Source organism: Nicotiana attenuata, unplaced genomic scaffold, assembly GCF_001879085.1.
Source record: "Nicotiana attenuata strain UT unplaced genomic scaffold, NIATTr2, whole genome shotgun sequence".
NCBI lineage: Eukaryota > Viridiplantae > Streptophyta > Magnoliopsida > Solanales > Solanaceae > Nicotiana > Nicotiana attenuata.
Window position 1 is genome coordinate 261,061 of NW_017670856.1, and position 72,089 is coordinate 333,149.

The 72,089-nt window shown below is 39.6% G+C and overlaps 4 protein-coding genes across 4 annotated transcripts; 1 reads left to right on the forward strand and 3 right to left on the reverse strand.

Moving 5' to 3' along the window:
- Positions 1-8,000: 8,000 nt before the first annotated feature.
- On the forward strand, positions 8,001-11,392 carry LOC109243944 (GDP-mannose transporter GONST3-like). Its single transcript, XM_019410960.1, has 2 exons — positions 8,001-8,137; positions 9,758-11,392. The coding sequence occupies exon 2, from the start codon at positions 9,764-9,766 to the stop codon at positions 10,895-10,897; it is 1,134 nt and encodes a 377-aa protein (XP_019266505.1). The 5' UTR covers positions 8,001-8,137; positions 9,758-9,763; the 3' UTR covers positions 10,898-11,392.
- A 544-nt stretch (positions 11,393-11,936) lies between these two features.
- LOC109243945 (nucleoside diphosphate kinase 2, chloroplastic) lies at positions 11,937-16,605 on the reverse strand. The gene is made up of 7 exons (XM_019410961.1): positions 16,188-16,605; positions 16,022-16,078; positions 15,827-15,913; positions 14,379-14,459; positions 14,116-14,228; positions 13,943-13,992; positions 11,937-12,259 (listed from the first exon to the last, which is right to left on the reverse strand). Exons 1-7 carry the CDS (start codon positions 16,428-16,430, stop codon positions 12,192-12,194), a joined length of 699 nt encoding a protein of 232 aa, XP_019266506.1. The 5' UTR covers positions 16,431-16,605; the 3' UTR covers positions 11,937-12,191.
- Positions 16,606-36,260: 19,655 nt separating this feature from the next.
- On the reverse strand, positions 36,261-38,464 carry LOC109243946 (DELLA protein GAI1-like). The gene has a single exon (XM_019410963.1). The coding sequence runs from the start codon at positions 38,204-38,206 to the stop codon at positions 36,461-36,463; it is 1,746 nt and encodes a 581-aa protein (XP_019266508.1). The 5' UTR covers positions 38,207-38,464; the 3' UTR covers positions 36,261-36,460.
- A 23,833-nt stretch (positions 38,465-62,297) lies between these two features.
- LOC109243939 (DELLA protein RGL1-like) lies at positions 62,298-63,890 on the reverse strand. Its single transcript, XM_019410957.1, has one exon. It carries the CDS (start codon positions 63,888-63,890, stop codon positions 62,298-62,300), a length of 1,593 nt encoding a protein of 530 aa, XP_019266502.1.
- Between the last annotated feature and the right edge of the window lie 8,199 nt (positions 63,891-72,089).

A 72,089-nucleotide genomic window follows, 5' to 3' on the forward strand; every position in this document is an offset into this window, starting at 1 on the left:
ACATGCCTATAGGATTACTTTGGTTCAAATGTGTTTTTGTTAGATAACATGTCTATAGGGTTTCGTTTTGGTCCAAATAAGCGCTGCCTGCTCTACTTTACATGATTAGACATCATGCCTATAGGAAACACAATAAGGTTCAATTCTCATTACGGTATATATTCAAATCTTTCTCTTTAGAGATCATGCCTATAGGATCTAAAAATCAGTTTTAATTAGAAATCATGCCTACAGGATCTAAAATCAGTTTAAATTAGAGATCATGCCTATAGGTGCTGAATCCGTTTAATTAATTATCCTACTCGTTTCTTTACTAGTCTTCAACGCTGTATTATTCAATATCACTAGAAAGCATGCATATAGGATAAATGACTCAAAATGATTTTTCCAGAATTGTGACTGCTTAGGCAAACCTTAGGGCGTTAAAATTAAAACCAGTTCTGTTTATGTGTGAAATTACCCAGGCTTAACATGCCATAAAACCAGTAGGCAAACTGGTTAGGAATTCTGCCACTTTCCTTGCATCCTGAATCTGTAACATCCATCCAGATACCATGTTTCTTAGGATTTCTGAACTTTCTTCAAAACTTGTGTTTTAGACGTGCTGTTTGTTGCCTATATACATGCGGAGGTAAATGTGAGCCTGCTAAATGCTTGTCCTTATCTGCTTGTCATATGTGTTATTTGCCTGTCGCCTAGATTTTTACCTTTTATAAACCTTAAGCTGTCTAGAACTGTCAAGATTTAGAGTCCTAAATTCCTCCAGGACAATCAGGAAAGGACGGGTAGCAGCACGTTTAGAGGTCGCTAATTAAACTCGCTCATAACCACTAAAGGAGGGGGAGGGGGGGTAATGGGTAGTAAAGGATATGATGACTGCGCGCTAATGTCACGTGTAGCCCCTTGTTGAGGAGTGATTATCGGGCATTGCATGGGTATGATCCTGTAGGCTAATCAACTTAGGACTTCCCTTTCCTAACCCCCCTATGTGTTTAAATTCTAATTCCCTTTTCTTTGCATGTATATGTGTAAGCTATTCGAACCTCTTACTTTCATTACTTGAATCACACATGTATTTAGAACGTAAAAATATGCCTTTATTTGCAAATATGTGTTGAAACTGTTTACTTGTTCAAAATGATTGATTCATATAAGTTCGGCCGGGACTCACCATTGTGGACCGCGAGGGGTGCCTAACACCTTCCCCTCAAGGTTATTTTGAGCCCTTACCCTAATCTCTGGTAATGCAAATCGGTTTTATGAGTTATCTGCTCTAGGTGCCTAATGCACCATAATCCGTTAGGTGGCGACTCTTCAAAACACCCAATTCCCAAAAGGAAACGAGTCGATCCCCCATGAATGTCGAAACCCGGACTTTCTCCGCGAGGAGGAAAAAAAGGGGGCGCGACACTCGGTCACTCATTAGCTCCTTCAGGTGGCCTTGGTTCAGCATGTTAACCACTTCTTGCCGTAGGGCTATACAGTCCTCGGTCTTGTGACCCCGCTCCTGGTGAAATTCACAAAAAGACGTTCGACTTTCGGGTATTGGGGTCAGACTTCATTTTTTGCGGCCACTTTACCTTTGTGCCAAGCTTCTCTAGCGCGTACACTACTTCTGAAGGAGAAACACAAAAATTGTGAGCGGATAAGAGTGGGGGCATACCTCTTTCGTTTTGCTGAGTCCCTGTGGGCGGCCTGGACGGGCCTTCCATAAGTCGAGGGGATGGTGGAATGGTGGTTCTGACATAGGGTTGATGCATATCTCGGTTGAGACGTGTTCCAGGCTGATCTCTTCGGTTGTCATTACGACGATCTTTCCTTGGCTCTATTTGGATTGATGTTAAACGTTGGGTTGGATCGTTAAGGTCGTCATCGTCTGCTCTTACCTCGGCACATTAGGCGTTATGAATTACTTCCCAAGTGGTGGGAAGGTATTTCATGATCCCGCTTAATAGCTTCCGGGTTGCTCTTGACCCATTTCTGTTCAACCTATTTTGGAAGGCTGCTACTGCCATCCCTTCTGATACGTTTGGTAAACCCATTCTCACCCTGTTAAACCGAGCGAGGAAGACCCTGAGTCCCTCGCCTGGCGATTGCCTAACGGCGAATATGTCGTTCACCCTGGCCTCCACTTTCTTAGCTCCAGCATGGGCAGTGACGAACTTATCAGCCATTTCTTCAAACGTTGTTATGGACTGTGGTAGTAGTTGTGAGTACCAGGTTAGGGCTCCTCCGGTTAGGGTTTCGCCAAACTTTTTTAGTAGCACTGACGGTACTTGCTCCTTTGATAGATCGTTGCCCTTTACTGTCGTGACATAGCGAATGATGTGGTCCTCTGGGTCTGTGGTACCATCGTATATTTTTAAATATGGCGGCATTTTGAAGGTCTTTGGTATGGCATGCGGGGCTGCCTCCTCGCTATACGGTTGTTCAACGAATCTACCGACGTCTCGTTTTGGTAGCAGTTTCGGAGCTCCCGGTATCTTATCGACCCTTTCTTGATGTTTTCTCATCTGTTCACGGAGTGCCTTATTTTCGTTTTCCATTTCTTCCATTTTCTTTAAAATGGCTGCCAGTGCGTTATTTCCTACATCAACAATGGTGTGAGTGTTACCTGTTGGGGGAGCTGGTTGCTCGCCGGTGATCGTTATGACATCTACCGGTGTGGTATTTCGGTTTGCCTTTTAAACGGGTTTGTCAAGTATGTCATTGAGGGTACTTGTCAGCCACTCTCCAACAATTTCTTCACTGCCGGTGGTGCTTCCTCAGCTGTGGACGTGGAAGCTCCTCTTTCATGTGAAGCGGTTACACTTTCATGAGGAGGAGGTGAATCATTCCGCCTGGGCGTAACACTTGGCGTCACATTCTCATTGTCTTCTCTGCCATCCTCGTTGATGGTGTTCAGAATGTTTGTAGTGACACCCGCTATTGCTTTCTGTCTTGTATCTCCTTTTTCTGCCATTGTTACTTTATGCAAAGCGAGGAAAAGATGGTTGTCCTTTTTATGATCTAGAAGAAACTAAAATTTTAACTAAAAAGTCCCCAAAGACGGCGCCAAATTGTTTGACCAGAAATTGTTAAGCTTTTCGATTAAATCAATTAATAATGAGAAGAAGGGTGAATCTTAGTTAAGGATAATAAATTCTAAACCGATTACCAAACGAAGTATGCAAGATGGAAGATGTTAATAAATATGTTTGAACTGATCAAATGCTCATAAATGCAACAACATAAATGTGCAATGAATACAGATTAATGCTACTAGCATAACAAAAAGGATTCACTTCCCAATTATTATGAGACTCAAACGATTCCTTCTCCCGACCACAACGTGGAACGACTGGAATGATAGAGAGTTCTAGGATCCTTGGATCTTGCGAATATAGAACCAAAAGTGTAGGTTCGAACAAGGTAATCAATGAATGAGACAAGTTCAGTATATTCTCAGGTCAACTCTTTACATAAAGTGCTTTTATCAAGAAGTGAAGATCCCCCTTTTGTTCTCTATCTCTTCCTATTTTTAAGGGACATTTCTCAAAAATCCTAAAAAGTACAAAGCAAGGAATATCCTAAGGAATATTCCTTGTGTCTATATTATGAACTTATGCTATCATTGTCCCCTTATCTCAGATGCCCGTCTTTGACATCAAACGTCTTGAGAGCAACCCTCAGCGGTTATATCACGGTCGACTCCATCATTTATCTTCGATACGCCAAATTTAGACCTATACAGAAAGAATCGGCAAAAGTTGTTATTATACTTGCCATAAGTTGTATTTGTTGAATATGATTACAAGATAATATTTATTTTAATATTTTCCATTCCTAGATTCATGTTTAGATCCTTGTTCGTCACATATAATTTTTTTCCCCAAAAGTGTAGCTCTTCATTTATAGCTCTCTAATAGAGTAGTGAGTTATTTTCAATTTAGCAAATCACATATTTACTAAGGATAAAAAAAGTTAAACTAATAAAGCATCATTGAGTCTACATATGCATCAATGAGTTTCAATATTTATCAAAGAAATTTGACAATCATTGGTTGTATAAGGGGAGAAACTTTTTATTTTTATTTGTGTTATAAGTCATTCTCTATAAGTAAAAACATTTAAATGTAACTAATAAGGAAGCCTCAAACGGGAATTAAAATTTTTTTAGGTGTGTGAATTAGTGACTTACAAATTACATATGAGAAACGTGACTTTATAAATACGTGAAACGCACATATAAATCGCTTTTGTGACTTATAAAATGCATTCCGTATTGCCAGGCCACTTATATATCGCCTTGGTAATTGTGACTGGTAATTGCCACTTATAAATCCTGTTTTATAATTAGAGCTGTCAAAACGGGCCAGTCCAGTCCAGCCTAGCCCAAGTCTCGTGGGCTTTTAAAATTTGATGGGTTAGGGCGGGCCGGTCGGCCATATGATTGAGCCTTAAAATGGCCAGCTCAACCCATCCCTAAGAGGGTCGCGGGCTAGGGCGGGCCAGCCCTTCAATTTCTTTTAGATTTTTTTTTTAAATCCTTAAATATTTTTCGCGACATAGTCGATTAATCATGTAAACAACTTTTGTTTGCGTATAGCGTACAAAAAGCTTGATATTTGAGAGGAATCTCGTAATTGAAATGCAAATTCTCTATATCTCTAACTATTCTTTTTTAAAGTTACATGAATATTTTTTTAGTACTTTTCTTTCATTTTTTCTTCAATAAGTTTATATGCTGAGGTTTATTTAATTCAGGATTAATTTGCTGATTTCATTATTATAGTCCATGAAATTTTTAAAATTCCTGAAATTTGCTAGTGGTCAATTTTTTTTTGTGTGTGTGTTTATTTAAAATTGATCTTTTTCTATACTTAAGAATAGCTTAAATATTATTAATATATTAAGGTAATCCAAAATAATCACTGGCTACTTAACGTAATATTTTCTTTTGAAAAAAGATTATTATTGGCCACCTAAAACTTTTCGTGTTCATTATTAATTAAGCAAAATAAAAATTAATTTTGTCATATTACATGCATGTCAAAAATATAAATTCTAGTTGATATGGAATGTAAATGAGCAATCTAGGGTTGGGGAATGGGGATTATAGTTAATAATTTTTTAGTTTTTATTTTTTTAAATATTAAATATTTGATAGTTAATTAATTTTTGGCCCACGGGCCGGCCCAAGCCCTGCCTCGGTCAAGCCTCAAGGGCCCGCAGGCTAACTTGGGTCGGGCTTATAAGCCTCAGTTTTAAATGGGTCGGGCCAAGCCCATTTTGACGGCTCTATCTGCAATTCGGAAATGAATTGGATTTAGTAATCGCGACTTAAAAATCGAATTTACAATATGCAGCTTATTTTCCGATTAGGGACTATTAACGCATCGCCTAATTGGGACTTAAATCGCATTTATTTTAACTTATATAAATCGGCGAATAACTCGGGGATTCACGTGTGACACTTGCAAAGAGTGCAAAGTAAGGCTGTATTATGGTCCGGGCCCAGCCCGGGACCGGGCCAGGCCCGCGAGCCCACATGGGCTTTGGGCTAAACGGGCTGGCCCGTATGGTCCGGGCCCAAGCGGCCCTAGGAGCCCACTGTGGGCCTGTCCAGCATGGAGAGACCGCGAGCCCGGGACCGGCTGGCGGGCCTGTGCCGGTTCAACCGGCCCTAACGGGCCCAACGGCTATTTTTTGCCCCTAAACTTTTTATAATTACACTTTTCCCTATTCTCAACTATATATACCCCCTCATTCTTTCATTTTTACTCACAAAATCATCAATCTTTCTCTAATTTTCTTCTATAATTGCTTACTTTATTATTGCAATTTGTGAAAAATTATGAAGTTGGTGAATTGAAGTATTCAAGTCTTCAAGTCTTCAACGATATACAATTTTCAAGAAGTTGTTTGTCAATTCGGTAAACTCGTTCTAACTCTTAAGTTTTAATATTATAGTTTTGTTTGTTTTAGTTTGTATAATTATAATTAATATGGCATTTTCTTTGAAAAAATTGTTTGGTGGTAAGGGAAAATCTAAAATTGGTGAATCTAGTGGCCAAGCTACTACTCCTCCCCCGGCTCCCCGACCCAGACCTGTTACCCGTCCTCCTCCACCTGTTATTCTTGATAGTGATAACCCTTGTTTTCAATTTACCGATAGTCAATTTTGCCATGATATTGCACCAGGTCAATAATTAAATGATGAATACATGAATACTCTTTATGGTAATCCAACTATCGATGAAAATGATGAGGAAAATGATGATTTAGATGAAACGCAACCGGATTTAGATGATACACCTAGTCCTGTTGTTAACCCAACTGATAATGATCTAAATGATGCCCCGCATGACCCTCCTGTAGTAACCCCTACTTTTAATAGACAACCTTCTAGACGGTGCGAAACATCTCTTGTTTGGCGCTTTTTTATTCAACTAAGAGATCAAAATAAGGCTAAGTGTAAAACTTGTGGGACTTTGATGGCTCATAAATTTACTGGAGATCGTAGCGGTACGGGTAGTTTGACTAGACACATAAAGACACACCCTAAAGATAAAGCTAGATTTCTTCAAATGAAAGCTGCGCAAGAGGGGACAAGTGTAGGTACTCAGGTTAACCCTAGTACCAGGTCAAATCTAGTTCAACCGGGAATTAACACTGTTACCAGTGGCATTTTATATTACGATCCAAACAAAGATCGTGAAGAATTGGCAAAAATGGTTACTGTTATGTGCTTACTCTATAGTTTTCCTTTTAACCCTCACTTTGTGCATTATATTAGAAGAGTTTTTAATCCTACTTATAAAGGATGGCCTCGCACAACCGTAAAGAGCGATATTTATAAATATAAACATGAATATGAACAATATTTGCGCTATTTGTTTACTCATATAAATTGTCGCGTTGCTCTTACTACTGATATTGGTAGAAGTGGTAATGACTGTGATTATCTTACTGTTACCAAATGTTCCAACTTCTACTTCGTCTAGTTCGCAATCATCTAAAAGAACTGCGGGCCTAAAAGCACTTAGTTCTTGGACGGGGTTCAGGGATTCTCAAGGTGATAATATTGGTGATAGTTCACAACTAAATGAGCTTCAAGTTTATTTGTCGCAGGGACTTGAATCAGAGAATCCCGATGGCTCCTTTGATGTTTTGGAATGGTGGAAGGACAAAGAAAAACACTATCCGGTTCTTTCAAGGATGACTCGAGATATTTTAAGTATTCAAGCTTCAACAGTGGCATCGGAGAGCGCTTTCAGTCAAGCGAGACTTCAAATCGGTAATCATAGAGCGTCTATGAGGGAGAGCTTGGAAAAATCAGTACTCTTTAGAGATTGGTTCCGTTCGGAAAGAAGAAATTTTGGACTTGCTGAATCACAGTTTATGAAGAAAGGCTAGCGGAACTTGCGGAGGATGTTGCTTCGCCCGGAAGCGGTGATGAACAAGCTTCTTTTCCACCACCACCAACGGAAATTCCTCCGAACCTTGAAGGATTTATGAAATTTGTTAGAGATAATATGTAGACTAATATATAACTTGTATTTTGGCACATCTTCATTAGTTTTTTTTCCTTTTAATGGTGGTATTAGCACCTTGTTGTGCTCATTCCATTGGTGGGAGGAAGACTAAGAAAAATATTGTCATTTCGTAATAATAAAAATTATAAGGCATTCCCTTGAATATTTCTTTACAATTTTTTTGTGTTTAAATTTGAATTAGAAGATTTAAGTCACAATTATATAATATAATTTACAAGAAATTGCCTTAGATAAAAAAAATTAAAAAAAAAAAACCCCGAAACACTTAGGCCCGTGGGCCCGGCCCACTTAGCCCGGGCCCAAGTGGGCTTAGACCCACAGTGGGCTGGTTCCACCCTCCAGGACCGTTAATCCCGGAACCGCTTGGGCCCGACCCGCCAGAGTCCGGGACCATTTGGCCCGGACAGTTTAGCCCATTTAGGCCCGGGCCCGAACCACATAACAGCCTTAGTGCAAAGGGGCTTACTTTCATTTTGCGTTAATTACCCCATTCGTCCATTGCGCTCTCTTTTCTCACTCTCCGGTGTATACGAGCCACCGACGCCTCCGCCGGGATCATTAGCAGCCATCGTCTTCCTCCAATTTCTCGATCTTCAACGGTGAGTCCATCTCTTCCTCCTCAAACCCTAATCATCTAGCCATACTATACTCTTACACTGTCACGACACTTATTCTTGTCAATGCACCTGTCCAAAATCCAAATCCACTATCATTTGGCCTCCCTTGCCGTATTTTCTACTATTTCATTATCCATCTTAAAATAGGCTCTTTCAATCTTACTTGGTGGGTCCAAACCCAATCTGTACTTTAATTCCAACAATATGTGTATTTGTATTTATGTTATCTGCTTATTTGTTTTACTGTTTTCTTCTAACTATGCTAGTAACTTGTAAGTGGTGCTGCTTCACGGTTATTTTTGAAATTGTAAATTGATGTTTTATCTTAGCTTCTTATCTGGTTCTAGTGAGATTTAGCTAGTTGGAGTGAGCAGTACTTTTATGCAAATCTTGTAGTACTAGTATGTTGGATGCAGTCTGTAATGTTGTTGACACATCTAAAGCAGAACCAGTCATAGCAAATGTGGACCTTCTTTATATTCTATTTTGTTTAAAATGTAAAGAATGTCATCATGCTGACAAAATACAGTTTCCAATTTCCTATTATGGTAATTAATAGGGATTTGGAAGAACGCCATTCTTTATTTTCTACTTTGATAAGTTAATATGGAAGCATGCCACCAATTCCATCTATATCTGATTTTCTGTCAATGACGAGTATTGTCTAGTCAGATTAGAAATGAAGAGTAGTGCATACTGAAGCAGCAGTGGACTGAGAGCGGAAGTTGTAGATCATTTGATTTTGTGCCTAACCAATTTACGTATTTACACAATAGAGAAATTCATACCTTGAAAGTTACCAGGACAGAGCAAATGCTGTTTCATATTTGAGTTAACAGATAGTTCTTTCCACTTTATAGTACATGGAAACTTAATCCCCCCCCCCCCCCCTCCTTCTTCCCCTCCTAAATGAGGACCAAAAACAGGGAAGTTTCTATTAAGGGCTTAAGAAATGGAGAAGAAATAATCTTATATTGTCCTCTTATGGTTAAAGAAAAGAAGAATAATGGACTAAAAACTTAAATAGAAGCTAGTATAAATTAGCAATTACTTTTTATGATTGTGTGACAATATGATGATCGAAGGTGATAGGGAAAGAGGTAGATTAAAAAACGCATGTCCAAAATTGTCTCAAAAGACCTACTATAGTTTCTCGGAATCAATACGGACGTGGCATAGAAGACAATGGAATAAAGGTTCCATATAGATGATACCATCCATGTCCGTGAGGAGCTTCTTTATTTTGGTTAAGATAACCGTATGTCCGCGTAGGGATAAGTGTCAAAGAACCTATAGTTTTAAAGAACTCCTAGTTTGCCTTAAAGACATTACTTAAATGTATAATGAGATGTACCTAAAGAGCATAATGAATAAAGAGGAGTCATACAGTCGGTCCCGACCGGTTCAAAATGATTGATGCACATGACCAAAATGATTGTTGGTGAATGCTCTGGTAAATAGCTTTTGCTTTATTAAGAAGCAGACTTAGGTTCTGCAGACGTGCTCATAGTAATAGACAATACACTAGTTTATCAAACAAAAGAAAAAAGAAGAAGAAGTAAGTTACATTATACTAAGAAACATGCACTTTTGTTATTTCAGATATAGATGTCAAATGATGTGGAAAATCCTGAAGATGGAGATGCCAGGAAGTCTTCAGATGCTTCTTCGCCAACCCCCGGTCTCCAATCGACTTGGTACGATGCCTTACTTCAGCAAGCATCAGTTTATGGAGTAGCTGCTGGATACTGTCTATCAGCATCACTACTCTCCATCATTAACAAGTGGGCCGTCATGAAATTTCCTTACCCAGGGGCACTAACTGCATTGCAGTATTTCACAAGTGCAGCTGGAGTCCTCATATGCGGGGGGCTCAAGGTCATAGAACATGATAAGCTTGATCTTGTAACAATGTGGCGGTTCCTGCCGGCTGCAATTATATTTTACCTATCTCTTTTTACAAATAGTGAGCTTCTCCTCCATGCCAACGTTGATACTTTTATTGTCTTCAGATCAGCCGTCCCCATCTTTGTTGCAATAGGAGAGACCCTCTACTTGCATCAGCCATGGCCAGCAATTAAAACCTGGGCGTCACTAGGTACAATCTTTGCTGGTAGCGTGCTCTATGTCACTACTGATTACCAGTTCACACTTACGGCTTATAGCTGGGCATTGGCTTACTTAGTGAGCATGTCCATTGATTTTGTTTATATCAAGCATGTTGTTATGACAATTGGCTTAAACACGTGGGGTCTCGTGCTATACAACAATCTTGAGGCTTTGATGCTTTTTCCTATTGAGCTGCTTATAATGGCCGAACTGAAGAAGATAAAGCATGAAATTCAGGATGAGTCAGATTGGTACAGTTTTCAAGTGGTGTTACCTGTAGCCCTGTCGTGTTTGTTTGGTCTAGCGATCTCTTTCTTTGGATTTTCTTGTCGTAGAGCAATATCTGCTACAGGCTTTACTGTTCTCGGCATAGTGAACAAACTTTTGACAGTGGTGATAAATCTAGTCATCTGGGACAAACATTCGACTCTTGTTGGGACAGTGGGACTCTTGATCTGCATGCTTGGTGGTGTTATGTACCAGCAATCCACAAGCAACAAGCCTAAGGCTGTGAAAGATGTAAATCCAGAAGCAGCTGATGAGGAACAACATAAGCTCCTTGAAATGCAAAGCAGCATACAGAGCAGTGAGAATGAGAAGCAAGCTACACAATCAGGAGATGAGAAACAATAACATACTCTTGTTCCCTTTCATTCTTGTATGTCAAGATATTGTTGTATTCAATTATACACCTGGTCGAAAACCCAGTGCTGTCATAACTGCCAGATTGGGTATGAAATCAGCTGCCAGTTACTTAGAAGCAGCTCTCACGGAAAGGAGAGTGGATGCTAATTTTATTCTTGGGTATGAACTATGAAGTCAGCTGCCTTCAACTTTGCAAAAGTGCATCATACGTTTATCTTCTATAGCTTTGATTCGTATTCATTTTACTTATTTAGTAAGATTTCTCCTCCCAATTTGAGTAGTGGGTGATGGAGTAATATTCGTGTAATTCATTTGTTCTACATTGTGATAGGCTCTTCCAATATGCTCTGCTATTCCTGTACACAAACCAGTGACATGTTTTTAAGGGGGACCAAGAAAGCACTTTGTACTTGCTGACATAATTTGCATAACCTTCTTTCCAAGAGAAAGTTATGGTAGGAGAGAAAAGAGGAAGTTCATGTCTTTCTTGGGTATCTTATGTGCAAACAGGTGTGTACTCCATAATCAAACAGTGACAAATTTCGAGCAACTTTTGGCATGTTACATCTCTGTTGAATCAGCATATTGCTTCTCCTTTTACTTTGTATAGCCTTGTGCATATGGATATGCGAAGACAAAGGAGAATCAATGTAATGATTCAACAACAGATACTCTAAGATGAACAATTTAAAAAATATATTCCTAGTAATTTATGTACACTGGAGTCTGGACGGAATTTATCTTCGTAGTTGATTATCTAGTAAATTTTCATACATGAAAGGAGTCCTCTTCATTGGCGATTTGCAATTTTGTAGTTGCATCGTAAAAGCTCCAGTATTTTCTCTGTTTAGACCAAAAGAGAAAACTCCTTTATAAAGGTAAATTGGTCAAACCACAATAAATTTTTCATCATTGAGAAATAGGTTTTTCAAAAAAAGACAGATTAGTGGAACTTGTGATTCAGTTATCGAGTCCAAAAAGCATGGAATACCTAAATAACTGTCGAAGTAAATTGACACTCAGAACCTGTAAAGTGAACTTTGAGGACACAGGTCTTAGAATTCCGATGATGTCCAGTTTGCGCTTAGAACAAGAAGCTAATAAAGCTCTTCTAATGAACCGTTAAAATTGCTTTTCTTGTAGCATTACACACTTCTCTCTTTCAATAGAAAGTTTATTACAATGACAGTGATATTCTTACAAAATTGAATTCATCCATCTCTTTCAGATTAGTGAAACTGAAACCTTCAATTCTATTGATGAATCATATCTCCTTGCGACCTTATTCGACCAACCAAGGTTCTTGAACTGGTGTCCATGAGCACAGTTCACCTTCTCTAAACCAAAGCGCTGCACGAAGGAAATAAATATTGACATACATCAGTTATCAGAAGACAATCACAGCATACTCATTTCTATCTTCTTCTTTTTTTAAATCTAGAACAGCGGTTTCTATATGTACCATATCACTTCTAAGACAATACTATGCCAGGAATTTCAAGAGAGAGGTGAATTTGAAAATCGGATCATGAGAAAGCCTATGATCAAGTGAACTGGGGGTTCCTAGATTTCATAACGTCAAAGATGGACTTTGGAGTTGGAGAAAATGGATCAAATACTGCATATTGAGGTACTCCATTCTTGTGAATGGAAACCCATGAGGATTCTTCTGTAGTTCGAGGGGCTCTAGGCAGGGAGATCCGCTATTCGTCATGGAGGCGTTGAGTAGGATGATGGATAAAGCTGTGATGGGCGATTACTTAGGGGCTTCCATTCAATCAACGATTGGAGGACATAATACAGTGCAGGCTTCACATCATGCAAGCTCTCTTCAACACACACCAACAAAAAGTTCAAAATGAGCATACTTAGCTGACAAGTGCACAGAAGGTCATTACAGTTTAATTTCTTTGAGATTAACTACTTAAGTAGGTTGATGGTGGATGAACAAGGAGCGTCAAGAAAACATCTACATGAAGAATGAACAGGCAAGTGCACTTTTGATACATTAAAAGAAATGGGGATATTTTCATAAAAAGAGTGATAATATCAATATCCTCAACGTAACTTCAGTTTCGGTCTGTCCTTTGATTTTCACCCTAATAAACTTATTGTCACCAGTGGTGAAAGTAACAAAAGAAAAAAAATGAAAAGAGAAGTACATTAGCAAAAATAGAGATGAGAGAGAGAAAGAGAGAGAGAGAGAGAGAGAGAGAGAGAGAGAGAGATTTAAGAAACGCACTGGAGAATCAGATATCAGTAAAACTATGTCCTTTCCCTCCATATATTCACATGCCAAGTCAAATATACATGGAGAGAACTATTGTAACACTTAATAGCACTTTTGTTTTCTTTGATAATGAAAAGCAAACTTGTAATACTTAATACTCCGCAGTACTTTTTAAGTACAAAAGTGAACCAGAATCATTCTCTTTTTTTATATGACGGCGGTGTAAAAGTAAAACAAGTGTCATTCTTAAAGAGAAAAACAATCTGGCTAAAATCACGCTATGGCATTTCTCTACACTCGCAGGTGATCATCACAAAGTCAAGGTGGAGTGCGACTTTATCATCTTTGAACAATAACATGAGCTCATTTTCTAGTTAAATAAAATGTGCAATAGAGAGATACCGTTGTCTGTTTGCATTACTTAGTGTTAGTTTTGTGTTTTCGCTTTGGTTGTCAGATTTGTTTGCTTGTTATCGCCCCTTCCCTTTTTCCTCCTTGAGCCAAGGGTCTACCGGAAACAACCTCTCTGCCTTTTTAAAGGCAGGGGTAAGGTCTGCGTACACTCTACCCTCTCCGGACCCCACTTGTGGGACTACACTGGGTTTGTTGTTGTTGTAGAGAGATACCGTTGAACATAGTTAAATAAATATGTACACAACCAAAACTTCTAGGGCCAATTAGGAGGTCGGCATTTGACAAATCCACAATGGATTCAATTATTTACGGCTTCTCAAAGACATCAAAACTGAAGCCATTCCTTTTAGACATATAAGCTATTCACGTTGATTTAGCTAAAACATTACCTATTTCACGCTTGCCATTGTCAGGGCTATCACTTCCATGCACCACATTTCTGCAAACAGATTGTCATAGAAATCTAGTAAATACTTGGCAATGTTGAAAACTTCAAGTACAATGACTGCATTGTTATTGAACAATAGCGAATAAACAAAACACAAATATCTGTTGCCCCAACCTTCCAGTTTGAACAGCAAGGTCTCCTCTGATAGTGCCGGGCTCCGCATTGAGTGGATTAGTTGCTCCTATTAGCTTACGGGCAGATGCTACAACACCAATACCCTCCCAGGCCTTGCCAGAGATAGAACAGAATCCAAGATATTAAGAAGCTAAGATGATTGCCAAAGATAATATATCGTGTGAAAATCGTAAGACTTTTATATAACTCATTGGTTTCAATTAGTGAATGATGGAAATGGAACTAAATGGCAAGACTTTTACCATACAGACAACAGGACCAGAGGTAATGTAGTCTATCAGCTTGGGGAAGAATGATTTCGACTGTAGGTCCTTGTAATGTTCCTGTTACAATTATGAAATTTTGAGCATTATAATCAGGAATTAACAGGGACGAAATACTATAAAAAGATCTGAGAAATAATTCAGAATATCAACATAGTGATTGGATTCACTTTTCTGATCGATAAACAAGGCTAAGGATAGAATACTCTACTTTTCTGAAAGCAAATCACTAAAATAATGATACTACAATCTTAAGTTATATGGAATAAATTATCAGACCGTTTAGCTACCCTCTAAAAGGCTTCATCTGGTATGTGAGTTTATACTTCTCACTTTGTATGGCCGTAGGGATGGCAATTGGGGCAGGGCGGGGCGGGGCGGGGCAGGGCAGGGCAGGGAAATATGTAAATGGGGCAGGGCGGGGCAGGGCAGGGCAAAACTACATTTTTAAAAAATTTTAATGGGGCAGGGCAGGTTGTAGGTCAGCCCCTTGCTTACTTTATTGTCCATGTCTTCTTTTCTTTCATAAATTGATATTGAAGTAGCTAGAGGATGTCACACACACAAATTTGGGATAATACCTTTAAAGGATAGTAGAATTTTCTACGTATTGATGAATGTGACATGGAAGCTACAATTAAAGAAATAGACAATCCAAAGTATACATAATACTATGCGTTATCTTGAGAGTGAGAGAAACCATGTGTTGTATGATTTTCAACCGTGACATTTACTAATGCCAACTTTAATTGTTCGCAATTTATAATTCGTGATAATATTTTAAAAAGAATGCCGAAGTCCCTTCTTAATTGTCAATATTTATAAAGACAAACATCCGTATATGAATACACATGTAATTTCAATACTTCAATACATGTTAAGAATTATGTATCTTCTCATAGTTAATCTTCGAAGATGATGGTTTAAAACCAAATAGCACGTTAATCTTCGAAGATGATATTCTTTGTTTTTCTTTGGCAAAGTGAATGTAAAATATGGTATTTATATAAATATATGGGTAAGACAAAGTATTTACTGGGAAATGAAAAAAAAAAAAATGAAAATGAATCTAAACGGGGCAGGGCGGGGCAGGGCTTAATAGGGCAGGGTAGGGCAGGGCAAAAGTTTGGAACAAGGCTAAACGGGGCAGGGCAGGGCAGGGCAGGTCAAAATCTTAGTGGGTCAAAGGTTTCCCTGCCCCGCCCCGCCCCAATTGCCATCCCTATGTATGGGAGATGCTTCTTTACTTCCCAATACCTATATGAAAATGTGACATGAATGTTGTTAAACCGTTAACTTCCAATCCTGATGCATTATCAAACTTTATCCTATGGTAGTTTATTTGTTCCTCCATTTACACAATTTCGTGTAATTCTGTAAATAAATGAACATTTCAATACTTGAAAATGGTTTGGGAGGGAACGAACCTCTGCCAATTCTTTGGGGCATTGAAAGAGCTTCAAACCAGTTAGCTTAAACCCTTTTTTCTCAAATCTTGAAATAATCTCCCCAACCTATTGCAATTACAGAAAGACATTAAACAAAAATTTAGAGCAAGAGTTAAAAATATGGAGGATGTTTATTCCCCTAATAATCCATAGTGAAAACAAAGAAGAGCATACAAGTCCTCTTTGAACACCATCAGGCTTAATCATAATGTATGTCTCCTCCACTTCTTCCTGAAAAAACAATAAATTCACCCCAAAGAAACAAAGAGTAAAGTAAACAATACAATTGGGTAAGCAAAAGTTCAACTAAATGCACAATTGTATACATATTAGAACATACCATGGAAGCAACCAAGTGGGGAAGGAATATACGAGCTGTATGGTTCCTTTTGGAGGCATGGGAACGAGATTGGTTGCGGTTACTTGCAAAAAGATGAAATGCAGGTTGAAATGCAGCCAAATGGTGGTTCTTCTTGATGGGGTTAAGGATAAGCTTGCAAGAGTGTGCGCGGCTGGTTTTGGAAGATAGCGCAGAAGAAGAAACGCAAGGACTAGTTGCTCCTACAACGCTTAGACCCTCCATCTCTCTTTCTATCTCTTTCGCCTCAACTTCAACTTCCTCTTCGCCACTAATAAATAAATTCAGCTACCCGGCAACTGAATCACCTAAATTACCCTCCTTGTCTTTCTTTTTAATTTTTTAACTTTTTTTTGGGCGTCTCTATTTTCACAGTTTATGGTGTTGTGAATTTAAGTTTAAGAGCCATAGGAATAGGGAAACTCAAGAATGGAACATTTTCCCCTTCAAACTACCAAGAGGTGCAGTCCGATACCTAACGTCTAACTAGAGGTCTCAGGAATCGAGCTTGTTTGATCAAAAAGTGTTACGCTCTTTGTTAAACTAATTAATGATAAGATAGAGGGTGAATCCTAGTTAAATATAATGCAATCTAGACAAAAAACTTGGACAGATCCGTGGAGTAGAACCACGTTTGAGAGTAATAAAGATCAGGCACGTGTTCAATGATTATCAATGAATATTGTGATAAGAACATGCAATAAATGTAGATAATGAAAATAAATGTAATAAAGAGGAATTTATCACCCAAATGTTAGACGGTTTGGGTGATTCTTCTTCCTGACAGCAACGTGGGATGAAGATAAGTAAAGATGGATAAGGAATCTTTGGATCTTGTGAACAAAAATGAATAATGTATTTTGAGCAAAGTAGTCAGTGAACAAGACAATATTTGTATATTCTTTTTGGTCAACTCTTTACAAAGTGCTCTTATCAAGAAGTGAAGATCCCCCCTTTGTTCTCTTTCTCTTCCTATTTATAAGGGATATCCCCAAGAAACCCTAAAAAAGTACAACATAATGAATATCCAAAGGAATATTCCTTATGTCTATTTCTAAATCTATCTTACCATTACTTCTTTACTCCATTTGCACGTCCTTAGCGATAATCCTTCCGAAGATGACTCCTCGCTACTATGCCGTAGTCGACCCCATCGACCATGTTTATCTGCAGTTATCAAGCCGTCCAAATTTAGACCAATACAGTTAGTCCCTCCGCTTGTTGAGGTCGATCTTGCACGTCCTCGATAAGTGGACCCGGTCTACGTCCGTTTAGAAGAAATTTGGTCGTGTTGATTAAATCGAATCGGCCGAGGTCAAAAAAGCAGCGTGGTCAGCGAGGCTGCGGTTGGTGTGGCTAACGTGGGGTGACGTCATGGCCACGCGCGTCATCATTACGCATCTTCCCGATGTAGTGTCTGTGCTTCTGTCGTTTCGATTTTGGTGCCATTGACGGTCTGCTGCTTCGATTCTGGTGCCACCCAACCCTATAAATAGATGGAGGGGGGGCTTCATTTTTGAAAATTTTCATCATTTCTTATTTCGCCTGTGCATTGCTCTTCTTTGATCTTCTTCTACAATCTGCGCTTTCAATTCCTTGCAGCTTCTTCAATTCTAATCCCTGACTTCTCACCCAATCAATACCTTCTTCAGATTTTGTTGCATACGTTTCGCTACAGAAATATGTCAGAATCCCCTCATATTCATGACGAGGTCTCCGATGCTGCTCCTTTATTGGTGGCTCTTCCTCCCGGTGATGAGGAATTCATTATTGAAGAGGATGACAGGTTCCCACCGTGGAGGAGGTAGTCCCCAAGAATCCTTTGGTCAGACATGACTTCCCAAAGGAACCTGTTCTTGTTCCTGCTCAGAAGCTTTCTAAGACGGGACCGCCTCAGATAACCGACCTCCGGTCTAAACATCGATTCCTCCTCACGTCGAAATTGTTCCGGCCGGGAGCGACATCGTAGAGGTTCACCGACCCGGATACTGTTTTTTCTATGTTTAATCATTCTTAATTGGTTATTCTCTTCCTCTCCCCCCCATTAGCCGAGGAGTTTTGTCGATTTTATAACGTCTGCCCGACGCAGTTCTCCCCTTATTTGTATAAAGTATTTTTGATGCTGGCGAAGTATGTAGAATTGGCCGGTTGCGAGGTCAACGTTCGTCACCTGCTGCATCTATTTTCGCCTAGTTTTTATAGAGGTACGTTGATACACCTGCGTCATCGTGGAATAAAAGGGTTGGTGGCCGGGATGGATGATAAAGCGAACCGGCGGTTCTGGCATAAGTATTTCTTCATCAAGACCGAGCACCCGGTGGCGAATCCGATCGGGTTTCTCGAATAATGGAATTACAATCGTAAGTATCTTGCCGTACACTCGTTATTTCTTTCTTCATTATCGACTCACTCACGGCCTTCTTGTTTTTAGCTGAGAGGTGTGCACCTTCTCCCATTTTTGACATTGAAGACTGGGTGGCTCGCGTGTTACCCCATACCGTGGGAATTCGCGATTGGGCATCCTTTCACAAGCGCTTTGGACCCAAGGTTCCGTCCCGTAAGTGTCATTTCTACCTCAGCTTATTGTTGTTCACTATTTCTCTTTGATGCGACCTCCCTTTGGTGCCAGGTCGGCGAGTTTCCAAGAAGAAGGCACCAGTGCCTGCATTTCGCCAAGCTATCGCGTCGGCTGGGATGCAATTTTCTTTAGTCGAGTCTGCTCGAGGAGGTCGGACTCAAGCTTCGCTAATGAGGGACTCCGCCCCTCAGACTGTTGCCATAAAAGATGAGATCTCTTTTCGGCCTATCCTTCACCTCGTAGACGAACCATCCGATGGCGAAGAAACATCTTTGAGGAAAAGACGAAGGGTGGAGACCAGGAAGGCCATTGTCGTTGACGTTGAGCCGGAAAAATTCGTTGCTTTAGAAGTGGAACCTGCGCCCACACTAGGTGTTGAGGCTGTTTCTATGGCGAGGGTCGTCACGGAGAGGAGACCCTCTGGGGTTAAGGGGGTTCGTGGTGGCGGAGAGCTCATACAGGCCGCAGAAGGTGGCTCATCATCGGTGGTCGGGGAGAGCAGATCTTTTCTAGCGGGGGACGACGACTCTGGCTCGGACATCGACCCTGAGGAGATTCGTACCTTCATGGAGAGGGCTACTCGTATAGAGATAAGGATGGAGGGTCCTAATCGGCACATAATCATCCCTGCAGACTACGACCTTTTGGCTAACTCGGAACGAGCGGTGCCGTCTTTTGCTCCTCTATGTGCGGTTTCTGAGAATACGGCGCTACAGACGATGAACGATGTGGACCTGTCGTTGGGCATGTCTGGCATGGCCCTGTGAGTGAGTGCTTTTCCATGTTAGGTTAGGTTTATTTCGTATGTGTAATACGCTTACACTGACTACCCTTTGTTATTTTGCATCAGACTCTTATCATGGGGATCGAACACGACCGGCGGGAGGAGCGGAGGACAACCATTTTTAAGAAGATGACCTCCAAATACAAGGAGTACCGTACTAAGCACCGAACGCTGGCCGACTTCCTTAGCCAGGATGGCGAGTTTCAGTCGCTTTCATGATAGGCTCAAGCAGAAAGATTATGAGCTAACGAAGAAAGATAAAGAGCTAAAGGAGAGGGACGACGAGCTTATGAGGGCCATCAATAGGTGCAGCGAGATTGAGGAAGCACTAAAGGCAAAAGAGGACGAGCTCGAGGTAAGTAAGGGTGTGATGGCTGAAAATGCTGACCTTCAGACGCAGGTGGCGTCCTTAACAGATGAACTCGGGCAGAGGGAGGCAAGGGCTATCGATCTGAGCGGTGAGCTGAGTTCCAAGATCGAAGAATTGGGTCAGGCCGAGAAAGGCAGAATGGCCGCTATGGCTGAAGCGACGGCCCTAGACGCCCTCCGTGTTTGCAGGTCCGAGCAGGTTAATGAGGTGGAGACATCAGCGCTTAAGGTGGCGAGGTTGGAAGAACGGATCCAGGATTTGGAAGCGGAGTTGTCCGGGTTAAACGAGCAAGTCGTTAACTTGAGGGTCGAGGAGACTTGACGGCAATCACATCCATCTACATCTCATACTTCTGCCGATCTCGGCTGCCGCGGGAGTTGTATGAGATGTGGGTCCATGTCGAGGCTCAACTTGACGTATACAATTATTTGAAGGCTGCCGGGAAAGTTTCCGAAGTGGAGCTTGAGGGCGTCCGTGTCAAGGCACGTACAGCCCATGAAGCTTGTGGCTATGACCCTGGTACGCCTAGCAGGGATGAGGATGACGACGCCGCGGATAGGCTTGCCTCTGATCCGTGGTATGATGATGAGTACGTCGATGGGGATGATGTGGCGTGAAGCTGTTGCACTTAGTTTTTTTTTTTTGCTTTGCTACTTTTTGTGAGGGCGTCCTCGAGCCCTTTGTAAAAAGTATTGCAATCCGATAATTGAAATGAAACAATTCCCTTTTTTTGCTATGTATTTCTTGATTCCCGTTCTTTATTCCTCTCCCTTTTTTTTGCTATGTGGGGGAACTCCCTGATTTTTCGGCTGTTTGTATGTGTTCGACATTGGTTGAGTCGAACATAGACTGACTTGAGGTTGAGTATTAATTAGCTCAGACGAGACCAAGGTTTGGTGAGGTCGAAAATCATATAATTCGAGCGGGGTTAATGTAAAGTAATTCGAGCGAGGTCGAATGTAAAATGATTCGAGCGAGGTCGAATGTAAAGTAATTCGAGTGAGGTCGAATGTAAAGTAATTCGAGCGAGGTCAAACGTAAAATGTAACTCGAGCAAGGTCGAATGTAAAATGCAATTCGAGCGAGGTCGAATGTAAAATGTAAAGTGACTTGATGGAGTGCAAAGATGCTGCTTTATTTCATACATTGGAGAATATTACATGTTTCTATTTGTTCCATACATATATTGGTGAAGTTCCTGTGTACCTAGTCCCTTCATCGTTCGGCCTGGAGAAGTAGTCGACAGGCGGGGCGATGAATTATACTTGAACTTCGAGACGTCCCCTTCGTCGCCTCATTAAAAATCTCCCCGAGAAAACCCAATTGGGACAAAACCTGGGTGAGGGAAAAAGAGTACGACCTAGAGGGCGTCCGTTTTCTGAAGTTGAAGTATTTGAGGTGGCCGGCGTTCCAATTATTTTATAGTAGCTTTCCATCCATTGTTTCTAGTTGGAATGATCCTTTGTTTGCTGCTGACGTGATTTTGTATGGCCTGTCCCAATTGGTTCCTAGTTTACCTTCTCTTGAATCTGTGCTCGCCTGTGTTTTGGTCTTGAGTACATAGTCTCCGACTTTGAGTGGTCGTACTTTGGATTTTTTGTTGTAGTACCGTTCTTCTTGTTGTTTTTGGGCTATCATTCTTATGTAAGCCATGTCTCTTCGCTCCTCTGCTTCGTCGAGGTCTTGTTTCCTGTTCTCGTCGTTGCTTGGTCCGCTTTCATTGGAGTATCTCAAACTAGGTTCCCCGACTGGTATCATGACGTCAGTCCCATAGACTAGTGAATATGGCGTTTCTCCTGTGCTTGTTTTTGGCGTGGTATGGTATGCCCACAGTACTTCTGGTAGCAATTACGGCCATAGTCCCTTGGCGTCCTCAAGCTTTTTCTTCAAGATATTTAGTATTGTTTTTTTTGGAGAGTTCGGCCTGGCCGTTACCGGCAGGAAGATACGGCGTGGAGAGTATTCGCTTGATGTGCCATTTTTTGAAGAATTCGGAGGTCTTTTTTCCGGTGAATTGGGATCCGTTGTCACAACTAATTTCTTTGGGGATGCCGAAGCGGCATATGGTGTTTCTCCATATGAATGTGATAACTTCCTGTTCGTGTATTTGGGCGAATGCACCTGCTTCTACCCACTTGGAAAAATAGTCAGTTAAAACCAAAAGAAATCGTATATTACCTGTTGATACCCAATTTTTCCCTATTTTTTTCTATATGCATAAATACCTTCAAAATAGCATATACAGGCATATATAAGCATGCACACGACTTTTATAATTTTCCTATATTTTTAAGATTTTAAATTGATTTATTTCTTTCCCTTTTGCTCATAAAATCCCCGATAATTACCACTCAAATTATTGTTGTGGTGATTTAGTCATTTAAATTCTATATTTATGCCAAAATATGGTTAAAATATTTTTTNTTGAACGAGTCTAATTCTTGACTCCATGAGGCTAATCCTTGCCTCTATATTTGCATGAGGCTAATCCTCGCCTCCCCATCTGCAGGAGTCTAATCCTTGCCTCCATACTTGCATGAGGCTAATCTTGCCTCCATACTTGCATGAGTCTAATCCTTGACTCCATGAGGCTAATCCTTGACTCCTCGATTTGCATGAGGTTAATCCTCGCCTCCCCATTTGCATGAGTCTAATCCTTGACTCCATGAGCCTAATCCTTGCCTCCCTACTTGCATGAGTCTAATCCCTGACTCCCTATTTGCATGAGTCTAATTCTTGACTCCATGAGGCTAATCCCTGGCTCCTATTTGCATGAGGCTAATCCCTGCCTCCATACTTGCATGAGGCTGATCCTTGCCTCCCCGTCTGCATGGAACCAAACATTGTCCCTCCTTGCACAAATATTACTCTATTTTTAGTACTATTTATTTGCTTTTCGATCGGGCCATGCTCTGCCCTCCATTTCACAAGACTAAGCCTTGTCTTGTTAACATCATACTATTGCATATCATGGGCTGAAATATCACCAACCTATCCAAAGGCGTCATAGTCTAAAGACATCATCGTCATAGCCGGAAGACACCATGCCATGGCCTGAGGATCCCTCAAATTTGCATATCATTATTCAAAGGCATCATGGTTCGGAGGAACCATTTCATAGCCCGTGAATATCATTTTATGGCCAGCGAATCCCTCACTAAATAATTCATGGCCCAGGACGTCATGGTCCGAGGGCGTCATCTTTAAACCATCCAAAGACAACTTTCATGGTCCAAAGGGAATTTGCATCATGTTTAAATTTTCGCACAAGTACATGATTGTAGCATCTTTTAAGTAACCAGTAAGCAACCGCTTTCCTAGAAGGAGCGTCCTCGCTCCAGTTCCTTCAACTATCTCAAACCGGGACAGTTCACTATAACTACTCTTACATCCACTCCAAAATCTCGTGTCCGTCCTTGTAATAACTTCATCGGTATATTCCGCCAATGAATCCAGAACTACACGTTACCTGATTCCTATAAAACCAGGGATATGTAGGCAGCTCGAAGATTGGAGTCCGACCCCGTCTTTCAAAACATCTCGTCCGGTCAAAATTGGCCATCATTTCTTTACCCGAAAACTCTTTCATCCTTCCCAGGTAAAGAGGTGCAGCTGTTGATACCCAATTTTTCCCTATATTTTTCTATATGCATAAATACCTTAAAAATAGCATATACATACATATATAAGCATGCACAAGGCTTTTATAATTTTTCTATATTTTTAAGGTTTTAAATTGATTTATTTCTTTCCCTTTTGCTCATAAAATCCCCAATAATTACCCCTCAAATTATTGTTGTGGTGATTTAGTCATTTAAATTCTATATTTATGCCAAAATATGGTTAAAATATTTTTTGTGCATTTTTATAATTGCATTTTGTTTTTTTAAGCTAAATTGCGTATAATTACAATGTTAGCCCCATTAATGTATAATTACATTTATATGTGTAAAATTGATCTCCTATATTTTTAAAATGTTAAATATCTATTTTAAATCATTTTAGTACACAAAATTGTTTTCCAAAAATTATTTATTATTTATTATAAATTATATGGGGGCAAATTGGCTATTTAAAATATAGCCAGATTTGCCTTTCAATTTCAGCCCAATTTAAACCAACCCTGACCCAATTTCTAACCAAACTACCCGACCCAGACCCTAAACCCGCCCATCCAACCCAAGACCCGTCAAAATCCTGGCCGTTGATCTAAAAGATCAACGGCCCTCGTCCGTTCATTCTTTTTTTATCCCAAACGACCCTTAACCCTAGCTCATTACTCAGAGACCGCCGCCTCTATATTCTCTCATCTCCTCTCCTCTCTCAACCACTCAACCTAACCCTAGTTCCTTCAACCGCCGACCTTCTTCTCCGGTCTTCTCCGGTGATCTCCCTTCAACTCCTAAGCCTCCAATGGCCCCTCTAATGCTGTGCTTGCCTTCTCTAAGGTCTTCAAGGGCCCTGGGCCACGCCGACTCGCATCTACGGTTTGCTATTTGGTTGTTCTTGGCTACTCCGGTGTGATTTCGAGCAAAATCACACTGTATTTGTCACGATCTTTGGGATTCTAGACAAGTTCTTTCACCTCTCTTTGGGTTTCTTCTGAAACCCTAATTTCTGCCTACATCTCCTAGATCTCTACTATTTTAAAACGATTCGAGTCTATTTCTTTGATGTTTTACACTGTTCTTGAATTCCTTTTACAAGAATCATCGATTTCAAAGTGTTTTCACCTTCTTCTAAAATTAGGGTTTTCGGAACTTCTTCTAAAACTTTGTTTAAACTGATTCTTTATGTTTAAACTTCTATCTCTTGCATATTTCGACTGATTCTATGATCTTACTGCTCTTTCAACTCGCTTGTGTTAAAAGCCCTAATTTTTCTAGATTTTCTTTGTTTGGTTATGTGTGTTAAGCATGACTACTCGATTCTTGTTTAAGTTTCTGTGATTACCTTGCCTCGAATGTGTTCTTACTGAGCTTTTAGCCTAACTTATACTACCTCTATGTGATTATGTTCATCTTGATTGTTTAGATTTTCTTCTTTCTATCAATACTGTTTAACCTGCATGTTTGCTGTGTCTGATCGCTCTTACTCTATTTATATGCTGAATACTGAATCGTGACTCCCTCTTGATTGATTCTGGATTCCCTATTTTTGGGTTTGATTGAAAGACCTTCCTTTAAACCTTCAATCTCTACCTCTTCTATTCAAATTAACTGATTCGCCTACCTTGTCTGCTGTGGTACTTTATTCTTACTGAACTATTTCCTTAATTGGAGTTTTCTGAACTTAGCCCTAATTGCTTACCCTATGCTTACTGAATTTGAATCTTTCCTTATCAGTCCTACATTGATTTTTTTCCTTAATTATTACTTGTTCTTACCGTTTGAATTAATTCCCTTAACTTAAGGGAGTACTTGTCCCGATTTTGCTCTAATTGATTCTAAGTTCCATAATTACTATGTTACTATGATTTTTACCTTATTTTATCTAATTTCGGACTACTATATATACATGCTCTTTCATTAACACAAAGACACGAACACTTTGGTTCAAAAAGCTCTCTCTCTCACACTTAAACTTTCTGCTCTCTCTTTGTGCTACTTGCTCCTATTCTGAGTTAGCCGGCTGCAAGCCAAGGCTAACTATTGTGCTCTCCTGCTCCTTCACTTTTGTTTACTTTCTTCTATACTGGTATGTTCTAGTTTCAATTCAAGTTCCAACAACAATATGGTTCTTTTATTGCTTCAGTTCATCCTGTTTCTAGTGTGCTTCTACTTATGGTTTTGATGTGAAACTTGAATTTAATATGATTACATAATTAGCATATTATAAACCCCCCCCCCTTCCTTAGGATCAGTATGAGCATGTTACCCCCTTTATGTAGTCTGTTTTGCACTATCTGGTTTCTGGTATGGATCCCCTCTATGTAGACTGCACTCCTGACTTATATGGTTCTAGGATTGGTCTTAAATCATATGGATCCTATACTAAACCCCCTTAAGAATTGCTGGTTCTGTGACTATATTTGATCAGTTGTATCTGAGCATGTCTGTACCAATTCCTAAGACCTTGCTTGTTATGTGTTTACAATCATGTGTTCTATGTGTCCCCAATCCCCATCACCCTTGTGTGTAGGTTCTTTCCTCCTGTTTTGTTCTTGTGAATATTACTGATGTGGTTTTAGACTCCCTGTTTGATTTATTGTTGCTTGATCATGTAACTCTCTCTTTTTAAAGTTGTTTTATTGCATGGTTCCCTCTTTTACTCCACAAATTATTTCAAACAAGTCTCTTTAACACTGTTTCTTACTAAAACCCTTTCAAACTATGTCAAGCACTCTCACTCTATTCTTAAGTACCTAAGTTCTGCCCCCTCCAGTGTGTGTACTGCCTTGGGATCCTTTTGAGAACCCTCTGAACTCTGGCACACTGAGGCTGGCCCTTCCACACTGCACTTATTCAATTTGGTTACCAAGTCTAGGTGTAAGCACTGCCCGGGATCCTTGAGATCCGTAGGGAACTTTGATGCACCTAGACTATGGCATTGTCTATGGAATTTGGGCATATTTGAGGCTATTAGGGGCTTTGGAAACCTGGGCCTAATTGAAGGCTCCCTACAGAATAACTTCTTATTTTCTTATTTACTTATGTAATTCATTCATATGATCTGTAATAATTTGTAAACGAATATTGGGGTAATTAGTGAAAATGGGTGGATAACTACATGTTTGTGGGGTAATACGGGTAGAAACCATGCCTGTAGGACTTTACATCTTGTCATGTTTGTCTCACCATGTTAGAAACCATGCCTGTAGGACTTTACATCTTGTCATGTTTGTCTCACCATGTTAGAAATCATGCCTATAGGTTTCAAATGATTCCATAATAGAAATCATGTTTATAAGTCTTAAAACCAGTTTCACAAGTAGATGCCATGCCTATAGGATATAATTTAACCCGGCTTCTGTTATAACAAGTGTTTACATGTGTTTTTCATTTGCCATCATGCCTGCAAGTTTTCTAAAATCAGTATTAAACAACTAGATATCATGCCTATAGGGAACAACACCAGAAATTCTGCCTGTCGATCTAAACTAGTTTAAATAAATCAATCCAGTCCATGTTCAGATCACTTCGAAACTGGTTTAATTAATGGTTTATTTTTCTGAAACGAGCTCTTTCAAAACTGCTTTAATCTATCATTAGACAGCATGCCTATAGGGATTATAAAGGCCCGTTTTAAAAACCTGCCTTGTTTCACTATATAAAATGTAGTTATCTGTATTCCGCGTATAGGCAAGCCTATAGGATGTTTTCAAATCTTGCAAACTGTTTCTGTGACTTAATGTTCTTCTGGTTTAATAGGCTTTAAAAAATCAGTAGGTAACTGACAGGGCTTTACTTTTGAGTTTATAAAAATAAACTGCCTGTCTTCTGCATATTCATTTAGACATCCTGCCTTAGGATACTGTTTAACAAAATGCCCTTATTTGTGTTTGAGTCGTGCTGTTTACATGCCTTATTTGTGGAGGTAAACTGAGCCTCTTATTTGCTCCTTCTTGTTCTTGTTTGCTAAGAGTCCTATGTGTTATTGCTTGTCGCCTTAGTATTTTTACCTTTTAAACCTTAGGGGGTCTGTCTAGAACCACCTATAGGTAGAGGTCCTAAATCCCTCCAGGACCATTAAGAAGGGACGGGTAGCAGCACGCAATAGAGATCGCTGACCAACACTCGCTTTGAATGACCACTAAGGGGATGGGAAGGGTAGATATGGATATGATGACCGGTGCGCTAATGCCACGCATAGCCCCTTTCTAAGGAGTGATTACCGGGCATTGTACTGATGTGATCCTATAGGCTAACCAACCTAGGACCCCCTTTCTCCTAAATTATCTTTACTTGGATACTTTACTTTCCCTTTTTACGCACAAATTCTTGTCCTATTATTTGAGTTATACAATGCCCAACATGTTCTACTTGCAATTATTTGCTTCAACTGTTTGTTTTGTTAATGGACTAATTCGTAAGTATGAGTTCGGCCGGGACCCACAATTGTGGACCAAGAGGGGTGCCTAACACCTTCCCCTCGAGGTTATTTCGAGCCCTTACCCTAATCTCTGGTAATGCAAACCAACTAAGAGTTAATCGCTCTAGGTGCCCTAATGCACCGCAATCCGTTAGGTGGCGACTCTTCAAATACCCAATTCCCAAAAGGAAATGAGTTATTACCCCCATGAAATGTCGAAACCCGGACTTCTTCCCCCGAGGAGTGAGGAAAAAAGGGTGGGGGGGGGGAGGGGGGCGACATTACCTTGCCCTGCTGGAAGGGGTCCGACAATGTCTATTCCCCATTTGATGAATGGCCATGGCGATGTAACTGAGTGGAGGTGCTCGCTTGCTTGGTGTATCATAGGAGCGTATTTCTGGCACTGCTCGCACTTCTTGACGTAGTTGGTGGCTTCCTTCTTCATTGTGGGCCAATAGTAACCCGCCCGAATGAGGCATCTGACGAGGGCTTAGTTGCCGGTATGGGCACCGCTGTGGCCTTCGTGTACTTCCTCGAGGACGCGTCTTGTTTGGTTCGGCCCTAGGCATTTTGCAGAGGGGCCTCCAAACGTTCTTTTGTATAGGTCGTGGTTTATTATGCTGTACCTAGTCTCCTGCATTCGGAGCTTTTTGGCTTCCTTTTTGTCTGATGGGAGTACTCCCTCTTGCAAATATGTTATAATACGGTTGCGCCAATCCCAAGTCAAATTTACAGAGTGTACCTCAATTTGGTCTATTGACGAGTGGAGGAGGGTGACCACATTTTCTCTTGTAATGTTTTTGGTAGCCGTTGCTAACTTCGCGAGGCCATCTGCCTCGATGCTTTATGCTTGATGTATCTGGTCGAGTCGACATTCGTCGAATTCTGGTAGCAGTTTATGAATTTCTGCTTGGTACCTTTGACTCCTCTGCTCTTTGATTTGGAAAGTCCTTGTGACTTGGTTGACAACGAGTTGTGAGTCGCATCTGAGGATGACTCGTCGTGCTCCGTATTTTAGAGCTAGCTTTAATCCTGCAATTACGACCTCATACTTGGCCTTATTGTTAGTCATACCGAGGCACCGTATGGATTGGCGGATGACTTCGCCTGTTAGGACCTCGAGTACGAGTCCAGTCTAGATCCTGACGCATTGGATGCGCCATCGGTGTATAGGACCCATAGGTCTAGTAGCCTGGGCGATGTATGAGAAGTTTCCTGCTCGATCTCGGGCACTATTTTGGCACTGAAATCGGCGACGAAGTCGGCGAGTACCTGCTATTTTATCGCTGTTCGCGGCAGATATGTTATATCGTGCTCGTTCAATTCTATGGTCCACTTGGCAAATCTTCCCGACAGTTCGGCTTTATGTAGGATGCTCCGTAGGGGAAAGGTCATATGGGGTGGCATTGAAAATAGGGTGTAAGCTTTCGTGAAGCTATAACCAATGCCAAGGCTAATTTTCGAGGTGGGGGTACCTCGTTTCAACGTCGACCAGAGTTTTGCTAATATAACAGATTGGAGATTGCGTACCTTTATTTTCATGGACCAATACTGCGCTTACCGCGACCTCTGATGCGGCCAAGTATATCAGGAGGCGTTCGCCAGGGTTCTGCTTTGGCGAGTAACAGGGGCGAGGACAAGTACGCCTTTAGTTCTCTTAAGGCCTCGATGCATTCTGCATTCCACTGGAGCCCGTTGTCTGTTTTGAGCATATTAAATAATTTGTGGCATCTGTCGGAGGATCGTGAGATGAACCTCGACAGGGCAGCTACACGGCCTGTCAGTTTTTGCACCTATTTCTTGCTGGTCAATACTTCAGGTATTCCCTCGATGGCCTTGATTTGGTCGGGGTTGACCTCGATGCTCTTTGTGATACCAAAAAGGCGAGAAACTTGCCTGAAGTTACGCCGAAGGCACATTCTTTGGGGTTCAGCTTCATGCCGTATTGCCTTAGTATACCGAAGGCCTCTTTCAGGTGGTCGATGTGGTCTTCCTTCCTTTTTGATTTGAACAACATGTCGTCTATGTAAACTTCCATTGTTTTGCCGAGTCGGTCCTTGAACATCTTGGTGACCAACCTTTGATAAGTCGCCCCTGCGTTCTTCAACCCGAGTGGCATGACTCTGTAACAGTACGTTCCCTGATGAGTGATGAAAGTAGTCTTTTCCTGGTCCTCCTCCTTCATGAGGATTTGGTTGTAACCTGAGTAGGCATCCAAGAAGCTCAACAACTCGTGCCATGATGTTGCGTCAATGAGCTGATCAATATGAGGCAATGGAAAGGAGTCTTTCGGGCAGGCCTTGTTTAGGTCCGTGAAATCCACGCACATCCGCCACTTCCCGTTTTTCTTTTTCACCATGACTACGTTGGCGACCCATTAGCGAGTAGTTTATCCACTTCATTGCTGACGGCTTCGTTGATTGCGGCATTGAATTTTCTTCTTACTTGTCGTACGGGAGGGTAGAGGGGATCGACGTTCAACTAGTGTGTGGCAACGTCTTTCGGGATACATGGCATATCTGCATGGGAAAAAGCAAACATATCGGCGTTGTTAATTAAAAACATATGAAATTTACCTGGCTCGGAGAGTTTATGGCCTATGTAAGCCTTTTTGCTGTTGTCGCTGCTGTCTAATTGGAAGGGGTCAAGATCTACTACCATTGACCCTACGGCTTCCACGATGTTGGGGTCCTTGATAACGTTTTTTTGTTCGCTAAGTTCGGACCTTGACTTTGATAATTGCTATGCTTCCGAGTCTGTTCCTTTTAGCTGTTGAGTGTATGCACAATCTTGGGCGATACGATAGCATTCTTGGGATGTGCGCTGTTCGCCTCGGATGCTGATATCCCCTACGGAGTAGGGAACTTGGTTACCTGATACAAGCTGGACGGGATGGCCCTCATGGCGTGTATCCATGGTCTTCCTATGATGGCGTTGTGAGTTGTGTCCTGGTTCATGACATGGAACGTTGTTTCTAGGGTGACGCCCCCGGCCAGAACGGGCAGCGTTATTTCTCCTGAGGTTCACTCGATTGCATTGTTAAAACCTGTTAGTGTTATGCAGCGTGGTACTATCTTGTCCTCGAGTCGCATTTGTGCGAGAACTCGAGGGTGAATAATACGCGCGTCGCTTCTGTCGTCTACCATTATTCTTTTTACATCAATATCTGAAATACGTAAGGTAATGACAAGCGCATCAAAGTGAGGAAAAGTCAAACCGTTGGTATCTGACTTATCGAAGATGATACTTTTTCCGAGGTCATCATACCGTTCGTAGGTGATTGATCGCTTCAGTTTATGTGTGGTGGTAAACTTTACGTGGTTGATTGCTGCTTCGTCGCCTCCACCGATGATCATGTGAATAGTGCGGGCAGGGGAAGGTGGCTTTGGAGGGCTTTGGTGTTTTTCTCGTCCGCGACCGAAATTGGCTCTTCCTTGGTCGCTCATCAGCTCCCTTAGGTGCCCTTGGTGGAGCATGTTCACTACTTCTTGCCGCAGGGCTATGGAGTCCTCGGTCTTGTGGCCCCGCTCCTGGTGGAACTCACAGAGGACATTCGACTTTCTGGTGGTTGGGTCGGATTTCATCTTCTGTGGCCATTTTACCTTCAGGCCGAGTTTCTCTAGTGTGTACACTATTCACAAAAATTGTGAGCAGATAAGAGTGGAGGCATACCTCTTTCGTTTCGCCGAGTCTCTGTATGAAGCCTGGACGGTCCTTCCGCATGGCGGGGAGATGGTGGAATGACATAAGGTTGATGCCTGTCTCGGTTGAGGCATGGACCTGACTAGTCTCTTCAACCGTCATTACGACGGTCTTTCCTTGGCTCTGTTTGGACCGACGTTAACCGTTAGATTGGACGGTTAAGATCATCCTTGTTTGCTCTCACCTCACCGCAGTAGGCGTTGTGAATTTCTTCCAAGTGGTGGGAGGGTGTTTCATGAGTCTGCTTAATAGTTTTCTTGTCGCTCTTGACCCATTCCTGTTCAACTCGTTTTGGAAAGCTGCCACCGCCATCCCCTCCGATACATTTGGTAAGCTCATTCTTACTTTGTTAAACCGAGCTAAAAAGTCCCTGAGTCCCTCGCCAGGCGATTGCCTAACGACGAATATATCATTTACCCTGGCTTCCACCTTCTTAGCCCTGGCGTGGGCGGTGACAAACTTATCAGCCATTTCTTCGAACGTTGTTATAGATCGCGCTGGTAATTGTAGGTACCAGGTTAAGGGCCCCCCGGTTAAGGTCTCGCTGAACTTCTTTAGTAACACTGATGGTACTTGCTCCTTTGAGAGGTCGTTGCCCTTTACTGTTGTAACGTAATGAATAATGTGATCTTCCGGATCTGTCGTGCCGTCATATATCTTCAAATATGGTGGCATCTTGAAGGTTTTGGGTATGGCATGTGGGGCAGCCTCTCGCTGTATGGTTGTTCGACGAATCGGCCGACGTCCCGCTTTGGTAGTAATTTCGGGGCGCCCGGTATCTTATCGACCCTTTCTTGATGCTCCTTAATTTGGTCGCGAAGCGATTTATTCTCGTTCTCCATTTCTTCCATTTTCTTTATGATGGAAGCAAGTGCATCGTTACCAACAGTGGTGTGAGTGTTACCTGTTGGGGGAGCGGGTTGCTCGTCGGTGGTTGCTGTGATATCCGTTTGTATGATGTTTCTATTCGCCCGTTGAGCGGGTTTGTCGAGTATTTTGCTTAGAGTGCTCGTCAGCCACATCTCCAGCAATTTTTTGATTTCTGGCGGTGCTTCCTCGGCTGTAGATGTGGAGGCTCCCCTTTCACGTGAAGCGGTTACACTTCCATGAGGGGGAGGTGAGTCGCTTCGCCTGGGTGTAGCGCTCGGCGTCGTGTTCTCTTCGCCTTCTCTGTCAACCTCGTTGATGGTGCTTAGGAGGTTGGTAGTGACGTCTACTACTGCTTTCAGTCGTTCATCTCCTTTTCCTGCCATTGTTAGTTCGTGCAAACTAGGAAAAGATGGATGATGTTGTTTTTTTTTTATCTAGAAAGGACTAAAATTTTAACTAGAAACCTCCCCACAGACGGCGCCAAATTGTTTGATCAAAAAGTGTTAAGCTCTTTGTTAAACTAATTAATGATAAGATAGAGGGTGAATCCTAGTTAAATATAATGCGATCTAGACAAAAAACTTGGACAGATCTTGGAGTTGAACCATGTTTTAGAGTAATAAAGATCAGGCACGTGTTCAATGATTATCAATGAATATTGTGATAAGAACATGCAATAAATGTAGATAATGACAATAAATGTAATAAAGAGGAATTTATCACCCAAATGTTAGACGGTTTGGGTGATTCTTCTTCCTGACAGCAACGTGGGGTGAAGATAAGTAAAGATGGATAAGGAATCTTTGGATCTTCCGAACAAAGAATGAATAATGTATGTTGAGCAAAGTAGTCAGTGAACAAGGTAATATTTGTATATTCTTTTTGGTCAACTCTTTACAAAGTGCTCTTATCAAGAAGTGAAAATCTTCCCTTTGTTCTCTTTCTCTTCCTATTTGTAAGGGATATCCCCAAGAAACCCAAAAAAGTACAACATAAGGAATATCCAAAGGAATATTCCTTATGTCTATTTCTAAATCTATCTTACCATTACTTCTTTATTCTATTTGCTCGTCTTTAGCGATAATCCTTCCGAAGATGACTCCTCGCTACTATGCCGTAGTCGACCCCGTCCTCGACCCTGTTTATCTGCAGTTATTAAGCCGTCCAAATTTAGACCAATACAGTTAGTCGTACCGTTTCCCCTTTAATTGGTCCGACGTGCACAAATCTGAATTAGTCAGGTCAATAGATATCAAATATCACATGATTATTCAATAAAAATCCTTTATGCAACTCTCTAAAAATTTAATTACACTCTAGTGTAGTTTATGATTAAATGAAAACTCCTAAAAGGGTTTACTAGTATGTGAAAACAAATAAAGAAGAGCCGACTTGGACTAGGTTCGGAACTCAGTCTTAGATCGGCTCATTCAATAATGTATGAAAAGCCCGATTAAACTCGGCTAAGTAATGTGTAGGCCCGGCTGGCCTCAGCTCGAGCCTAGTTACCATCGTAATCATTTTATGGGATTTTTTCCTAAGTATACCATATTTGAAACCTTATTACAAAAAATGTGCATAGTTTGTATATTACCCGCCCAGTCCACACTTTAACTACAATTTATATACCAATCGTTTATTAAGCAAAATATGCCATTTATTGCGCGCGAAAAATCAGCCACAAAATCTGGGATTGATTTATTCCAAATTAAATTTGAAATTTGAAACGTAAAGGAGATCTGGAAGCTGCGTAATTTTGAACAGAAAGGAGATTTCTGTTCATCAACTTCATCTTCATTTGTTCTTCCATATATTTTCCACCATTGATAGCCATTAAAAAGCTTGAAAACTTTGAATTCAAATTTGGGTTTTCAAAAATCATTATTTGTTTGGATTGGGTGTTGTTGAAAATAATCGGGAATATGATTTGGAGTTTATATCTCAATTTTGAGGGGTTTTGGTGAAGACTAGACTTGGTTTTGACTGAATTTCAGATTGAAACTCGAAGAAGAAGAAGAAGAAGAAGAAGAAGAAGAAGAAGAAGAAGAAGAAGAAGAAGAAGAAGAAGAAGAAGACATATTCCATAACTTGTAGATAAATTGTGGAATTGTAGATAAATTGTAGATAAATTGTAGATTGGGAAGACTAAAACTTCTACAAATCTTCTACAATTATGTCGAAAATGCCAATTATGCTACAATTGAAATGGGAATTGGGATATTAAAATTCAATGTATCCAATTTGTAGATATCTTGTAGATAAATTGTAGATTATTTGTATTCTGATTGTAGATGCATTGTTTTCTGTTTTCACATATCCAAAACGACTAAAGCTTCTACAAAATCTTCTGCAAAAAACAGTCTACAATTTATCTACAATTTTTCTACAATTCTACAATTTATCTACAATTTCTGGAAATATGTCTTCTTCTTCTTCTTCGAAGAGTTTCAATCTCCTTTCTCCAGCCAGACTTGTCTGCACGATTAGGAATTATCGTTTGGTTACAGAAATAAAAGCAAAATGATAAGTTTCTTGCTTTCCGAATCCTTTCTCCAGGAGTTTCAAAATGATAAAAGCACGATTAGGAGTTTCAATCTCCTTTCTCCAGCCAGACTCGTTTTCGAACCTTGCTTGATCTTCATTGATGAACTTCAAGTAAATAAAAATGAGGATAGAAATTTGTTTGTAGGGTTTACTGGATTTTGTTTGAATTTAGAGGTAAAGATAGTGGTTACAGAAGAAGGAAAATGGAGGAATAAGCGTGGGAGGGTACAAATGAACGTGGGGGGTATGGGGATGAGGGGTTAGGAGAGAGAAAGAGAGGATTATTACTTAGTACTGTCAAATAACGGAAGTGCTTAAATTAAGGAGTATAACATATCATATTATTATAACCTTAATTAGATATGGTATATAAATGATAATTTGGTATGCTAAATGTAATTAAGTGAAACCTTAAACATGTAGGGTAAAAAAGTTTCATAAGTGGGATACAGTTGCTACTTCTGGACCTAAAAAAATCGGTGGAAAATTCATCAAAATTTATATGCTTTATGCCGAGGAACATGCTGATGTGTTTTCGTTATGTACACCAAATTTCTTTATGTACAATAACACATGTAGTACATTATTTGACAGACAACTCGATATTGTCTTCTTCATGGGAGGACTGTGAAAGGGTTAGGAATAAGAACACTAAACTTAGTAGGCGTTTGGGCATAAGAATTGTAAGATTCTAAAAAGAAGTGGAAATTTTTTTTAAGTAAAAATAGTATTTGAAAATTAGAATTGTGTTTGGACATGAATATAATTTTGGATTGTTTTTAAAGTTTTGTTAGTGATCTGAATGAAAATTTTGAAAAATACCTTTTTGAAATTTTTAAAAATGTATCTTAAAGTGAAAATTAAAATTTTTATGAACTAACGCTAATTTCGGAAAAAAGTGAAAAAAATTCCAAAAAAGGGAATTTTTTTAAGGGTGAGGTAATTAGCACCGATTTAACTTATACACTCTTCTTACAAATTGAGCAATTATCATATTTAATAAAACATACCAAACAATGGATAAAAAATAATTTAACATAACTAATCCCAGTATTCAAACCAAACGACCCCTATATTTATCACTCTCCATCTGAAAAGATGTCACTCAAACTTATCAGATGTTGTTATTGTTAAACTCCACACTCTAAGAGTCCTTTTTTTTCCTTTTCTTTTCCATATGTAAATACACATTGAACAGTTTAGATTCATCATGAAAATTACAAGATTACCAAAAACCAAAATATATTTAATAAAACAGATCTCAAGACCTAGTAAAAGAGAAGATTAAAAGAAAGTTGCTAAAAATTTGTAAAAAAAGAAAAAAAAAGGAACAAGAAAGGCCAAAACCGAGTTAACCATCTAAGCAACTCGGTGAGTTAACTACTGAGTTTCCAAGCAGAGGTAGCAATTAGGGGCCTTGTATGCCAACCCAACATCAAACAACCATTATTTTCTTCCACCCTGTATCCACCACCACCAGCAAACAGAGCTAGTAACATACTAGCTTGTTTAAATGCATTAGAACCTAAATGAACCGGCTCGAAACCGGCCGAGTTAAACCGGGTTCTCCACTGAGTCAATGTCTCGTGCCTCTCAACTCGGTCTACACCCTCACAGGACACCAAATTGCAGATTTGCCGCCCTAGATACACCTCTGACATCAACTTATCTTGGTCACTCACCGGCCCTAATTCGCCACCACCGCCGCAACCCTCCAACGAGTCAAAAAGGGTTGAGTAATAATGCAATGACTCGGTGAACCGGTCCATGAAAACCGGTCCATTGTGATTAGCTTCTTGCTCGACGATAGTGAAAATCTCAGGTTTCAAGTCCTTTACAAATGACAACACCTTCTCTATGCCTCCAGGCCTAGCTAGCAACGGATGCAATTCGAACATGGAATTCACTGCAACAGTTTCGCCTTCACGGATATCGAACATGGACGCATCAAGATCAGCTAAAGTGTTGGCAACAAAGCCCCTAAATTCGAATTCAACATTGATTGATTCTGCCAATTGAGCTAATTTCCAACCAACTTGTTGCAAATGGTCTGTGTTATCTTGTGATGGCGGACCAATTCCAGTTAATCTGAAAGTCGGTGCACCACCTGGCCTTAACGCTAAGGCTTGTAACAGAGCAGGCCATTGCATACCTTGTTTCATACTGAAATCAATCACATGGACTTTGTTCTTGTTTGCAAAAGCTTCAAGAATGGCTTGATTTGCAGTGAAATGCGCGAATTTAAGGTAAGGGCAAGTCTCGTAAAAGTGCATCTGTAGAAGGTCGGTGAAGGCAGGATCATTAGGGTTTGAAGGGTACAATCTGTAAACTTTCCTTGCCAGAGCTTCAGCAAAATACGTCGCGACTTTTCGCATCGCCCCAGCTTGTGACACAGCTAAGAATCCAATTTGCTTCAATAGAGCTTCAGCTAATTTCATCTTCTCCTGTTGAATTGCTTCTGCACATGCCATTAATGTATGGACGAGCCGAACGCCGTTGTCTTGCGAGTCAACAATCACCACCGGCCGTGTGGAAACTGACTCGCTCTGAAAACTTCTCCACATACCACCCCCCACGGAGATGCTTGAAGAGGACGAAGGCGATAACTCTGTTGTTGTAGTGGGTTTGAATCGTTTGCTCTGTGGCTGCTGCACCTGCAGTTCATGAGCTGGATTTTCCATTTGGGGAAAAACGGCTTTACCTGGAATAGCTGTTAGATCTGAATCGAAGGAGGAGGAATCCTCATAAACTTGATTTGTTGTGAAGGAGGAAGATGAATTGGAAAAAGGCTCTGGTGGATTGAGCTCAGAGATCATAGATTCAAGCCAAGATGAGAGATCTGAGGGGTTATAATGAACAGTTTCAGAAGCAAGAAATGAAAGATTTTCTTGTTCAACACTACCCATAACTTCCTCAAGTTGTTCAAGTTTCTGAGCTACTTCAGCCATGTCTGATGCCTTCACTTTGTAACCCAAAACAGCAAGCAGCTCATCATCAACTCCTCCATCTTCCTCCCACATCTTTCCTTTTCCGGAACAACCGCCGCCACCCGCGGCGGAGCTACAACCACCTGAAAATGAATCTTCCAGTTGCTCATACGGCATCGTTTGGTCTCTCTTCATTTTTTTTTTTCTTTTCTTTTATCTTTTGAGCTAAGGAAAATAGCTGAATTCTGTGGACTCAGAAATTGATGGGATTTCTGCTACATGTATATGATTATGGACTTATGGTGTGGTTTCTTTTTTTCTTTTTCTTTTTCTTTTTCTTTCCAGAGATAAGAAAGATGTTTTTAGGAGAGAGAGAGATGTATAGAGACTACGAATGGCGGGGGCGGTACAGGTGCTGGTTCTGTCTGGACCCACACAATTTTAACCCGTTCCGTTCTGTCCCGTATAAGATTTAAACCCGTATTCATCGCCCTATGCTCCAAACGCGTTCACCTGCCCTGTGCCTCACTGCAATTTTTCTTTAAAAAAAAAAAAAAAATTGCATTATATAAAGACGCCACAAATATCTACACAGCATCTTAAATTTGCATATAGAACCTCAAAACCCGTAGGAGTTCTTTGTGAAGCTCACTTTTTAAAGAATACTACTACTAGATGAGAGATTTTATGTATTATAATATTCTTATTATTTGTACTAAGATTTTGACAAATATGCAAAGTTATCGCTAAAACACAAGGAAGACAACAAACATAACCTAGAGTCTTTCAACACAAAGGATAATTAATACTCCCTCCATTTTAATGTATGTGAATCTGTTTGACTGGGCACAAAATTTAAGAAAAAATGAAGACTTTTATAATTTGTGGTTCTAAACAAGTCAAAAAAGGATCTAGAATATTTGTATGGTTATAAAAGTTTCTCATTAAGGGTAAAATTGGAAGTTTAAGCTAAATTATTTCTAAATTTATAAAAGAGTCATTCTTTTTGGAACAGACCAAAAAGGAAATAGGTTCATATAAACCGGAACGGAGGGAGTAGCAAATCATCTACTAATATATGATCTGGAATAAAACTGTATTTTTGCTCCTCTTCCTCCTCCTTGGACAGCTTAATCACCTGAAACTAATCAACATAATGCAGCGTTAGGCACTGTATATATTCTTAAACGAAGAACTACTTCATTAATTAGAAAAACAATTTGAAAAAAAGAAGAAAAGAAAAGGAAAACAATGAACTGTTTGAAATGCAAAAGCTCACAGTTTAATGAACTGTTTGAAATGCAAAAGCTCACAGTTTATGTATGTGTTTTAGAAAAATGTTCGACGAAGAATATAGCAGAGTCCTAAAAAATTCAAACTAGGCCACACTAACATAACAATGTTGTAGCAGATGATCATTCACTCATTTATTAGTAACTAGTTTAGTATACGTGCGTTGTGCGTGTATAGCATTTATCAATTAAAAATATTTATATGTTAACGTTAAATAAAATATAATATTTATATAAATAATAAAAGTAGATGTTATCTCAAATGACATAGTAGTTAAATTCAATATCTTCTAAATATGCAAAGATGAGGAATTTAGTTAAATTAGTTGCATATTATTTTGTAATTATATATACCTTATAATATGAGATAAAAATAAGTTAAATTGTGTCTCATTTGAATCTCTTTATTAAATATATTTTTGCTTCTACCATTTCTTCAAGTTTGCGTTTTAACAAATTAATTCTTAATAGTATAACTAATTTTATTTTATTTTTTGATTCTTTTATCCTCGATGGTCTTTTTACGAAAAATAATTTATGTAACTTGAAAATAAATGTACCTATATGATGAAGTTGAAAAGAATGAAATTAGATTATTTTGCAAATTAGTTAATTCAAATTCGGGGAAAAAAGAGTTAATTCAAATAGTTAATTATCTTTTTAAATCATTAAAATAAATAATTTATTCTTTGAGGATTCAAATTCTTATATCAGCTCAAACCATATTTTAAATATTTAATTATAACTATCTTTTTATCCACGAAAGTTCTATTTTCAAATGATAAAAAATCAAAACTTTATACTTTATGTTTGTTGATACATTAGTAAATGACTTTTGTCAATCACATTTCTTTCTCTGCCTCTCTTTGCTATTATTAAATATTTTCATAATTATTTGTTCTACTTATTTTAAAATCTATATTAATATTTATATCCAAGCATATTATTTATCAAAAAATAAAATTAATAGCCAGTGGACCAATCTCACATTAGGAGTGTTCGTCGGTCGGTATGGTACGGCTGATGTGTGGCTATAATTTCATAGTTTAGTACATTATTTGCCTTGCATTTATATGTTTTAGTGATAAATTACATTTTATTTGCGCGTAATGGAGGCTATTTTATGTGTAGGTGAATTGGAGATGAAAGTAGAGCAAAATGAGTACTTAAAGTCTAAAGCGTGCTCGAAAACATTTGAAAAGAAGTAAAAAAGAAGTGAGCAGCCTACAAATGAGAAAGCTGGCAAAGCCAGGCCTAGAGCAGGCGTTGAAGCTGGCGACCCCAGGCCTTTCGCTCGCGTGGGAGCTGGCGAGGCGAGGTAGAATGCGAGGTCCTCCTCGCGTGGAAGCTGGCGACGCCAGGGCTGGGGCGAGCTCAAGCTGGTATTATACCTCGCGAGGCCAGGTCTGAGGCGCGCACATTCCGAGCTTTGAAGGCTTATTTCGTCTCCTGGTTTGACTAGGACTTGGCATACGCGTTTAGGTTTTTTTCTACACATATAAATAGACCTAAAACGCCACTTCTAAAGGATTTTGGCAACTGTGGGCAATTATAGCTCATGGAACACCCGTTGGGAGTTAGATTCATCGATTTCTATATCCCTTTATCCTTACTTTGTAATTTAATTATGCAAAATATTTTGTATTATTACTATGAGTATGGGTAGCTAAACTTTTAATCTAGAGTTTTGATGGAACCTATTGAAGGATGATTTTCCCGTTACGTTAATATAGATTTGCCGTAGTATTTTCTCTATATGTTCAACTATATTATTATTGTTGTTGATTGAAGATCCCTCAATCGACTGTGCCTATTTAGTGTGTATTACTCGGGAGAGAGTGCATGTTTAGGTCGTTAGGCATCAATACGGAGGGTTTAAAGGTGGGATTAGGGATAACGAAACCTTGGTGCGATCCGAGTGAGCCGTACTTAGTGCCAGCTAACGTAATTCGGAAGAATATGTCTAGTAAATTGTGGTAGCTACTCGGGAGAGAATTACAACACGCACAGTGCTCATGATCGGTAGAGAAGACTTAGGCAAATTTATAGAAAACATAGCGGAAAGGATTCCGACAATGGGGGAAATCACAATCTTAGATCATTCCAATTCTTGTCTACAACCCGTTCGTAGTTAGTTATTAATTATTGCATTTTCATTACGTGATATTTAGTTAGTAAACAACAAATTTGTTACTTAAATATTTTTGAAGATTGATTGCGTGAATTTGTGCGAGTCTAGTAGTTGTGTTTAATTAATTCCCTGTGGGATTCGACTCCAGACTTATTAACCGGAATATATTTGCAACGATCGCTAAGTTATTTTTACAAGGCATAGTTGGGCGTGATCAAATTTTGGCGTCGTTGCCAGGGAATTTACCGTGTTATTAATTGCAGCTAAAAGAAGTGCTAGAATTCTTAGTGTAGTCAATTTTCTTCATTTTTAAACTAAATACATTGAAATTCTAACGTTTGTAGTCTTGGGTGTTACAGGTTCATGCCTAGAAACTCCTTAAGAACTGGTGAATTGTTCGAAGCATTATCAGATCCTGAGAAAGTTTTCAAGGCACTGAATCGGGCAAACAAGAAGAGCTAACAACAACAGAACTCAACAAAACAAATTGAACCAGACATGGATGAAGGAGTTGAAAATCAAAACAACAAAAATAATGAGAATGACCCGAACAATCAGGGTGTGGTGCCTCTTGTGCCAGAAGCAGCATTGTATGATTGGGCACAACCCACCGCCGACAACCTGACAACCGCAATTGCAGTCCCTCAGATACAAGCAGAATCATTTCAAATCACAAACAACATGCTACATTTGTTGCAGAACAAGGGACTATTCTCAGGGTCATACATTGAAGATCCTCAGCAGCATCTGAAAAATTTCCTGTCGATATGTGTCATGCAAAGGAACCTAATGTGACACCGGAAGCAATAAAGATGTTATTGTTTCCATTCTTGGTGACATGAGAAGCTGAGACTTGACTTAATTCACTCCCCATAAACTCCATTGCTACTTGGGAGGAATTAGTCAAGCAATTTTTGAACAAGGTCTACCCTGCCAATAAGACTGCCAAACAAATTGATGATATATTGAGCTTCAGGCAGAGACCAACAGAATCACTACAAGAAATGTGGGAGAGGTTCAAGGGTATGCTGGTTAAGTGTCCACATCATGGCATTATTGATCAGATGTTGGGTTAGAGGTTCTACATGGGATTGGCATACGACTTAAAGGACAATGTTGATGCTTCAGCACGTGGAGCATTTTTGAGCAAAACATTCAGAGAATGCAAGATCCTACTTGATAAAATGGCCCAACACTCAGGATGGATTACAAGAGACTCTATGATCACTCCTGTAGTTCACTCAGTGGATTTGGATCCAAATAATTCCATAGCTGAAAATATGGCCACTCTAATGACGCAAATGAGTATCCTCACCAAAAAGATCGATGAATCAGGCCAGAAGTAGAAGGTACACATAGTAGACGCAACTAATGGGGGATTATGTACACCATTCATTAACCAACCATATGTTTTCTCGTGGAGTGCGGAAGGTGACAACCAGCAATATCAGGAAGATATGAACTATGTGGCCAACTATGGGGGAAAGAGGCAAGGTGGTCAGAATTGGGGACAACAAAATCAACAATATAGACCAGCACAGTAGTAGTACAATAACAACAACAATCCTAGAGCTATGCGACCACAGGGTCAAGTGGTGCCTTACTAAGGGCAACAGGGACAACCAGCAAAATCAGCAGTTGGTTTATCAACAACCTCGACAACAACAGATTGTGACAAGATGATGAGTTTGCTGAACTTAAGGGAATGCTAAACAACAACAACAACAGAATGCTACAACAAACGATTGGGTCCACTAGAAAATACAAGAGAGAGTGGACTCACATGAATCAGTGATAAAGGGTATTGAGATTCAATTAGGACATATTTCGATGGCTCTGAACAATTGTCCCCAAGGGACGTTACTTGCACACACATACAAATCAATCCAAAAGAGTAGGGCCCGAAATAGATTATGGCAGTGAGTCTACGAAATGGTAGAGACCTAGATCTGGAGCAAGAAATTGCTCGCGAAAGCCGATCTACTGAAACACTTGTGCCAGTACACATTGAGATAGAATATCCAACAGGGTAGACTGAGGTGACGGTACAACATGCACAAGAGAGCACAAGCAAAGAAAAAGAGGTTGCGAAGGAGACTGAGGTAGCAAAAGAAACGACAGTAGAAGCAGTGTCTGAGTAAGATAAAACTCAAATCACAGGAAAGAAGCGACCTCCAGCACCATTCCTACAAAGATTGGCCAAATATTAGAAAGACGAGCACTACAAGAAATTCATGGAGATGTTGAAACAAATCCAAGTGAACATTCTACTGATTGACGCTTTGCGGGAGATGCCTGGGTATGCCAAAATGATGAAAGATCTAATGTCTCGCAAATTCGACTTCCAAGACCTGTCCACTGATACATTGACATAGACCTGTAGTGCAGTCGTGATGAGGCCGATAGCTGAGAAGTTATCAGACCCAGGGAGTTTCAGAATCCCATGCACGATAGGCATCTATGCTTTTGCTAAAGCATTGTGTGATTTGGGGGAAAGCATAAACTTGATGCCCTTGGCTATCTACAAAAGGCTAGGCTGAAGAGGCCATCAGGTATCCTTGATGATGTATTAGTACAGGTTGGGAAGTTTGTGTTTCCAGCAGATTTTGTTATTCTGGACCGCCGGGTTGACGAGGAGATTCCCATAATTTTAGGAAGACCATTCTTGGCTACTGGGAGAGCTTTAATTGATTGTGAAACTGGAGAGCTAAAAATGAGACTAAACGATGAAGAGATAACATTCAATGTGCAGAAATCTATACGACTACCAAGTGACTTTACTAACTGCTCCCTAATAGAAGTCGTGGATGTAATTTTGGAGGAGGAAGATGAGACCTTGAACACTAAAGACCCTCTAGCAGCCTGTCTCAAGAACTTAGATAAAGAAAATGGAGAGGACTTGGCGGAGTGGGTATTGGCTCTTGAAGGCCAAGGGTTTTGGAAAAGGGAGCTCGAATTTGAGCCTTTACACTTAGAAGAAAGGAAAACTCCTCCGGCTAAGCCATTGATAGAAGAGCCACCAAAGTTGGAACTGTAGCCACTACCACCTCATCTCAGGTATGCTTTTTTGGGACCTAACTCAACTTTACTTGTTATTATCTCATCTAGTTTGTTAGATGTGCAAGCAGAACAACTTTTGCAAGTATAGATGGAGTACAAGATTGAAATTGGTTGGACCATTATAGATATTAAGGGTATCAACCCGACATTTTGTATGCATAAGATTTTACTGGAAGATAGGCACAAACCTTCCAGAGAACATCAAAGAAGGCTGGACCCCAACATGAAAGAAGTGATCAAGTGGTTAGATGCGGGAATCAGTGTGTTCCAAAGAAGGGCGGTATGACTGTAGTGCAAAATGAGAATAACGAGTTGATCTCAACACGAACAGTCACAGGTTGGTGAATCTATATGGATTACAGAAAGTTGAACAAGGCTACCCGGAAAGACCATTTCCCACTGCTATTCATTGATCAGATGCTAGATAGATTGGCAGAGAGGTCCCACTCATGCTTTCTGGATGGATACTCGGGGTATAATCAGATCTCTATTGCCCTGGAGGATAGAGAGAAAATGTCGTTCACCTGCCTTATGGCATCGAACCTTTCAAAGAATGTCGTTTGGCCTATGCAACGCACCTGCCACATTCCAAAGGTGCATGATGGCCATCTTTTCAGATATGGTAGAGGAAATAATGGAGGTCTTCTGGATGACTTCTTAGTGGTTGGGAACTCATTCGATGATTGCCTTATGAACTTGAGAAGAGTATTGAAGAGGTGTATAGAGACTAATCTGGTATTGAACTGGGAGAAATGCCAATTCATGGTACAGGAAGGTATAGTGTTGGGGCACCTAGTGTCGAATAAGGGCATTGAGGTAGATCGTGCAAAGGTTGATGTGATAGAAAAGCTTTCACCACCCACTTCCGTCAAAGCAATAAGAAGTTTCCTTGGCTACGCTGGTTTCTATAGACGGTATATAAAAGATTTTTCCAAAATTGCTAACCCCTTGTGTAAATTGCTTGAAAAGATCACCCTTTTGTGTTTTCTGATGACTGCAGGGTAGCTTTTAAGGAAATGAAGAAGAGGTTGGTGACATCACCTATCATAGTTGCACCTGACTGGGAGCAACCATTTGAGCTGATGTGTGATGCAGACGACTATGATGTAGGAGTAGTTCTTGGACAGCGGAAAGAGAAGTCATGCATCCAATTTACTATGCAAGTAAAACTTTGAGTGGTGCCCAACTAAATTACACAGTGACCGAGAAGGAGATGCTAGCAGTGGTGTTCGCATTTAACAAATTCAAGTCATACCTAGTAGTCTCGAAGGTAATTGTTTATACTAACCATGCTGCTCTCAGGTACCTAATTGAGAAGAAGGAGTCAAAGTCGCGCCTGATTCGATGGGTGTTACTACTGCAAGAATTTGACTTGGAAATCTGTGACCGAAAGGGAACGGAGAACTGAGTGGTTGATCACTTGTCGACTAGAAGGAGCCGAGAAGAAGGTTGAGGTGGAAGAGATTGTGGAGACTTTCCCGGATGAACAACTATTAGCCACGAGTCTTGAGGTAGCGCCATGGTATGTAGACACTTCAAACTACCTGGCGAGCGGTATTGTTCCCTATGACCTTTCCTCTGTTCAAAAGAAAAAGTTCTTTCGTGATTGTCGCATGTATTATTGGGATAAGCCTTATTTGTTTAGGATTTGTGTTGATAAATGATCCGGAGATATATCCCCGAGATAGACCAATCTTTTATTTTGCAGGCGTGTCACGCGTCACCATATGGTGGCCATTTAGGGGGTGTAAGGACAGCTGTGAAAGTGTTGGAGTCGGGCTTCTACTGGACGATATTGTTCAAAGATGCACATTTATGGGTGAAGGGTTGTGATGAATGCCAATGAACCGTGAATATTTCTCACCGACGTGAGATGCCTATGAATCCAATTCATGAGGTAGAAGTGTTTGATGTATGGGGAATCAATTTCATGAGGCCTTTTGTCAGTTCATATGGCAACAAGTACATACTCGTAGCTGTGGACTACGTATCGAAATGGGTAGAAGCCGCCGCACTTCCAACAAATGATGCGAAGGCAGTTATTAGTTTCCTGAGAAAGAACATCTTCACCCAATTTGGCACTTCAAGAGCTATCTTCAATGATGGGGGTACCACTTCTGCAACCGAGCCTTTGAAAAGCTGTTGGAGAAATATGGCGTTCGCCATAAAGTTGCTACTCCGTATCACCCACAAACGAGTGGGCAAATTGAGGTGTCAAACTGAAAAATAAAGAGTGCTCTGACCAAAACTATTTATGCTATTCGGACTGAATGGGCGAGGAAATTGGATGATGCGCTATGGGCTTACCGCACTGCATTCAAAGCTCCGATTGGTATGTCGCCGTATAAATTGGTGTTTGGAAAGGCATGTCACTTGCCAGTGGAGTTAGAGCATAAGGCCTTCTAGGCGTTGCGGCAATTAAATCTGGACGTGGAGGCAGCTGGAACAAGTAAAATCACAGAGTTGCATGAACTTGACGAGTTTCGGTACCATGCTTTTGAGATTACAAGGTTATACAAGGAAAGAATGAAACTGGTGCACGACAAATATATTCTTGAGCGAAATTTTAAGCCGGGAGACAGTGTATTATTATTTAATTCGAGATTGAGGTTGTTTCCGGGCAAATTGAAGTCAAGATGGTCAGGACCATTTTGTGTGGTAGAGATTCATCCCACCGGAGCCGTAGAAATTGCTGCAAAAAGTGACTCTCGCACGCTCAGAGTCAATGGGCACAGGTTAAAACATTATTTGGGCATGAAAGACGCGAAAGTAGTATCGGTGACTCATTTGCTCGAGCCACCAATGTTGAGTGAGCCTTAAATGCTATTACTTGCGTCGTGCCACGATGTTAAATCAGGCGCTTCATGGGAGGGAACCCATTGTAATGTTGTATTCATCATGCCATGACGTTAACTAAGACGCTCGTTGGGAGGCAACCCAATTCGTAGTTGTTTTTTTGTGTAGTTAGAATTTTTCTTTTCTTTTTTAGGTACTAACAAGTTTGTAGGTGATTTTGGCCAATCGAGCAGGGCATTTTGTGCCGTATGGAGAAATACTGGCGTGGGAGCTCGCCTAGCGAGGTGCAGGGCGAGGTGAATCAGGCGCTAGGCCTCACTCCGCAAGCCCCAGGCTCGCGTTAGAGTTGGCCTCGCGAGGGGTAACGCGAGATGGAGCGCAGGCGTCGCCAGGTAAGTATTTTTTAGGCTTCTTTTAATTTTTGTTCCCATATGTGCTTCTAACTCCCTCACTTAAATGCCCAAACAAAACACAACAACACAAAACCCTAACCTAAAACACTTCACTCTTCACAAAACTCTCACTGCCATCCCTCCCCCTCCCAGCTCCATTGAAGTCAAGCAATCTTCTCCTATTTCCTTCACTTGAAAAAACAGTACCAAGGCAAATCTTTCCTCTTAAAGCATCTAAGGTATGATTTTTTATCTCCTTCCTTTGCAATTTCGAATTGGATGCTGGCATGAAATTAGACACAACATTTGGGGATTGTTCTTCGTTATAATTATGTGTGTGTGTTCCAACCCCATGAACCCCATAGGAATGGTGTTGTTATTGTGTGAACAAGTGGTAGCACGGAACTCCCAAGCCAATTTGGGAGGGTGAGGCAATCCCTCACCCCTACAAATACGCCCATGGCACTAGTGCATGCTAAGTGTTTGTTATAATGCCTCAAAGGCATTCTTTGTCCCCATGGGAGCCCGAGTCTTCAGGATTATAAGACTAGTGCTATGTAGTTGTGCACCACTTTAAAATCTTAAGTGTGGGGTGGCTCACTGGTTGCCCGATGCTTTGAATGTGGAGGAAGCACCCATGTGTCATTACTTCATTCTCATGCTAAAAAAATATAAGGTGAAGTCTGAGTAACCTCGGAAATTGTTGGAAATCATGTGTAAACTCTTAAGTGTGGGGTGGCAAGATTATGTGTTGAATGTTATAATGCATCTTAACTGATTGATTCTTACTTGTGTAGGAACGAATATGTCTCTAAGAAAAGACACAGGTAAAGGCAAAGCCACATCCACTGCTCCGACTAAGGCTACCTTAGCACCTCCACCGAAGAAGAGAAAAGGGGGGAAGCTACTTCTAGTTAAAGTGATGGATTGCGAGCTGTGGCAGCTATAGCAGCACACGTTCACAACCTCAAGGCCAACGAGAGTTTGGCATCAAAATCATTCTCCCGCATACTAAGGATTGGTACAGGTGTTGTAGGCCAAAACATGTAAATCCGGAAGGTGCTATCCATGAACGCAGCCTGCAAGCAAAGTACCAGGCAATTTGGAGGGGCATCCATGATTTGGGGTTGCGCTATGTATTCAAGAACATAAGGGATATTAATCTTAATCTAGTTCGGGAATTCTATGTAGGGTTTGATCCACAGGATACTGAACAACTGGTGACGATTCGTGGACGATTGATAAATTTTTCAGCCACAGCCATATGTAGCTTTTTAGGTGCTCCGGATGTTCCTGTGGAGCCATTGGACTACTTCATTCACCGGCCTATATAGAGAGAGCTGAGACACATGCTTTGTGGTGTCAATTCTACGACAGCGTGGGTCCGGGATAAGAAAATAAATCGGCAAAGGAAATTCCCCAAGAAGAAGATGAGGGCGGAGGCTCAAGTATGGCTTAAACTGATAAATGCACGGCTCCTACCGTGCAATCATGACACGCTCATTAGCCGTGAGAGGACTTGTGTGCTCTACTTCCTCATGACGAGTCAAAGGGTGAATGTGGGTCATTTGATCCGCTACCAGATGTCTTTTAGTAAGAACGAGTAAGAAGGTCGATCGCATGCCATTTGCCAATTTTTTGACTCAGTTCTTAAGACACGAGGAGGTTGAGGAGGAGACAGAGTTTGACCACATCATTGATTAGCACCTACGACAAACGGACATCACTAGTATCTTGATGAAAGAAGAGACTGCCACGCTATCATTGATTGGCGCCGAGTGCAATGCTCGTGATGATAGTGTACGGCTCATTTCTATGGGATGATGGATTTGTAGCTGAGGACAGGGGGTCGGCCGGCCACGACTAAGGAGAGGACCTTATTGGATGAGCAGTTCCCGCTCAATGCTCATGCCCAGCAGCTGGTTGGGATATGTGATGGATATAGACTCCCTAAGGACGAGGATGTCAACACACCTGAGCAGTCCAAGGCCGAGCCGGAGTAGTCAGATGATGAGGAGGAGGAAACACAAGACGAGGAGTGGGTAGCCTCGGAGGATGAGGATGATGATGCAGCTTGACCAGGGAGTTTCCTTACACCCTACTCAATTTTCTTGTTTTCTCTATTCGTGTATGCACAGAGGACTGTAGACATGTGATTTTTGACCCTCCCCAAGATTTTATATATTTTAGCATTTAAATACTTAGTTTAGGTCTAATATAGCTATTTCAACTAATTTTGACACTTTTACTTTATTTCGTCACAAAATGAAAATTACAAAAAAATTTCTTCTTTTTAGTTGCTTTTAGTTTATATACCTTTTGTAAAACTAAAAAAAATACAAAAATAGTACCTTATTTTATTTTAATATGATATTTGAAAATACCAAAAAAAAATAGATTTGTTTTAACGGTTAGTCTTATTTTAATAGTTATTTTACTTAAGTAGGAATAATTAGTAAATGAGGTCGTATTTTTAGTCTCGTTCGCGGTGAACGAATAAAATTTGGGCTCAAACAACCTATTTTTAGACCTAATTTTTTGACATAGCCCATAACAACCTAAGCCCAATACCCAATACCCACTAACCTAACCCTATATACTCTTCATTCTAAAAAGAAAAGGAGCCGAAAATACACAAAAATAGAGCCTAGATCCCTAAGAGAAAGAGGTCCGCCGCTAAACGACCACCTATAAGATTTGGTCTTCTTCTCCAAGAGACCTGAAGAGAAGCAGCCGTTACACACAGACCTCCCCCCCATCAGTTCATCTTCTTCGTTACTCCCCATCCAAAAACCAGCCGGAAGAACACCAAGAGAACACCCCCTTCATCTTCTTCACCCTTAAACTCTAATCCCCTGAACCTCACGCCAACCACACCAGACGACCTCCTCCAATTCCAGCCAGCGCCAGTTGCTTTCGAACACCATGAACCTCCATTGAACACCCCCTAAAACTCCATTGAAACAGACGAATAAAGCTCCAAAAAAAGAGCTGAAAACTCCCCATAAACCAGCCTTTAATCCACTTCGAAGCAGCTCGAAAAATAGTCCGAAATCCGGCCAGAAACTCGAGCGACGACGAGAAATCAGAGAGAAAAGGAGCGTCTCGTTCTTCACCAGAGTTTGCCGGAAATCAACCTCCCACCAGCCGTTGACCTTGCCTGAACTGAAACAAAAACAGAAAAACTGAGCCGTGGGAAAACAGTAGCGAAACGTAGAGAGGAGCATAGGAGAGGAAGAGCTAAGATTATAGCGTTGATTCTCGATCTTTTTCCCCACTGATTTTCAGTTTGTTGTTGCTCTGATTTTGGAGTTTAATTCCCTCTGATTTTCAGCTCGAATTTGTTCTTTATTAGTGTTGGTCAGTTGAGAGTTCGGAGGCGAGGTTGTCGTCGAGTTTGTTGTCGAGGTTCTCCAGTCAAAATCGCGTAGTCGAGTCGGTTGTCGTATTTGTTTTGGTGTTGCAGCAGAAATTTATTTTGAATGAAAGTTCAGAAGATTTTCTTCGCCAAAGTCTGCCAGTCTCGTCCGATTTAGTTCGCGATTTGGGTGTATCGCTGTTTCCATTTTCTACTACTTTATTAAAAGGAGTTTCAGCTAAACAGGTTCATTTCTCACTTTCATGTATTTAATGGTTCATAATTAATCTGGTTTTACATGACTTTGGCTCGTTATCTAGTCTGCTTGCCCGTTTAAATGCCTCTCACCGATCTTGTTTTGTTGTTTCATATATTTGTTAGAAATTTCAGCATTGCGCTTAGGCTTAAATCTTCAAAATAAGTGTTTGAGTTTCTGGTTTAATTTTGTTTGACACACTCAGTTGTTTCATTCGATAGTCTGCCTCGTTTTGTTGCTTATTTCGTTTGAAATTAAAGTGGTGGGTTTCTAAGGATATTGAATTGCTTTGCTGCTTTTGGGAGTCCTCTAGAGTTCATTATTAAGGTTGAATGAGGCGTAAAAGCGGACAGTGGGGTTTGAACATGACTAAAGAAAATTGGCCAAATAATCTTAATAATAATAATTTGTTATTAGTTGTGTATACGTTCGCGTGACACGAGTACGTTTTAAAAAAAATAAATATTTGTAGTTTGCCTTAGGCACGTTAATATATCGTCGTGATTGTGTACACGTTTGCGTGACATAATTCCGATTTTTAAAAAATAAAATCGGAGTATGCGTTCGCGCAACTTCAACTAAACATTCTTAATAATAATAAAGCGTTATTAATTGTGGACACGTTCGCGTGACATGATTTTGACGCGCAAAACAAACGGGTACATGGACGCGTGACCTGTTTTAAGATAATTTCTTAATTAAAAGGGGTAAATGCACATAGGTTTAAAAATGAGTAATTAAACAATTTAATTAAGCCAAATATGATAAAAGCGACCGTGCTAAAACCACAGAACTCGGGAATGCCTAACACCTTCTCCCGGGTTAACAGAATTCCTTATCCGGATTCCTGTGTTCACAGACCATAAATAGAGTCAATTTTTCCTCGATCCGGGATTTAAACCGGTGACTTGGGACACCATAAATTATCCCAAGTGGTGATTCTGAATAAATAAATTAATCCCATTTCGATTCTTGTCACTTTAATTGGAAAAACTCCATATCCCCTCGGGTAAAAAGGAGGTGTGACAAAGGGCACCCGTAGGTGCGAAGGCGCAGAAACACGTGGAGGACCGCAGAAGCAGATTTTGCCTAGCTTGGAGGGAACCGCACCTGCGATGGATTTCCTCAGGTGCGGAGCTGCAGGTGCGGGCGTGCGGCTGGTGTATCGCAGATGCGAAAGTGCGGGCTGGGCAGTGTGTCTCTTTAAAACGAGGGTTTGGCTTATTTTCACTTCATTCCTCTATGGGATCCAGTCTTGGGGCGATTTTGGAGCTCCATCTTCATCATCTACGTCAAGGTAAGTGATTCCCACCTATTGCCAGTTAAATACATGACTTATATACGGATTTAAGCATGGAAATTAGTAGAAATTTTGGGGCTTGAAAGAAAAACCTAGAAATTTATATTCTTGGATTTTGACCACGAAATTGGACATGGAATTTGGAATAAACTATATATTTGAGTTCGTAATATTATGGGTAATGTTTATCTTCGAAAAATTTCGGGATCCGGGCACGTGGGCCCAAAGGTGATTTTATCGACTTTTCGAGCGGAGTTGGGAATTGTTGTAAATTGAATCGTTATGAGTATTAGAGTATATTTTCATTGGTTTGCGCATTGTTTGGGTAGTTTTGGAGAATTGGGCATCAGATTGAGTTGTTGGAGTGGCGTTGGAGCCGGTTATGGAACTTCGGAGCGAGGTAAGTCTCCTTTCTAACCTTGTAAGAGGGAATTAATCACATAGGTGAACTAAATTATTATGTGCTCCATTTTGTGGGGGCTACGTACGCACGAGGTGACGAGAGTCCATACGTAGCTACTAGTTATGCCTATGTCCGGGTAGTTTAGGTTAACATCATGCCTCGTTGTCCTTGCTATTTGGTTTATGGTTATTGTTTGCCTTGAAAAGAAACAAGATCGAGGTTGCGTAATAATTGTGTTGAAAGGAATTTAAATTGAGGAATTTAAGATTTTAAGAGTTTCAAGTGAACTTCGTATTTCGAAAAGGACTGAGGAATATTATAATAACTTAAGAAATCTATGTGTAACCGCGTCGCACGTATGTTCCGCGAGCGGGGTAATTTCCTTAAAAACTCCTAGTTGAATTGTCTTTACTTTGAAAAGAATCAAGAAAGGGTTATGATTTCATGTTACATTTATATGTTGGCCGCATCGCAGGTATGATTCGCGAGCGGGATAATTCCTTAAATTTATATTTGACCGCGTCGCAGGTATGATTGGCGAGAGGGGAAATTCCTTGAATTTACATTTACCACGTCGCATGTATGATTCGCGAGCGGGGTAATCGATGCATCTATGGTTATTGCGTCGTTCGACCCTCTGTTGCGCTCTTTTTTCTTGCGAAATCGGGTTCCAACACGTGATAACTCTTTTAAGGAAGGTGTTAAAAGAGAGAGTCGCCACGTAACGGGTTTGAGGTTCGTTAGGACACCTATTTGCAAATAACTCTGGTTTAACCAGTTTGTGTCACCAAAGATCGGGTAAGGGTTCAAATTACCTCGAAGAGAAGGTTTTAGGTACTCTTCGAGGTCCACAGTTGTGGATCCCGGTCGAACTCGAATTATATGAATTAGTCAGACAAATAAAGAAAGCAAGAAGTTTGGAAAAATTCATCATTAAAAGAATTTGAATACACACAAATAATTTATTTAAAGACAAGATGGGAGGTCCTAAGCTTTTTAGCCTAAAAGATCACCCCGTGCAACATAAATAATACTTCGTAACTCCCTCGAGATAGGGTGTTACTCATATTATTCAACGGGCACAGACTATCATCTCCTGCTACCCGATTACTATCTTTAAGTTTGTTACCTAGAGCGCACTAATTGATTCTAAATCGTGTCTTATGCGTGCACTACCCGTCCTATTCCAATGGTCCAGGAGGCGTTTGGACCTCTATTTTGGATAGTTCTAGACTTAACTTAGGCTGTTAAAAAATGATAAAACTAGGCAACATACAAAACAAGTCGGACTTCATGTAAAGGCAATTAAGGGCTCAAGTTAGCCTCCACACTTAGACAACAAATGCATGCGAACAAATTCTCACATTAAGCTTTAGACGATTTCAGAATTGAGCAAAATTAAAACCATTAAGCCCTATAGACATGGTTTCTATGTGAATGCAAGGTGCCATCTTATAGACATGATTTCTAAATAACTATATAGTTTAGGGGAATCTGGTATGGCATGCTGATTATTGACATTACAAATTATACGTGATTAGACTTATAGACATGATCTCTAGGTGATTTACGCAGTAGTTGGCAGTGATGACTGTTGGAAATACTCAGAATTACTTAGTTTGATCCTATATGCATGCTTTCTAATAGTGGCAGGGCTGAGCAATGAAACAGTGTTTGAAAGCTTAATACTAACACTTTAAAATGAGTGATAATATCCAATGGGCAGGATTTCTAACGATTAGTAATTGAAATTAACTTTTTTATACTTAACCCCTATAGGCATGTCTTCTAGGTGAGCAGTATTATAACAACATCAAATTAACAAATTAAAGTCCTATAGGCATGATTTCTAATAAAACACATATGAGCAGAATATGTTGAACGAATTAAACACTTAGGTCCTATAGGCAGGTTATCTAACAACACGTAGGAGTACAACATTTTGAACAAATTAAACATCTATAGGCAGGATTTCTACCCGTTTCATGCAAACATTAGAATAGATCCATTTTCTCAATTTTACTAGCATCCCAATTGTTATTACAATATTATTACAAGCACGTGAATGAAATAAATAACAAAGTTACAAAATAACTATAGTGGGCCTAAGACAAGCCCAAAGTATACCCAACCGAGAAGTCACAGTCAATCCAACACAAAATAGCCAAAACCCAATAGCTATCAAAGATTCAGAAAACAACCATTTACAGAAGCCCATTGACTTATTCAGCGGGTAAAAAGGGGTAGAATTGAGCAATTAGAACAAAATGGCCAAAGAACCTTAGACCCTAGTGTTTCAGAGCTCACAAGGGTCTCTATTGGACCCCGATCAGTGCTCACACTAGGGAGGTTGATAGAGAAGACTTAGGGGAGGGCCTTGGCTTTCAGCCGGCCCAGAATTAGACTCATAACAAGAACAATTCATGAAAAATAGTAATAAAGTAATAGGTTTGGAAAAGCATTTGCAAAGACTATAAGATATCACATAATGAACTCAAGAATCAAACTAACACATTGGGCAGGGTGACATATGATAAGAAACAAAGAGCGTGGGATTGCAAAGTCAACAGGCAAGGGCATTAGACTAGTAAAACCAAGTGATGCAACCAGTTTAGAACTTAAAGGATCAGATTATGCCAAACTCATGATTAAACAGTATAGTACAAACGGGATTAGATATCATAGAGGGCATTAGTCAAGGAGGATTAATTTAAAGGACAGCAAGTTGTTAGAGGTACAACATTGGACATGACAAAAACACATAGAGTGGTAACCATAGTCATACGAGCATACTACACTTAGAGTAAAGGTCTTAAACAAGTTAGGACATGCTAATAATATCAATTAATCACTAGAAGTACAGAATTAGCCAGAGAACATGGATTAAACCATATAATCAAGGCAGAACATTCGACTTATCAATAACACCAAACTAAACACGCTTCATCTGTCCAAATTAACTAAGTTAGGTGCAAAGACATTTTTAGGCTAGCAATTATAGGCAGAATCATACATAAAGAGAGTCAAGGGAATGCATTAAGATCATGAACTTTAGAGAACATGCTAACATAATAGAATAAACATTGCGAAGGTTTAGAAACTAACCAGTGATTGTTCAATAAACAAGAAATGAGCAGCAGTGGGGACCTAGAGTCTCAAATGTGTCAAGTTCCCAAGGGTTTCAAGAACCCAGTGCAGTGCTCACACCCACGAGATGGTCAGAAAAGTAAAAATCCGGTGGCCTTGGCTTTCAGCCAGCCAAGAGCCAAACAGAACAGAATAGTAAACAAATACAGAGTAGAAACCTCAGTTTTTAGTGATTTTTTGTCTGTCCAAAAAAAGGGGAAGGGAATGGGTTTATATAGTGGTAAGATCAGCACATAAGTAAGGAAATACAATCAATCAAACCATAAAAGGAAAGAAAAACACATAAATCAAATAAAATCGGGTTAGGAGAAGAATCCGATAAACCCCTAATTTTTTTAGGAAAAACAAATATCAACGGAATATACACAAAAACAGTAGCATAGGATGAATATAGACACAAATAATACTCAAAATCAGAGAATCGAACCAATTTTGGTTAGATTTGAAGAGATCAGTAATCCTAGTTTTAGGGTATGTAAGAATCAACAAAAATACACAAATATTTGTACTCACAATAGAACAAAGGATGAACATAGACAGAATAGCAGAAAGATCAGTGATTGAACCTATTTTGGTTCGATTTGATGAGATTTGCTATATGGCAAGCACTATAGGAGAGTAACCAGTACCAGGAGGAGGTCATATATGGAAAGTAGTAGCCACGGGATCCCATATTAGACGGGATTAGGAGAGGATTTAGGGGGCGGCGGCTAGAGTTCTTAGGAGGGAGAAAGGAGGTGAGGGATATTAGGGCGGCAAATGGAGGAGAATGAGATTAGGGTTGGGTGTTTGGGTAGTTAAAGGGGAGGGTTTGATATGGGCCGTTGATCTCTATATGGGCCGTTGATCTCAGAGATCAACGGCTACGATTAAAAGGTAGTTGGGGCGGGTTATTAGAAACGGGTCGCGACCGGGTTAGGGGTTGGGTTAATTTGGTTTGAGCTGGGGTATTTGGCCGGTGTATTAGGTATTTTGGGCCATTTATTTGGTCCGAAATGGGTTTTAAAATGGGGCTAGTTTTTAAATACCCAACATTTATCAAAAAATAATTTATAAAAGTGATTAATAAATAAAAAAAATATTATTTGTGCGCTAGAAAGATTAAAAATAATAACTTAACATTATAAAAAGTATAAGTTATTTTGGCATAAATAATGTAATTATATATGAATATAGGCTATTATTGTAAAAATGTACAATTAGCCTAAAAAATGCAAATGTAATTATGAAATAAAAAAAAGTAAAATATTTAAAGATACATGTTGGCGTAAATAATAAGTTTGGATGATGAAATCATTATAAAAAATAATTTGAAGGATAATTATTAGATATTTATACAATAAATGCAGAAAGAAATAATTTAAAGCCTTTAAAAATTATGAAAAATTATGAAAAATGCTTGTATATATTTATAAGCTAAATGCTGATGCAAATATACTATTTTGAAAGTACATATATATATATATATATATATATATATATATATATATATATATATATATATATATATATATATATATATATATATATATATATATGAGGAAAAAATTGGGTATCAACACCCTCGGTAGTGCACAATTTACATTTATATTGGATCAGGCCGAACTGTCCCGACCCAAACCGATGGGCCGCGACGGGCACCCGGTACCTTACTCAATCGAGTACCAACGTAACGTATCTTTCTTATTACATCATCATATACACATGACATACGGGCCTAATAGGCCAACATGATCCTTTATAAACTCATAACATAGGCCGACAAGGCCGTACAATCTTTTATGTACACGACATATGTCTACTAGCCTCTAAGAGTACATAAATGTCATAAAGGTCGGGACAGAGTCCCGCCATACCAAACAATACACGTATAAATCATACTAACCAAACGAGCAACTCCGAAGCAAATGGAGTGCACCAACATCTTCCGTGAGCTGATAGCCTACTTGGAGGGCTCTCGACATATCTATCGGGACCTGCGGGCATGAAACGCAGCGTTCCCAGGCAAAAGGGACGTCAGTACGAATAATGTACCGAGTATGTAAGGCACATAAATAAATACATAAGAGACATGGAAGGAATATAGAGTACATGACTCAATCTGTAAGTCTGAATAACTTGTAAATCATAAATTACGTTTAGCGTCATGCATACGCGTATGAATGTCATGCCGTGCATAGGTACATGTTTCATAAATCATCAGCCTCTGAGGGCATCCCATCATATCATATCGGCCACTGTGGGCTAAATCATCATCGTATACCAGCTGATCAGGTGGTGGTGCGTATATAACGCCATAACCTTTCCCATATCCCATATACATATATACACACACATATATACGCGTATATAACGCCGTTTGAATCATATTTTAGCCACTGTGGGCAACATCATCATCATATACCAGCTGATCAGGTGGTGGTGCGTATATAACGCCGTAACCTTTTCCCATATCCCATATACATATATTTACATATATACGCGTATATAACGCCATCTGGTCATGGGTCAATGCACATGTATAAATGAGTGAAATGCATGAAAAATACATAATAATCTCGATATTTCTTCCGGATAAACTTTTTCAACTGCGTATTATATTGAGACCCATGAACAGAAGATAATAATAATTCTCATGGGGAATCAAGAATATAGACACCCCTACTATTTCTATGAATAGAGTAATTTGTAGAAGCTGTGTATTTGCTCGTTTCTTCAGTATAATTTGGACCATGCCAAAAGAAAGAAGGGATAGCCTTAACATACCTGTTCCTGGAATTATTCGAATGAAATGAAACTTCTGCTTCAGTGAAATATGTTGAACGAGATTTGCTTGAATTCTTCGAAATTCTTGGAACGAAATTGTTCTGCTTTTCACGTCTTAGTGTAGTTAGCTCCCAACGTTATTTGTTCTTATTGTTGAAAAGAGATAAGACTTTAAATGCAAAGTTTGGAATTTGCTATTGTTTGTATTCTGTTCCTAATGGCCAACGTTTGGAATTGAATTTCCAAGAGCAAGAATAATGTTCTGTTCTTTTATTGCAAAGTCTTCAAAATAATGGCCGCTAGTCTTATTTGCTAAGACTCACTCTTAGTCATTTCATAATTAGCCATAAGGCCAAAAGTGACTACTTAGTCACTTTCAATTTCATGGCTTCTTGCCACGTGTAATTCTATCTACTTATTGGTTATTTGGGTAATGTCCTGTTACCCGGTAATTAATTAATTACCCGTATAATTTAAAAATTGTCTCAACTTAATTAAATACTATTCTCTTTTAACATACCTTGTACACCTTACTATCATGCCATGTAGTACCTTGTATGGCACTAGTCCATAAATACCGGGTATTTTAGCTCGGGCCGTATTTTATCCCAAAATGCCAAACTTTGACAAAATTCATATTCTTAGACTTGTTCCCCCTTTCACCTTCATGAATTTACTAATCACTTGTGAAATAGCATAATCCTTATAATCCCCAAATAATCTTTTCCTTGGACTGATGTCAATTACCTTACGACGAATTCAACGTAAAATACTGCAGGATGCAACATTGTCGTAACTTATTACTGCGAAACGTAATATCACAGTAATATAATACTGTCGGGTATAACACTGTCGTAACTTAATACTGCAGGATGTAACATCAATCGTATTATATTACTGCAGCAACATCGTAATATATTACTGCAGAGCATAACATCGACGTAATACTGCGGGGCGTAATACGAACGTCCTCGGTGGAATTGTACGTGATAATACAACTGGGAGTCTCTTTTATAATTGGTATAAATTCATTGTTTGTGTGAGCATATGTTTTAAAGGAAGGAAATGATTAAGGTTCGTAAATATGGTGAAGACCTGTTAAGTTATTTCTTGTCCCGAGTGTTATTGTTGTGTATCATGCTTTATTAGAGTTTCGTATTATCACATTATTGGACAACTAGTAAGTGTCGGAGTGATCTCTCGTCGCTACTTCTTCGAGATTAGACTGGATACTTACTAGGTACGGGTTATTTTCGTACTCATACTACACTTGCTGTACATTTTGTTGTACAGGCACATGTATGGCCAGTGGCCTTATGGGCGCATCGGCTTGATTGATGCGGGGACTTAGGTGAGCTGCATCTTATGAGACGATCCGCAGCCAGCAGAGTCTCCTTCAGAGTAATTGTATTTTCTTTTCTGTCCAACTTTGTACTCCGGACAGTTATTGTATTGTATTTTAAATTCCTAGTAAATGCTCATGCACTTGTGACACCGGGTCCTAGGATGATTATGAGATTATTCAGTATTGACACTTGTTAAAAATCATTATTCTTTACTCTGTGAAGTTCATTACTTACTATTTAATTGAAGAAAATTATGATCTCGAAATATTAAAAATGAGAACTAAATTAACTATTTGGTGTTGGTTGCCTGACAGTGGTGTCCCGGCACCATCACAACCTTTAATGGGTTTTGGGTCGTGACAGGAGTAGTAGATAAGATACTCTTTACCTTGACGCTTGTAGTATTCTATCAAAATAAAATTGATGATGCTTAAAAAACATAGAGTACTAATTATTTATTGTGGCCTTGTTATACTATTATATCTAAAATAACAAACTTAATGAAAGTCTAAGTTTCTACCTCATTAAAAGATGAAAAATAATTTCCTCCGTTAAGTAATAATGATGAGTAAGAAAAACAAAAACCAAAAGTAAAGAAAACAAACTAATAATTAGGTGCCAAACGTTTCCTTTTTGCAAGAACAATTTCAAAGAGAAGTGCCAAAAATTTTGCCGTCATTGTGCGGTAAATTATTTGTGTATAAAACGTGAGGAAGTATCGGTAGAGGCGACAAATTGACGACTAATTCTTGATATTATTTTCATAAGTAATTATAAAAATCAGATTTTATGAGAAATTTCTATATTTTACTTCTCGAAACACTTGTTTTAAATCCAAATAGCAATTTCCGTCGGGTATCGATTTCATATGGAGCCCTTCGTATAAAATAATTGACTTCCTTTAAATATTAAGATTATTTGTGATAGAATTGCAAAAGGAATCAACTTTTTGAAGAAAAATTTCAATCCCATTGCAGTTGTTCCTTGGAAGAATTAATGGTAGGTTCGGCGCATGTATAGCTTAAATGGAAAGAATTTCATCCTTGGGTGATTTATAATTAATTTTCTTAAATTATACAAATATTTAAGGTTATAAATGTCAATCAATATTTCAGGAATATTTTGTCGTTCAACATTTAGCATAAATTATTCGTATTTTTATAATAATATATATAGAATGGATAGATAGATAGATTGTCACAATTTTCATGTCACCTGGTATGTGAAAACAAATACGAAGAGCCGACTTGGACTAGGTTCTCAAATCAGCTCATTAATATAAAAAGCTCGATTAAACTATTGGAGTAAGCTCAGATGGACTCAGCTCGAGCCTAGTTACCATCGTAATTAATTTATTTTACTTCGCCGACCTACAAAAATTGGTTGAAACTTCATCAAATTTTATATGCTTTATGCAGAGGAACAAGCTGATGTCTTTTCTTTATGTACAACCAACAGAAAATTTCTACTATTCGGTAAAGTTCTAATAACATGTAGTACTTTTTCTTGACAGACAACTAGATATTGTCTTCTTCATAGGAGGACTGTCAAACTCAAAGGGTTAGTAATAAGGACACTAACTTAGTGTTTAGAGAATTCAAAGAATTTCAAGCTATACATGAACAACTATAACTTTATTTTATCAGTACTCTCCATCTGAAAAGATGACATTCAACTTATCGGATGTTCTTATTGTTAAACTCCAAACTCAAGAGCAGGGGCGGATTTAGGGGCGGAAGGGGTTCACCCGATCGAATCCCTTTGACGAAAAATTACACTGTACATATAAGGCAAAATCCGGTTTGCACCTCTATATTTTATATTTCGAATCCCCTTGACACAACCCAAAAGTATAGGTCAGTGGTCGAGGTGGTTCAAAACCTTTGTAAGTTCACCAGCGAAAATCCTGCTTCCGCCACTGCTTAGGAATCCTAAAAAACTCAAACTAGGCACACACTCAGATCATTCACTCATTTATTAGGAATTGCCACAATTTCCATGATACCATAAATGGAAATTGTGGTAAGGCAATGAGTTGATCAGCATTTCCAGCAAGAGGCAGCTACAATAGGCTTTGATTTCCAGCCAAGAACCAAGCAACCCTTCTCTTCTGTGATAGTGAATCCTTCATATGCATTCACTTTGGCCAGCCACTGCTTTGCTTGTGACACCATCTTAGTAGGCGCTGCCTGAAAACCTGCTCGACTCATCCTCCTACGCCATTGGTCCACCCTCTCGTGCCTTTCCACTCGTGCTGGTCCCTCGCAACTCACAATGTTCTTAATCTCCTCTGCAAAGTAAAATTGCTCTATCTTCGCGCGCCTTGTGTCATACTTTGGCAGCATGACATCAAGGGAGTCGAAGATAGCAGAGTAATAATGCAATGCTTCCATGAATCTCCCAAGAAAAAAGGGTCCGTTGTGGCTCGAGTCTTGCTCCACTAGGACTAGAATCTTGGGAGATAGTTCATGAACTACCTGCAGAACAGAGTTGAGAGCACCGCGACTTTCCTTCACCACGCAATGGAGCTGAAGAATACTGTTAACCACGAGGACTTCGCCATCATATACTTTGATATCCTTCGGCTTAAGGTTTTCCAAATTGCTTTCCACAGCTGAAAACTCCAAATTAATACCAAGGCTTCTTGCATAGGCCTCAAGCTCATCTCCAATGATTTGGAATTTCTCGATATTTTCTCCAACAGCAGTGATCCTAAGGCGACGTGGGGGCTGACCAGGGCGATTAGTAAGACTCTGAATAAGACGACGCCATTGGTGACCATGTGGCAAACCAACGCTCATACCCAAATCAACCACATGAATTAAACTCTCTCCCTCAAAGGCTTCCAATATTGAACAATTGGCCACAAAATGGCCAAATTGAAAATGTGGACATATCTCATATAACAGCCCTAAAGCTTCTTCTTTTTTCTCCAAGGCCATGTCTGTTTTATTCATAGCAGGGGTAGCACAATAACCAACCGTGCCAAGTGGCTGCACCAAAGCCAACCGATCAGCGAGCCCCTGCACGAAACAGGATGCTACACGCTGGAAAGAAGTCCCAAATACTAAGGCACTAGCACGTAGCTCGGATAATAAGACCGAGGCACGTGACTTATCCCTACAAGCCACAGCTTCAGCACAAGTAATTAGAAGTTGGACTAGTTTCATGCCTTCCTCGTTTTCTTCCTCTTGATTAATTATATCAGCTGCTGCCTCTTCAATAGCCTCAGCAGCAAGGTACCTTTGGTTTAACGCCCAAACATGATCGCGAAAATGAAGCCTTGGCGCGAAGTGCAAGCTATTCACACTATTAGTGCTATCATTTCTTGGAATGCTGCTGCCACCGCCGCTGCTGCTACTGCTACTATCGCTATAAAAGCTAATGCTATTGCTCCCAAGCGATTCGCCAACACTCGGCGTCCTCCTTAGCCTTTTGAAATCCCCACTTTCATCGGACAAAGTGGAAACAATGCTAGCAGCATTTCTCTTGAAAACAGCTGTGTAAGGATTGAGAGAATAAGCCAATTCTTTGTGACTAAGGTAAAGGCCATTTACCAAAGGGTCATAACCAATTTGATCACCATTGAAAGGCTCAAGGGATAGGAAACCAGTGACCATATCATAAGTCATTTCTTTTTCTTATTAATTACAATAATGTGTAGTAGCTTTGTTCTCACGTTAATGAAAACGAAGAGATTTAATGAACAAAGCTGCTTGAAAGAACCACTCAACAGGGGAAGAGGGGTTTATATGCTTGCAAAATGGTTGTTTCTTAATTATGAGGATTGATAATTACGATAAATTTTGTCCAAATGCTATTGATTCTAATATAACTAATTTAACTACCGGAGAGACTTGACAGCGAGAGTTTGCCTGTGAAATAAAAATTAAAACATAGACCAATCAATGTGAAATCTAGGGACTAGATGACCTCCCGTGGTCTTGGACTTTTATATCTGGTTCCTAGCCATCTTCTAGCCTAATTGGTGACTATACATTCTCATCAAAAGATCATGACGCAAACATTGGCGGAGTCAGAATTTTCACAACGAGAATTCAAAATATAAAGAAGCGAACACCTGGAGAAGCCAAGGGAATTTAACCTATGCTATATATACAAAATATTTTTGAACTTATATATATAATGTAATTTTTCGGTGAAATGAGTTCGGATCTGCCACCCTAGCTCCATCCATTCATGCAAACGATAAACATGCAAGACATTCCCAGGTGAGTTAGCTGACTTAACTCTTGTTGGCTCATAGGTTCGATACTCGGGGGAGTGTAGGCCCTTCATTCGAACCTAATAACTTTGGTTCATACCCATGTGTCAAATAATTCATCAAGTAAGTACGATAATAGAGTTGAACCTAATAAATCTATTACTGGGTTCGTGTTAGTTGTAACTTTTGAATTCGTGATGTTTACCTAATTCACACATTTGGTGCTACTAACGACGGAACCATATTCGTCAGAAATTTATACCGCGGTAATAACGTACAAATATATTGTATACGGCTAAAATCGGGCCTACCCAATTTTGCCATTTGACCGAGGACAGGGAATTGCATCGAAGGTCAGCCTCGTAATGGATCAGATTAAAGCACGAGGACAAGGTACCGAGTTCGAGAATCGAGGTGCCTGTCGAGATCGAGACCGGCAGCGATTGAGACCAAATAGGGCAGACTTCGAGCAAAGCGCAATAACAGAAAAAGCGAGATATCCGTGACTGGTCGAAGATCATGGCGGAAATCTTGGAACGGATCAAATCAAGGGCGGTTGTTTAGGCTAATCATAGGATTTACTCCCGCTATTAGAATTGTACCATAGATAGGATTCCTCTACTATATAAAGAGGGTCCTAATCATTTAGTAATCACCTTACATTCATGCATATCAAAGCAATACAACACTTTTCTGGCTCATATTCTTGTTCATCAGCTTATTATATTTTTAACTGTTCTTGCATCTCGAGGGTATCCAAACTCGAGGGCCGAATTCCGTTCAAACAATGGTTTACTTTATATTATTGTTAATTTCTATTATTACTCTTTAAATTTATCAATTGGTATTAGGTGAAATCACGTATCCTTAAAACCACATTATAAGTTTAATTGTTATCCAATTTTAAGGGTAAACAGTTTGGCGCCCATCGTAGGGCTAAGGATAATAGTGATTGCCTGGTACTGATTCTCGTAACACACACTACTTTACGCTTGTTCTCGTGAGTGTTTTTGATTTCAGGATCAACATGTCTAACTCACAAGCAGTACCTACTCACGCCGATGACAGCCTCGGTTTCCATGGAGAAAACGATAATGTAGGCGCCCCAGGGATCGAAGTGCCTCAAGCTGGCCACAAGGGAGCACCGATCGCAGACCCCGTCGATGTCAGTTCGCACGTCGCCCTAAATGCAAATATGGGTGTCGACCCTGGAAATAGTGTTCGCAGAGATGCCCGAGCAGCAGATCAGAATGCACAGAGCGGTGGAGAAGGCGGAATTAGCCTTTGAATGGTATTCGAAATGTTGCAGACTCAACAAGCTTCGATAGCGCAACTCCAAAATCAGAATCGAGCACCAAGCAAAATCGAGCTCGAAACATCACAAGAAGTTGTTCATACAATCAAACCTGTACCGGAGAAATCGAACGCCAATGAATCAATGACTGATCCCGCCATTATGAAGATGCTCGAGGAGCTCACTAAGTGGATCGAATCAGGTGAAAAGAAGATCGCTAATGACAAAAAGGTAGAAACGTACAACTCACGGGTTGACCAAATACCGGGGGCACCCCCGATTCTAGAAGGTTTGGATCCAAAGACGTTCGTGCAAAAGTCTTTCCCTCCAAGTGCGGCTCCGAAGCTCATTCCTAATAAATTCCATATGCCAGAAATCCCCATATACAATGGGACCACCGACCTTGATGAGCACTGTTGATACCCAATTTTTTACTCATAATTTTTAATTGTATATATATATATATATATATATATATATATATATATATATATATATATATATATACTTTCAAAATAGTATATGTGCATCATCATTTAGTTTATAAATCTATACAGGCATTTTCTATAATTTTTCATAATTTTTAGAGTTTTAAATTGATTTTTCTGCATTTTAATTACTTGAATAATTATTAATTATTCCTTCAAATTATTTTGTGATGACTTAATCATTCAAATTACTATTGTGAATCCTCATATATGTTTCATATTATTTTTACTTTATTTCGTATAATTATGTTTGCATTTTAAAGTTATTTACCTAATTTTGCAATAATAGTCGATATTCATGTATAATTGCTTTTATCTATAGTATTTGTGTCAAAATAGCCTCATATATTTTTATAATATTAAATTATTATTGTTAATCATTGTATTGCATAAATAAATTATTTATTTATTTATTAAAGCATTTTCATAAATTATTTTGTTAAATTTTGTGTATTTAAATAATAGCCCATTTTTAAAAATCAAATTCAGACCTAAAATACCTAAAATCACCCAATACACCAGCCGAAAACCCCAGCCCAAACCAAACGACCCTTAACCCAAAAACCAGGTCGTACCCGTTTCTTTGACCCGCCCTAGTCTCGTTTTAAAATCCTGGCCGTTGATCTCCAAGATCAACGGCTTACAATTAACCTACCCTTTTATTACCCAACCCCAAACCCTAATTCCCCATTCCCTCTTCACCCGCCGCCCTTGAACTCTCTCAACCTCCCTTTCTCTCTCTGTCAAATCCTAGCCGCCGTAACCCCCAATCCTCTCCTATTCCGACTTAAACATGGAAACAATCCATGATCTACTTACCTATTTTGTGATACTTTATCATTATACGCTTGTTTTTGGCATCACTTAGTTCTTGCCTTGCTCTATTTTTGGCAAGAACTACCTCTAAAGAACGAGCCGATTTACTTTGATTCTGTGACGATCTGGACGATCTCTCGTCTCTATACATATTATATTGAACGGTCCTTGCATTTTTGGTCCAATTCAAGGCGTCAGTCTCAACTAGGGTTTGAGATTTTCCCTTATTTTTTACTGATTTCTGATTGATACTCTTCCCTTTCTTGTGTTTGACTGATATTTTCCTTATCTTTTTTGCTTAACCCGCTGTATTTTTCCTATTTTCGATTTTACTTACCTTAAAACGAACTCTAATTGATTTTCATATGCTATTTTTCTTATTCTCTGTTGAACCTGTTGTACTTCCATTTTTTGAGTACTACTTGATTCTCGCATGTCACTTTTTATCCCTTGTTTAAATCACTGAACTTCCTTATTCTATGTGTTAGATGCCCTAAAATTGTTTTTGATTGATTCTAGTACATCTTTCCCTATTTGTGTTTGAATAATTTATTTCCATGTTTACTTGTTTGATTTCTACTATATAAACCCCTCTCAGAAGAGATTTTGAGAGCCTGGACTCTGACTACTGTTCCCACTACTCTCTCATTCAACTGTTACTTTCAACTCGCTGAAACTATTGAATAACCTCCTCCGGTGCAAGCACTGCTCGGAGCCCATTCTCGAGGCTCTTGTGAACTCTGAAGCATCGGGGATTAGGTGTTTTTGCTTCTACACTCTGCACTCTTTTAATCTTGCTACTGGTTAGTGTTTAAACTCTCATAATATTTAAATTCTTTCCTGCATATGTATTTGAATTTTGATTCAACTGTGATGGTGTTCAACTTTGATGTCATTCTGTGACACATGAGAATAGTCTACTGTAATTTACATTCTGTGATCTCTCACTCTAGACCCTGCAACATCTTACATGTTAATTTTGGGGCTCCAATATTGTGGTTGTATGAGTTTCTGCATATTGTGATTAACTAATGCTTTCTATGATACCTGATCGTGTTTGTATTATACTGTTAATCCTGAGTTTGGTATAATCTGATCCTTGTCACACCTCCTTTTTCCTACTACACCCCCGGAAAGGGCGTAATAAAGGGAGTTATTTCTAACTTGAAGTGACAATCGGAACGGGATTTATTATTAAAATTCAGAGTCGCCACTTGGGAGATTAATGGTGTCCCAAGTCACCGGGCGAATCCCGAACCGAGGAAATTATGACTCTGTTAACAGTCCGCGAACCAGAAATCCGAGTAAGGAATTCTGTTAACCCGGGAGAAGGTGTTAGGCACTCCCAGGTTCCGTGGTTCTAGCACGGTCGCTCAACTGTTGCATTTGATTTTACCTGATCTTAAAACATGTTCTATGTGCCTTTTATTAATAAACCGCTTTTATTTTTATTTTTAAGAATTGCAACGTCGTGAAAATGCGTCTCGAACCACGTCGCACCAGTGCACCCGTGATTGTTAACACATTTCGATTCCGTTGAGATTTGGATTTGGGTCACATAAATGTGCACCCGTAATTAAGAAGGTAAGATTATTAAAAACGCGCCTAAAGTGACTAACGAGTTATTATCTTTGGGGAAGGCCGTGAAATTCGCTAAACGGCCCATCCCGAAGTCTAGGTATTTTAGTTAAACATTGAATGAGGGCCCCGCAATTTATACATTTTGTTTGGCGAGGCTCGTCTCATCGTATTGATTAAAGGCCAACCTAGAGCAAATTACAATTTTCACTTGATTTGTCTCTAAAAATACAAGAAAAGGTCCTGAGTAATTAACATGTGTGAAAGGTCCAAAATTCCATAATACAATTTCAAACAATTAGGCCCGAGAGTTGAATAAGTAAAGCAAGCCATTCTCAACCAACAACTTCGGTTTCGTTATTCAGGAATTGGGCAGACTGGGCCCGTAACAGTTCATATGCCCGGTGTCAAACCAACTGGCCTGCCTATAAAATTTCGCAGCTGGGCAAGAATTGTTTGGGCTTCAGGAATTATAGCAGCCCAGTTTGATCAATTGGTGTAAGATGTAATTGATTTGCAGACCTAGTTTTACACTTGCATCAACTTATAAATTCTGATTTTGCACTCAAGATTAGTATCACTTTAAGTTATTGTAGTTAATGAAACTGATGGCCAGTGATGTTAATGAAACTGGATTACCTATAATCAACTTTAATGAATCACACCTATTCAACATTGATTAATGATATTTAAATCACACATGAGGCTATGGCTAGTTTCTGATTTCAAATCAAACATACATGACCTGTTTACCAGACCTAGACTAACGTGAACAGATGCCTATACGCTGCTATTTGCATTCGATTTCCAGTTTAGTAACAATTAACACAAGCGGTCAAACCACATTACACTAAGGACTCTATTTCAGGAGGAATAAATTCCAAATCACAGTTAACAATCTACTACAAGTTAAACAAAAATAGTCCTAATTAAACAATCACTGGTTTAATATAATTCAAACAAATTAAGGCTAAATAACTACATAACACTCAATTGATTATAATTTCAGCTATTCAAGTGAACACAAACTGGAACATCACTTCATTTCACTCCAATTTGATGCTACATTAGTGTGAGTTTAAACTGTGTACCTGGATTTAAAATAGAACAGAAGAAAAAGAAGAAGTCAGCATCAAGTAATCAACTGGTATTCAACAGTCACAAGCAGCAATAACAGGCAGGAATCAACAACAACCCAGAGCTAACTCAATCAGTCCAGGAATAGCTTGAAACCCAGCAGAAACCAGAAATCAACCAGACACAATTTGACTGAACCAATTGAAATTGAAATTGAACCCAAAATTTCATTCACACTCAGCAAATAACCCGGCGGAACTCAAACAGACAGATCCAATCCTACAAATGACTCCAAATGCTGTAATTTTGAATATAGAACAGAAGCAGAAAGGTTCCAGCTATTTCTGATCCTAAGTGAGCTAAAGAGCTGAAGTAATGGCTGAAAGTTCGAAAATGATCTAAGGGAGGCAATGAAACAGTAACTTTTTTTTTTTGATTTTTTGTTGCTTTCTATTGTTTTTGGCTTTTGAATTCGTGACTTTCTATCTCAAATCTGAAAGTTGAGAGAAGGGCTCCAACTTATAGCGATTTTCAGGGGTTCCAAAAAGCCTCCTCAGCAAGGCAAATGAATGCCTATTTATAGGCAAACTTAGGGTCCAATTTCAGATTTTCACTTTACCCATTAGTCCCTATTTTAATTCTATTTTTTACCCCTTATTTTCTGACTTGTTACACAAGTAACTACACCTATTTTGTTGAAATCTGTACTAAAGCCCATTCTAGAAGGGTCTAAACCCATTACAATTCCTACTCTACCCTTACTTTATTTCAGAAATTACCAAATCTGATTAAACTACCCTTTTTCAATGCCCAAACTACCCTTTAACTATACTGTAATTACTATTAGCCTATTTCATATGCCCAAAACACCCCTGAATTACTAACCTTAACTAAAATCTACCAGCTATAACCAAGTTAGCCCAAAGTGAACTTAATGACTAATTAAGACTAATCAATGAAACTCAAACTATAACATTTGACAGACAATCAGAATTAAACCAATTAACAATCCACATTTATTCAGTTCAAACAAACTAATACTCAACACTGATTTGAAACCGGAACTTTGACAAAAAACACAAAAATCAAAATCATCAACTGCACCAATAATTGGAATCAATTTGAATTAAACTAATCATTTAATAATTAACTAACGGTTGAATACTAAACTAAATCATATCATAATTAAACAATCAATGGAAATTAACCTAAATATTAACCTAAACATTTACTACTTGAAGAAACCGATTATTGTTAAACTAAACTACTAATTAGAATCATTCAACAATTGAAACTACATCTAATAAAACATAAATCGAATTAATAAAAACCAGATTAAAAAAAACAAAAAGAAATAGGACGAAAACTTAACTGATTCCAGACTTCTCACGGCCAAACTATCAACCAAAGATTCTGACATTGAAGTGCCACCCTAAAGACTCGATGCTCAAAACCCTAGATTTAAAATCCGGGTGCTTCTACTCAGATTCGAGGGGATTTGGTTGGGGATTAATGATGAGGGAGGTCAGGGGGGTATATGGTATGAATTTGGGGCCCTTTGGACAAAATAGGGTTTTGGCCGGAAAATTTATATTCCATATTCGAGCAGTTCCGGCCAGATTTGAGGGATGGGATTTGAGGGGTTTGATAGAGGAGGTAAAGGCGGTTATGTGGTGTTAATTTGGGGTGGTTTGGACGGAGTTGCGTCATGGCCAGAAAACTTCGATCGAATATTCGAAGCTTTGGGGTGGGGTTCAAGGAAAAACAAGGCTAGATTCGTGAAGAGGAAGATGAGATGAAGAGGTGGTGTAATTTTCAGGTGATTTGGATGAACGCCGCCGGCGGAGACGATTTCCGGCCGGCGGCGGGCGACGGAGAGCGGCGGAGACGGTGGCGTTACGCCGGCGTGCATTAGGGATTCTGAGAGATAATTGAGGGGTAGGGGGGGCTATCCGACATTAATATACCCAACATCATAGTCAGTTCTGGACCGTTGGATTGATAAGATCCAACGGTCGTGATTAATAGATCACGAAACGACGTCGTTTAAGCATTAAACCACTGGACTGGATCAGGGCAATTTGGGCTTGGGTTTGGTCCGGTTCTAAATAACTTTTGGGCTTAAAATTGAATTGTGGCCCAAAATTTGGTCTTTCATCAAGACCATTCTTTTATTTTATTTTTTTATTCTTTTCTTTTGTTTGCCTTTTGTATTTATTTATTATTTTTATATTTATTTATCTCTTCTGATTTTATAAAATGCTAAAACAAAACTAAATACCTAATTAAACTATTTAACTCCTAAAATTATTTAAAACTCCATTTAAAGAAAAATGCAACAATTAACAATTAA

Bases quoted from the DNA above. Each gene is read 5' to 3' on its own strand.
- LOC109243944 (XM_019410960.1), top strand. From the start codon at position 9,764: ATGTCAAATGATGTGGAAAATCCTGAAGATGGAGATGCCAGGAAGTCT.
- LOC109243945 (XM_019410961.1), bottom strand. From the start codon at position 16,430: ATGGAGGGTCTAAGCGTTGTAGGAGCAACTAGTCCTTGCGTTTCTTCT. The intron at 13,993-14,115 runs GTTGGGGCAACA...ATCTGTTTGCAG, and splicing joins CTTGCTGTTCAAACTGGAAG to AAATGTGGTGCATGGAAGTG. The intron at 12,260-13,942 runs GTAATGTTTTAG...TCCTTCGTGCAG, and splicing joins CAATGGCAAGCGTGAAATAG to CGCTTTGGTTTAGAGAAGGT.
- LOC109243946 (XM_019410963.1), bottom strand. From the start codon at position 38,206: ATGAAGAGAGACCAAACGATGCCGTATGAGCAACTGGAAGATTCATTT.
- LOC109243939 (XM_019410957.1), bottom strand. From the start codon at position 63,890: ATGACTTATGATATGGTCACTGGTTTCCTATCCCTTGAGCCTTTCAAT.